The sequence below is a fragment of the Nicotiana tomentosiformis genome, chromosome 6 (genome assembly GCF_000390325.3).
Source record: "Nicotiana tomentosiformis chromosome 6, ASM39032v3, whole genome shotgun sequence".
NCBI lineage: Eukaryota > Viridiplantae > Streptophyta > Magnoliopsida > Solanales > Solanaceae > Nicotiana > Nicotiana tomentosiformis.
This window is the reverse complement of record NC_090817.1, coordinates 43,298,743-43,370,831: the sequence shown is the minus strand read 5'-3', so window position 1 is coordinate 43,370,831 and position 72,089 is coordinate 43,298,743. Positions and strand designations below refer to the sequence as shown.

The window sequence follows — 72,089 nt, the reverse complement described above, 5'->3', positions numbered from 1 at the left end:
TCCTTAGTACCAAGTCCCTGGCGCTGAAGTGTCGAAGGTTGGTCCTTCTACTGTAATATCTCTTGATCTGCTGCTTTTGGTCGGCCAACCGGACAAGGGCTGCTTCGTGCCTTTCATCCAATAAATCAAGGCTCGTGTTCATATCTTCACCGTTTGACTCCTCGGTTGCATATCGGAACTTAAGACTCGGCTCTCCGACTTCGACCGGTATTAGAGCTTCGGCGTCGTAGACTAGTGAGAATGGGGTGGCCCCGGCTCTGGACTTTGAAGTAGTTCGGTATGCCCATAAGACTTTGGGTAGGATTTCCTTCCACCTTTCTTTGGCGTCGGTTAACCTCTTTCTGAGGTTTTGGAGTATGGTTTTATTGGTCGACTATGCTTGTCTGTTCCCACTAGGGTGGTAGGATGTTGATAAGACCCTTTTAATCTTATGATCTTCGAGAAACTTGCTTACTTTGCTGTCGATGAATTGCTTCCCGTTGTCGCACAAGATCTCGGTCGGCATTCCGAATCTGCATATGATATGATTCCAAATAAAGTCGATGACTTCTTTCTCCCTCACTTTTTCATATGCATGGGCTTCCACCCACTTAGAAAAATAGTCAGTCATAAACAATATAAATTGAGCCTTACCGGGGTGCCCATGGAAGGAGACCGACAATAGCCATTCCCCACTTCATGAACGACCATGGTGAAAAGACCGGATGCAGCAGTTCCCCGGGCTGATGAATCATCAAAGCATGTCTTTGACCTTTATCGTATTTTCGTACGAACTCTTTTGCGTCCTTTTCCATATCGATCCAGTAATAGCCGGCTCTAATAACTTTTCAAACCAGTGATTCGGCGCCTAAATGATTTCCACAGGTGCCTTCGTGGATTTCCCTCAAAATGTATTTGGTGTCCCCTGGTCCTAGACATATCGCGAGCGCGCCATCAAACACCCTTCTGAATAGGGTTCCATCTTCGGATAGGCTAAACCGGGCTGCCTTTGTACGTAGGGTCCTCGATTCCTTTGGATCCGAAGGCAGTTTTTCGGTCTTCAGGTATTCTATATATTTGTTTCTCCAGTACTAAGTTAGGCTTGTTGAGTTAATCTCGGCATGGCCTTCCTCCACTACCGATCTCATAAGTTGTATGACTGACCTCGAGTTGAATTCGTGGTCCTCGACCGATGACCCTAGGTTAGCGAGGGCACCGGCCTCGCCGTTTTGATCCCGAGGTATGTGTTGCAAAGTCCATTCTTTGAATCGATGTAATGTTACCTGCAATTTATCCAGGTACCTTTACATTCGTTCTTCTCTGACCTCGAACGTCCCATTAACTTGGTTTACCCCAAGGAGGGAGTCACACTTAGCTTCAATTATCTCTGCCCTCGAGCTTTTGGCTAGTTCGAGACCTGCAATCATGGCCTCATATTCGGCCTCATTGTTAGTCAATTTCACAATCCTGATAGATTGCCTAACTACATTGCTTGTTGGTGGTTTCAATACGATGCCAAGTCTGAACCCTTTTGTGTTCGAGGCGCCGTCTGTAAAGAGGGTCCAGATTCCCGAGGAAGTCACTGAGTTGATTAATAACTCTCTTTCGACCTCGGGTATTAGGGCCGACATAAAGTCGGCTACAAAGTCTGCCAAAATTTGAGACTTAATGGCGGTCTGAGGTCAATATTCAATATCGTACCTACTTATTTCCACGGCCCATTTGGCCAACCGGACCGAGAGATCGGTCTTATGCATAACGTTTCTCAATGGGTAAGTAGTTACGACACATATGGGGTGACACTAGAAGTATGGTTTTAATTTCCTAGAGGCGCTTAACAAAGCGAGCGCCAGTTTTTCTAGGTGAGGATACCTAGTTTCGGCTTTACCTAGGGTCCTGCTAATATAGTAAATTGGAAATTGCGTACCTTACTCTTCCTGGACCAAGACTCCACTTACCGCTATCTCCGAAACTGCCAAGTACAAGTATAGTTGCTCGTCTGCCTTCGGTGTGTGAAGCAGTGGTGGGCTCGATAAGTACCGTTTGAGTTCCTCCAAAGCTCGTTGGCATTTCGGGGTCCATGAGAAGTTATTCTTCTTCTTCAATAGTGTGAAGAATCAGTGGCTCTTGTCGGATGACCTCGAAATGAATCACCCAACAGCAGATATGTGCCTGGTTAATCTTTGCACGGCCTTCACGTTGTCCACAACCGTGATGTCTTCGATGGATTTGATTTTGTCGGGGTTGATCTCGATTCCTCGGTTGGATACTATGAACCTGAGGAATTTACCTGATCCAACTCCAAATGCGCATTTCTCTGGGTTCAGCTTCATATTATATTTCTTTAATATGTTGAAGGTTTCCTACAAATGTTTTAAATGGTCCTATGCTCGCAGGGACGTAACCAACATGTCGTCAATGTAAACCTCCATTGATTTTCCTATTTGTTCCTCGAACATCCTATTTACTAGGCGTTGGTAAGTGGCACCGGTGTTCTTTAAACCAAATGGCATCACGTTGTAGCAGTATGTGTCGTATTTAGTGATGAAGGAGGTTTTTCCTGATCACCCGGGTCCATCCATATTTGGTTGTACCCGGAGTAGGCATCGAGAAAATTGAGGATCTCGTAGTCGGCCGTGGCATCGATCATTCGATCGATGTTGGTCAAAGGGAAAGAATCCATGGGACATGCCCTATTTAAATCCTTATAGTCTACACACATTCTTAATTTGTTCCCTTTTTAGGGACTACTACTACATTTGCTAACCAATCCGGGTATTTAACCTCCCGAATGGACCCTATTTTAAGGAGTTTAGATACCTTGTCCTTGATGAAAGCATGTTTGACCTCGGACTGGGGTCTCCTCTTTTGCTTGACCGGATAGAACTTCGGGTCCAGGCTCAGCTTGTGAGTGGTTATCTCCGGTGGGATCCCTGTCATATCAAGGTGAGACCAAGTGAAACAATCTATGTTAGCCATAAGAAAATGAATGAGTTTTTTACTGAGCTCGGGATTTAGCTCTGTGCCCAGGTATACATGTCGGTGGGGTAGATGCTCGACCAATATGACCTGTTCCAGCTCCTCGACCGTCGATTTGGTGGCGTCGGAATCATCGGGGGCTATAAAAGACCTGGGTACCCCGTAATCATCGTTTTCATCAGTCCCATGTTTTCCTGTTGGGTCAGAGCTAGTGTCGTTAATTGCTATTTGGTTTATGGCTTTGTAATCGAACTCGACCCCTTTATCATTGTAAGTGCGAATACCGGAATCGCCTCTTCGACCGCAAACATCTCCTTTGCGGCTGACTATTCTCCATAGACCATTTTAATTCCATCTCCTTTACCATTTTATGCCACTTCCTCTCTCAGCTGTCGACAATCTTCTGTTCTGTGGCCGTGAGTGCCATGATATTTGCACATCTGGTTAGGATCCCTTTGGGTTGGATCGGATTGTAGAGGTCGAGGCCATTTGGTATCTTTGATGTGCCCGATAGCTGATACAATGGCGGCAACATCTACATTAAAGTTATATTTTGATAGCCTCAATGCTTCTTTAGGCCCGATGGACCTGTCGAAGCTGTTTTTGGTCAGGAGTCCTCGGTTGATCTGACTTCGGTCATTTATCCTTTCGTTTCTCATGGAGTTCTGCCCGGAACTACTGCTTTTTCGGTCTCCATTATATGGCTGATACCGATCTCTATTTGGCCTCGGCTCATGATCGATGTCTCTCTTGACTCTGTCGAAGGTTCTGACGGGATAAACAGACCCCGAGGGGGCTCCAAGTTGATCATCTTCCACTCTGATCTTCGATTGATACCGGTTATGCATGTCGGCCCAAGTAACGACCGGTTATTCTATCAAGTTTTGTTTCAACTGCTGCGAAGCCACCGAGCTTTGAACATTGGGCCCTTGAGTGAAAGCCTAATAGCCCAATCATCAGCGACCGGTGGTAGATCCATTCGTTCCATTTGAAAACGCGACACGAACTCTCTGAGCATCTCATTATCCTTTTGTTTTACTTTGAAGAGGTCCGATTTCCTGGTATCGACCTTGATGGCCCTGACGTGTGCTTTCACGAAAGAATCAACAAGCATAGCAAATGAATCAATAGAATTAGTAGGTAAGTTATGATACCATATCATAGCCCTTTTTGATAGGGTTTCTCCGAACTTCTTCAATAGGACAGACTCGATCCCATTATCCTCCAGGTCATTCTCTTTGATGGCACATGTGTAAGAGGTTACATGCTCATTTGGGTCGGTCGTTCCATTATACTTAGCAAGCTCGAGCATGCAGAATTTCTTAGGGATTGGCTTCGGAGCCGCGCTCGGAGAAAAAGTTTTTTGCACGAACTTCTTGGAATCCAAGCCTTTTAATATTGGCGGCACTCCTGGGATTTGGTCTACTCTGAAATTGTAGGTTTCCACCTTTTTGTCAGCTCCTCGAGCATCTTTATGATCTCGGGGTTAGCCCCCGATTCATGTTCATTTGACCTTTCTATGATCGGTTCATCCCTGCGGGCGACATCCCGGGGTGGATCAGGCTCGAACCTGCTCGGTGCACGGCTTTGGTTCTGTAACTGAGCGATCTCCGCCTGTTGAGCCTGCAGCATTTTGAAGATCACCCGAAGACTGACCCTGTCTCCTTCAATATTTTGTGTGTTTCGAGTTGATGATCGGGCTCCACCACAGATGTTATTTTCGGAGCCGGTAGGCAAGTTTGTGTCGATAGCCACATGTGAATTAGCGTCAATTGGATCTGCGATCGGAATTCCGATGGGATCAACGGACGGTACTCCTTTACCGGACGCTATGTTGTTATTTTCACCGTGATGACCGGACTCGTTGTCAACGTGTAGGGGTGCTGATTGAGAGTTTGACATTTTGTGTTTTAATCTGAAATTAGAGACACTTCAAAGAGAAAGTGTAAAGTAATGTGTGTTATGGAGATTTGTACCAAATAACCACTATTATCCTTAGTCCCACGGGAGGCGCCAAACTGTTTTTACTCAAAATCGGATAACAATTAAATTTATAAGTGGTTTTAAGGATATGTAATTTAATTTGATACTAAACGACAAATCAAATTGTAATTGAAACAAGTAATGAAAAAGTGAATGCAAATCGCTTAAGTTGAACAGTCTTAGCCTTTGAAGGTTAGCCACCCTCGAGCCAAAAATACTTTTATTGATAAAAAATAAGAGAATAATAAGAACTTGAAGAGAATAATAATATACTGTTTGGGATGCGTGTTACAATGTGTTTTACAAGTAATCAGACCCCATTTATATAGTAGGGGGGTCCTATTTTAGGTACAATTCTATAAAAGGTAAAATCTCCTGGTTTGCTGATTTGCCGGTTCTTTATTGATACGTGCCGAGATTCCCGCCGAAATATCTGACCGGTTATGAATATTTCACCCTTCCGTTGTTTCTGTCTTCTGTTGCTTATATTGGCAATGCTTCCTCGATCTTATTTGGGGTCAAGGTCGATTCTGGGATCATGGGTTCAATGTTCTCTAGGACGAACATTCTGACCTCGTGTTCCGGTTCGATGAGACTCGGGGTCGATCTTCAACCCCTCGCGTTCCGAGTTCGATATGTCATGCAATTGTCGAGCCCGATTTTAACCATATACAAAGAGCAAATTATGCAAAATACCCATGAGCTTAAAATAATTACTCTTTTCTACCCATTTGAAAACTAGTTATAATTTATACCTACTCAATTAAAATTAATTACCCAATATACCCATCCATCCCAACTTTTGTTACCCATTTGACTTACTTAGCTTAGCTTGATTTGACTTGGCTTGAATTGTCTTGGCTTGGCTTCGTTTGCCTTGAATTGACTTGGCTTGACTTGATTTAGTAGCTTAGTTTGACTTCATTTGATTGGTATTAAAAAAAAAGTAGACATGGGCAGGGGCGGGTAACCCTAATAACTATTAATCACCATGATCACTTTGTTTTGTTTGCAATAAATGATCCAACTAACGTTCAAGGAACCACACATTCAAGCCAAAAAAAATTCACATACACCGATTTGGCTGAGCAAAAGGGGAAAATCGAAAAGAACATTTTGTACAAACATATACAAAATTGTCAAATAATAATCTCTCTCTCTCTCTCTCTCTCTCTCTCTCTCTCTCTCTCTCTCTATATATATATATATATATATATATATATATATATATATATATATATATATATATATATATATATATATATATATATATATATATTAAAGGAATAAAGTTTGCACTGTGGTTAAGCCAAATGCCAAGCTACTATAAAGCCACTTGGCAAATTAGGACAATATTGGGTAATAACATTTAATTTAAATTTAAAGATAAGATTATTTTTTGAATTTAAATGGAAAGATAGTAAATATGATTCTTTTGAATCTGAATAGAAAGAAAGTGAATATTTTTATAAAGAAATAGCCTACTGCTTTATCTTAACTAATAAGTTTTTAAATAAAAAAAGATTATTTAAAAAATATCCATATCTTAACTAATTATAAAGATAAAGATGAAAGTATTATCAGCACATATTACTACTACCTAATAGTATAATAATAATAATAATAATAATAATAATAATAATAATAATAATAATAATAATAATAATAATAATATATCTTCTGTCAATTTTAACTTATTAAATCAAATCTTATAAGCTTTTGAATAGGAAAAAAATTTCAAGGACAACAAAATACATTGATATTTTGGTGAAGTATAAAGTATAAGCATATGAACTTTTTTTTTTTCTATTATTGTATTAAATACTAAATAAATAGTTATATAATTATTTATAGTAGGAGAAATAATATAAAAATAAGGAGTAGAGCTGGTGTGAGAAAATTTATACTTTGAATTGAGTTAAAAAATAAAATAAAAATAATTAATAATTAATACTCAAAAGTATGATATATAATTATTAATCTGGGTATTAGAATAAAAGAATAAACATAGATAAAAAAATTTATTACAAGAAAAAGAAAAAATACACTCATCTATAATATATTAATATATTATAATGGGAGTAGCAGATAAGAATATGAATAACTCTAAGTTATTGGTTATTCATAATATAGAGAAGGAATCAAAAAAAGGAAAAAATATGTAAATAAATAATTTCAGTGTTTAGATATATAGATGTAATAACTCGGCCGGTCGTTTTGAGTGTTGTAGCTACATTCCCTCATTTACTCTGTATTTTGTGCTCAATTATTGTTATGTGACTTACCGGGATGGTTGGTTTGGTTCCGGGGATGTTTCGAAAGGAATTGGGACACTTAGTCCCAAGGTTGAAAGCCTAAAAGAGTTGACCGGATATTGACTTATGTGTAAATGGCTCCTGAATGGAGTTTTGATGGTTCTGATAGCTCCGTATGATAATTTTGGACTTAGGAGTGTGTCCGGATATTGATTTGGAGGTCCGTAGGTAATTTTGGTTTAAAATGACGAAAGTTGGAAAATTAGAAGTTTGGAGAGTGGAGAAGTTTGACCGAGAGTTGGCTTTATGGTTACCGGGCTTTGATTTTAGTTCCGAAAGTGGGAATAAGTCTGTTATATCATTTATGACTTGTGTGCAAAATTTAAGGTTAATCGGAATTGATTTGATAGGTTTCGGGGTCGATTGTAGAAGTTGAAATTCATTAGTTTTTATTAGGCTTGAATTGGGGTGCGATTCATGTTTTTTATGTTGTTTGACGTGATTTGAAGCCTCGACTAAGCTCGTATCGTATTTTAGGACTTGTTGGTATATTTGGTTGAGATCCCGGGGGCCTCGGGTTTGATTTGGATTGAATTCGGGTTGAGAATTGGACTTAGGAAAATGCTGGTGCTTCAGCTCTGGTAAAATCGCACCTGCGAGGGATTTTCTGCAGGTGCGACGCCGCAGAAGCGGCCAAAGGGTCGCAGATGCGCGTTTGGCTAGGATATTGATGGGTTGCAAGTGCGAGGAGTATGCCGTATCTGCGAGCCCGCAAATACGTGTTTGGTTCCGCAGAAGCGCGTTCGCAATTGCGGGCTTTAGACCGCAGAAGCGGTGGGGCGGAGTTTAAGTGAGTTCCGCAAATACAAAAATTCGACCGTAGAAGCGGAGAAATGGCCGCAAGTGCGAAAGGCCTGGGCAGAACTTAAGTTCGAAGGGTTTGAAATTTTTCTCATTTTTGGACTTTGCAAACTCGGATTAAAGCGATTTTTGAAAGGAATTTCGAGTGATTTCTTGAGGTAAGCCACTCTTGATTATTTTTATTCAATAATATTGAGAACTTCCCCACCTATTTTGTGTGTTTTTAAGGTGGATTTTTGGGAGTTTTGAGCTAGGGATTGGAGACTAAGAATTGGGGATTTGAGTGGCGCTTTGGTATCGAATTTGAGTAATTTTAGTACGGTTGGACTCGTGGTTGAATGGGTGTTTGGATTTTGCGACTTTTGTTGGATTTCGAGACGTGGGCCCGGGGTTGACTTTTTTATTTTTGCTAAAGATCGTAGCTTTATTAATTGGAATCAATTCCTATAGTTTTTGTTGACAGTATTACGTTATTTTTGGCTAGATTCAATCCTTCCGGAGGCCGATACGCGTGGGAAGGGCTTTCTAGTGGAGTGATTTGATTTGCTTGAGGTAAGTATATTATTTAAACTCGGTTGAGGCACTAGTTGCCTGAATTGGTGTGATAGCTACGTGCTATTGGGTGCGCACATGCGTGGGGATGAACCCATGTGTAGGCACCGGGGTCATTTATTCGTGTTAGGGTTGTGCTCGGGCTCTTATAAGCCTAGAATTGACTGTAAAGCTTTTCTAATATTTGTAACATTTTGTGTGAACTATTTGAACCATGTTTGAGGCTACATAGAGGTTTAATCCCTGAACGAACTTGATAAATATTTTTCAGTGATGGAATTATCGATTTGAGCTATGATAACACACTTTGCACATGTCTGCACTTTAGCATGTTATTTATACCAGTCGAGGAGCATGAGAATCTTATTTCATTCATTATATACATGTATACTTGTTTACTTACTCCTGTATGATATGTTTGGACTGGGAGCCTATGACCATGCCAGGCGTATTATGTTATTGGCACGTGAGTTGTCCGTGCAGCACATCAGTTGTCCGTGCGAATCCAGATATTAACATTATTGGCACGTGAGTTGTCCGTGCATCACGTGAGTTATCCGTGCGGGTTCTATTATTAGCACGCGAATTGTCCGTGCAGCACGTGAGTTATCCGTGTAGCGTGTGAATACGGATCCATCCCCCTATGGTCACTCTCTCATGTTTCTCTCTTGATGGTGTACACACGGTTATTGAGAATACTAATCAGTGCTTTGGAATCAATATGGAAAGTTGAGAGAATCCGGCCAGTGTTGTGTGGAATTTGCATTTCCTTGATCATTTATCTGATTTAATTGTTCTCCTCCTTTACATGCCATGATATTGTCTAAGCAGGGTATTTGAGAAACTGTACACATGCACCCACGTATATTCTTCTCACGAAACTTGATGAGTTAGTTTTAAATATTGTTATGTGCCGATATAAAAGACAGAACTACACCGGGAAAGATAGTATCATTGATAATTTAAGCTTCTCTTACATTGACATATTTATTTACGATACTTATTGAGTTGGTTGTACTCATACTACACTCTGTACTTCGTGTGCAGATCCAGGTATTTCCGGACACAATGGTTGCTGATTTTGGAGTTTTTACCAGTTCGAAGATTATCGAGGTAGCTGCTTTGGTGTCCGCATACTTTGACTCTCCTCCTTTATTGTCTTAGTTTTATTTATACTGTTCTACCCTCCTAGACAATGTTTCAGACCATATTATTGTATAGATGCTCATGTACTCAGTGAGACCCGAATTTTGAAAATTCTGTGTTGAGTTTCGACGTTTCCTTCCAGTTATTATGAGATTTTATTTACTTAAGCCTATTTCAGCATGTTTTAAATTAAAGATGCCTGTTAAATTGTGAGTTGTCGGCTTGCCTAATATCGCGTTAGGCGATATCACGACATGTGAGATTTGGGTCGTGACAATATAAGGATAAGAATAATTTAATTTTTAAGAAGAGATAAATAATAATGAGAGAAGTCATACTATATGGATCAGATACACATCTTTGAAAATATTATAATAGATAAAACTAAAACAAAAAATATGGACAATTGACATAATTTTAAGAAATAAATTAAAAATATAATAATTATATATTTTAAATTTTTATGTATTTAATTTCAATAAAAAATTAAAAGTCAAATTTTCATATAAATTAAAATAATTCTATAAAATTTCATAGTAGGAAAAATAATATAGAAAGAGGGGTAGAGATAGTGTGATAAAATTTGTACTTTGAATTGATTAAAAAAAAATTATATCTCTTGCTCAATTATTTCAAGGTTTGAGAATCGAGATGTATGATGCATGTAGTTTGGATTTAAATAATTTTAAAGCGATTCTCAAATGAGAATGATCATGGTCATGCAGTTCGATTGGATCAATGGTAAAGCAACTCCAATGATGTTGTAAGGGAGTTAATTCAATCATAAATGTACTTGAAAATAATGGAACTGATGGTAAGTTATACATCAATGTATTTTATGGGTTAATATTTTAATGTATGAAGCTTCTTAGAGATCAGCTGAATTAAATGTTAATTGTGTTATCTTACTGTGTAACTAATTATCTAAGAATTTATAATTTGCTTATATCTTAGTTTTTTGAAAGCAATACATATACTTTTTAGTTTTTCCTATTAATGCTGCAGTTGTTATGCTACAATAAATAGGAATGAGAGTATGGATTTTCTCTAATGGGTCAGGTATGGTCTGTAACTTTTTAGTCCATTGTTAATATTTATGTTCTCACAAATTATTTGTGTAATTTGATTGAGTACTTATTGGTGTCGATATATACGTGTGAATTAGAATAAAAATAGATTTATACAGGGTGAACATATAAATGAATATAATGCACTATTTGAGGTTGTTATTTACACAAAATACAGCGAATTATAAAAAATTAAATATAAAATTTATTTAATTAATAATTACCAATCAAGATGTAAGAACTCATCTTCTTTTAAGACATGTGCACGTTAGAAGAGAAATATTAAAAGTACGTTAAAAGTTTATTTAATTAAGAATATGTTGATTCTTATAAAATGAATTGCTAAATAAAATTAAAACTCATAAAGTCGTAGAGCTTTATCGAATATTCTTACTTACAAATAGTGACCTGAACAACCGTCTATGTTCCAAAGATGTCATTTAAATTGTTAAAAGCAAAGTGACTTAAATTGTGTGGTTAAAATTGAAGTGACATCACAATTATTAAGCAAATTTCGATCCAACTGTTCTATATGTTGGTAACTCTCAAAAGTAAGAATATTTTAGTTGTCAATAAACCATCATATATGTATATTAGTTTGTCTTTCAATATTAAAATACTGAACGTAATAAATAGTGTAACTTTAAGTTAGCAAAAGTAGTTGTTGTTGCGAGAGGTACTTCTGTTGAGATAATAATAGAATATATTTTTGTAATTTAAATTAAGATATTACTATATACATTCTTATTATTTATTACTCCGTATAGTGTTAATTATTTTTGAATTATATTATATTTTTGTTTGTTTGTATTAATGACTATATGTGGGGTTATAATATTTGAGTTACTGCCAATAGTTATTTATATAATTTATTTTTTCTAATTTATAAAATTTAGCAAGATCACAATATTATCCGCGCATAGTAGCGGGTACTAATACTAATAGGAAATAAAAAGACAAGCAATCCAGGCGTCAGAATGGAACTCCAGAATCAGCCCACGAGGGTCGGTGTTTTTGCTAAGTTTAAAGGAGCAAATTCTTATTTCTAGATTCACTTTGTCTTGTGCTTACTCCAAGTTAAATGATAATATTTTAATATTCTCCTTTTTCTTTGATTTTTTGTTTTGTTTATTTTAATCAACATATTTTAGATTAATTCCATTGTTTTTCTTTCGATTTAACGGTTAGATCATTTATTTTTTTAAGATTAAAACGTCAGAATATGAATGCATATCTGAATATCAAAATATGTATTAAGATTAAGATATTTGAATCTGAATACACATTTAAATATCAAGTTGTGTATTAAGATCTGAATATTAAATAATTAAGACTATTTATTTTTTTAACATCTGAATATATAAAATTTATCTTTATTTAAAAATTAATAAACATAAAATTCAACTAAAATATTAATTAATCTAATATTCTATCAATAATATCTATATACATGATAATTGGTGGTGGTGATAGCTAACGGAGGTGCCTGTGAGTGCCGACTAAAGGCGGTGGTCGTTTATAATTGTGGGTGGTGCTGGCTATGGTTATTGATGGTGATGGGGTGGTTGGTTTGTGGTAGTTGAGGTGGGTGAGTGTGTGGTTATGGTTAAGGATGATGCTGGTGGGGGTGGTATTAGTGATGACGGCTATGGTTGAGGATGGTGGTGGCGGCAATTAGTAATGATTGTGGATGATAACATCTTCATAAAATTAAGTCTTGGTTATAAATCTTAATCATACAGACCTTTTCAGATCATTAAGTGTCTGTGAAGTAAAATAAACAAACACACTTAATGATTAAGATCTGAATGATGAAGATTCAGACTTTAAAATCAAACGCCTTAATGTCTAAGATCTGAATGATTAAGATTCAGACCTACATTAAGTTCAAACAAACGAGGCCTTAGTGTTATTTTGAGATCAGCAACACTTTAAGATTCATGGTGTTAAACCAAGTGAAGTTTTTAAATTAAAAGAATTGAGGTGTTTGTGTTTACCCGTAAAATGAATTGAGTTAAATTTGTACGTAGTTCTAAGGGTATGTGGTATAACTTGGCACGAATCGTAAGAATTAATAGAAATATCAAGTGTTGACTATATAGAATGAAAAATAAGCAAAATTCGGAAGAATGTGATTTATAGATTAAGCAAGATAAATCTATTGATAAAGCTAAAAAAGGATAACTCTTTAATGGCGGAGTGTATGATATCTCAGTTATAATGTATGCTAAAATTTGGTCCTTTCAAAATTAATAATCATCCCCTTTATAGTGGAGGAATCCTAGTTTAGATATAATTAAAAATATATAGTGGGAGACCAATGATAAATCAGCTTTTTCATAGTTCCTGTCAGGATTCTCTCCTCTAGTGGGATTGCAACGGCTCTTGTCTATGAGCTCGATATTGATTCGAGCTTGGTATAAACTCGAGCTCTCGATCTTGACTCGAGCTCTCGATCTCGACTCGAGCTCGATTCTGACCCGACTTCTTATATTGATTCGGGGTCAGTGTTGGTCGGTTCCTGCCTCATAAGCTCGATAACTTTACTTTGTATCATAGTTCGATTTGGATTCGAGCTCGATAATGATATCAAGCTCGACATTGATCGGTTCCTAGGGCTCAAAACTTGGTGACCTGACTTCGGACCTCAACTTGATTATGAAGATGCTTCTCCGATCCAGTACATTACCATTTCGACCAGTTCGTACAAAGGACTAACCGATTTTTACCGTATACAGTTTGTTTGAAACATTTTCAAGAGAAAATTTCTTTGATTGAAAATTGTCTTGATGTACTTCATTTTAAGAAGTTTTTTGAGAACCAGAACAGAACTTTTCAAGAAACGAGTACGAACACTTTTTCTCCAACTAATTATCATTTTTTTAGTCTCGCACTATCAATAAATTTGATTTCGTCCTTGTATTATTTGTCTAAACGCATTTAATCTTAATTTAATTGAGATATACGCTTTTAATCCATCTGCTTGCGATTCTTTACAAATTTAATGAATTACTAAATATTACACCATATAATTATCCATGTATTATGATAAAGTTTTACTATTACTTCATACTCGAGATTAATATAATTCTAAAAATATATTTCCTAATTCATGAGGGCTTCTGGTTTCCCTATCATCAAGTCTAACAACTTTCTTGGCCTTCCAAAGCTAAGTAGGTGTCCGCCCCCATACAAGATCGAATTAATACTAGATAAATAAGAATTAAATGCGCAAAAAACATAAAACTTAATTAACTAAATATTAATTACTTACATATCACAAAGATGAAAAGTGCTAGTATATCCTTTTTTATAAGTATTTTCCAAAATATCTCCCCAAAAAGCTATCCTAGTTGCCATAATTTTCATCTTGACCTGATGAATGGAAAACTGTTTTTCAAAGAATAAAAAGAGAGAAAATTTTCAAAATAGACATGAAAATGGACTGACCCTTGGCTTATTAGCCATCTATTTGCTGTTATTACCTTCCGTGCCTTCATGCATTTCTTAAAGTGGACCCCACTATCCCAATTCATCATATCATGGGGCCCACATGGTAGAGTGCTCAACTCCAAGTCTCCAATTATCTCCATCTCCTTGTAAAAAATATGGCAATATGCTATGGTCCCTTGCTCTCTCTGTATATATTTGTCTTTTAGTGCACCTATATATCATGTCAACATCAATGGCGGCCAACAATCTGCATCTTTCACTAACATAACTTTTTTATTCTAGTATTTATATATAGTACCAAAAAAAACAAGAGGCTAAAATAATACTAGTAGTAAAAATCTATTCTTTTTCTTTTGTTGGTGTACTTCAATTGGGTGGATAATAGTGGAGACTAACTTTCTAGAAAAGTGAAATAAAATACTAATTTAAAATAAAAGAGCATTGCTTTCAGTAACTGTTTTAAGATGCTTAAACTACAATTATTATTACAGTACATGTGAATTGTTATATCCCACATGGAGAGTGGTGGCGTTTCCTATTTTTGATCTTTTTAAGGATTTTTTTCAAGATTCGCATAAAATTGTCTATCTCTGGCTTTAATGAGTGGAGAATCTGTGTTTGTGTCTCATTTCAGCTTAGAATGAGGTTTTGAGCTCTATTTTTGGGTGAAAATTTGGGTCTTTGGTTGCTTGGTTTGACTTCTTATGTAAAATTGAGTTCAAGGTAATTCGTCTTGTTTCTGTGAATCCAGTGAAAGATTGTTGTTTTTTGTGTTTGGGAGCTTACTATAAGAGCTGGGATTTGCACCATACTCAACGTTTGGAGTTTTAATTTGCTTGAAGAATCTTGGTTAGAATTTCTGATTTTTGGTTTGATAATTTGGACTAACTTTGTAAATTTTCATATGATATGTTTTGAGTTAGAAAAGGGTGAAAGTTGAATTTCTTGTCCTTTTCTTTTGGGGGGTTATCTTAGTAGTTAGAATTGAAAAAACTGACCTGATAATGATGAAAAGTTTCAAGCTTTGTAGTTCTTGAAAGTGGGAAACAAAAAGTCGGATATAGAAGAATTTATTTGAAGGGTCGGATTGAACTTTTGTGGTGGTGATGGAGAAACAGATTAGCTTTCGTGGGGTGATGGAGAAACAGAAGAGTTTTCGAAACGGGACGATTGAGAAACAGAAGAGCTTTAGAGGGTTGATGGAGAAACAGAAAAGCTTTAGGATAGCAATGGAGAGGCAGCTGAGCTTTGGTGGTGGTGAGAGGAAAAGGGGTAAGGAATCACCAGGAAAAAGAGGGGATTCTCCACTTCACTTGGCAGTTAGAGCAGGTAACCTAGGGAAGGTGAAAGAAATTGTGCAGAAGCTTGATAATAGCAAAGGCATCAGTGATTTGTTATCTAAGCAAAACCAGGAGGGTGAGACTGCTTTGTACGTTGCGGCGGAGAATGGCCATACCTTGGTTGTTGCAGAGTTGTTAAAACATTTAGACCTTCAGACGGCTTCCATTCTGGCGAGAAATGGTTATGATGCATTCCATGTTGCAGCAAAGCAGGGTCATCTTGGTGAGTCTTCGTGCCCACAGAAAAAGATAAAAAGAGAACATTCTCCTTCCTTGGTTTTGAGTCAATGATTCCTTCTAGTACAGATTGTAATCCTCGTGAGATAATGCGTATGTTTTATTGGTACGATGCACTTGACACTGGTTGATTTTCACATGCTACCTATTGCTTCTGTTAGCCCCCCATTTAGAGCAACTTGCATCCTTGATTTTTTCTTCTAAAACCTTTAAATTAAGCCTGCTCTAGTGCAGATTACTTGTAGCTTTAGTAAAATACTAGATAACTTATCTTAAAAAAATGTTTCCATTTGAAGACTTGGCATATAAAACATGTTCTTCCATAATAGAAAATTAGAGGACAAGACTAAGTTCAGAGCAACCAAAGCTAACTTTCCTGCATTCGGCCACTATCAAATTATGAAAATATTGGGCTGTTAATATCATATTGCGATATTATAGCAGATAGATGCTGAAGGATGCTAATCTGTATTTTCCTTTCATCTGAGTGCAAAACTTTCGCTTGGAGGGGGGCGGTCCAAGTTATTCAAGATTAGTAGTGCAAAGTTTCTCGGCCATTTGATGTAGGATTACTTAGTTCTATTTCTCGGTAGGGGTGGGAAGGTATATAAGTCAGTGTAGTGTGACACAGTGGAACGACTGCTGTATATATCCTGTTAATACATGAAATAGAAAAGCAGCAGTTTTGAAATTTAAAATTAAGAAAGCTGTTAAGAGATAACTATGCAATTATGTCACCGAACAAAATCGTCCTAGGAGAGGGTGAATTTAGCATCTGCACAAATCATGAATTACCTGAAGTGAGCATTAAGTAGATACATAAGGACCTATAGAATAGTGTGTCTTGTGGTGGCATAGAAGTTGAAAGGGTTTGAGTTGGAATTACTTTTATCCATATCTGTAGGAGTCAAAATGGCTTGAACGAGAATCCATCCTGCAAAGATTGTCCAGATCCTTAAAATAAGTTGTACCTTTAGATCAACTACTTGAAACTCTATTGATACAATCATTCCGTAAACCTTTTTCCCAATAAAAAAATTTGAAGCTAAAAATAGTAAAAATATTAATTGAGTTAAAAGTGATACATGTCTATCCCTTAAAAATGATTTCTTGTTAAGAGAAAATAAATAAAAAAATGTCAGAAACCTGAAACAATGATTACTTGTTTAAAGAAATATATAGTTGTTTGATTGGAGAAACATCACAAAAAGTGGATAGTTTATTTTTCTGCAGGAATTAAAATTAAAGATAAATCTTATGGAATGGACATGATGTATCCTTCTGAAACTATTGTTTACACTAGCCCATGAAGTGCAGGATTTTTTCATTCTTTGGGGGCTTTGCGAATCATTTTCATTTAGGTTTCCACAACTATTCTTCTACTCACCAACAAATTCCCAAAATTTGTCAGCTTAACACTTCTTTTGCTGCTTCCTAGTCCTGATTGTCACACCCAATTAGCCATGTCGTTCATGGATGTTACTGCTTTCTGGAACCAAATGATGCTAAGATTCCTGGCGTCATAACTAGAATCACATCCAATTACGATGTCAACCAACACTGAGTGCAATGAATAACGATGTTTCTTGCCGTCCCTTGTTCACTTAAAAATTGGTTATGATAATTCTTCGTTTCTTCTCTACTGAAACTTGAGGAAATCCTTTTTCTTCGTCCTCGTTTTTAAGTTTCCTATCTATTTGAGTATCTGAATAAAGCGTGAACCTGATAAACTGCCTTGTGAAACTAGACCGGGTTGATCTTGAGCAGCTTGTCAATAGCTTAGCTCCTCAACCCCCCCTCAATAAGTGCTGTATTTTCAGTACAGCTTAGTTTTGATGAACGTTTTTGATCTTTAAGGTTCCTTGCCAAGGGGGTAGCCTCACGATCAGTGGAGTTGGAATGGACCATGGGGGATCAGGGTTCAAATCCTACCAGAGGCAAAAAAAGTTAGATGATTTCTTTCCATCTTTTTAAGGTGGATAGAGTGACCCGATACCTTTATTGGTAGGACCAGGTATCCGTGGATTAATCAAGATGTGCACGAGCTGGGTCATGTTCTACCTTTATCATAAAAGAACGAAGAATTGAACTTTAAGATTACTTGAGCTTGACGATTAAGCTTATTTACTTCATGAGAAAAAGACTCATTAAGCTTAACACTGTTACTCACAGTTTTGAGTTAGGCCATCACTAGTATGATTTAGTTTGTGCTTAGCCTCTATTGTTTAAGTATATCAAAGCTTACAAACTTGTGATGACAAGTGAAATAAATTTAAATTCTTGATTCTGGATCGCTTGTTATTTTCTGAAGCTTGTTCTGAGTAACAATTGTTAAATTGGAATTAGAATTAGAATGCTTCTTTCTTATTTCTACTCTCTAAAAATATTTTCTGGGATTACATTGCAGAGGTACTGAAGGAACTGTTGCATTCATTTCCAAATCTAGTGATGACAACGGATTTGTCCAATTCTACAGCCTTACATACAGCAGCTGCTCAGGGACACCTTGATGTAATGAATCTCCTTCTGGAGATTGACTCAAACCTTGCGAAGATAGCTCGTAACAATGGCAAGACTATTCTTCATACAGCTGCAAGAATGGGACACTTGGAAATAGTTAAATCTCTTCTGAGCAAAGATCCTGAGATTGACTTTAGAACGGATAAAAAAGGCCAAAGTGCCCTGCACATGTCTGTAAAGGGTCAAAATGTTGATATTGTGCTTGAATTAATCAAACCGAATCCTGCTGTATTGGCTTTGGAAGATAACAAAGGAAACAGAGCACTTCATGTTGCAACTATAAAGGGACGGCAGCAGGTTGGTCTCAGTTTATTAACTATTATTTCTTGTAAACTAGTGACTTCCAGAAAGTTTTAAGGTGAACTAGTGATATGTGCTTTATATGTCGACGTCAAATGTATCTGAATTTAGGCAGAACTGTTCATTTTGTTAATCACATTGAAAATTACAACTTCTGTGAAGAAAGAAAAAGTGGTGGGTGAGTTTATGGAGGAAAACTTTTTGTTGTATCGTGGAGATGGTTGCAGATGCTGGATAAGCCTGATATCTGCAAGCTAAGCTAATTTACACAGCTGGTAATTTTGATGCCCCCTGAAAACAAGAAAGCTGACACTAGTTACTGCTTATAAGGACGAAGAGTTTCTTGCTTAGGGGTCGTTTGGTAGGGCACTATAAGAATAGTGCAGAATACAGTGTATTAGTAATGCAGGGATTAGTAATGCATGGGTTAGTAATGCAAGCATTAGTTATGCAGATATTATCTCTTATAAACTGTTTGGTGTGGTGTATTAAAAATTATAATGGATTGCATAATTTTTAAGAAAAATAGTTGTTTACAAAAATGCCCTCCATATTCTCTAGCTTTAAGGGACTTTAAGGACAATTTTGTCTTTAACCATACTAATGCATGCATTAATAGCCTTGGTATTACTAATGTCATGGTTTTCTATGCATTACTTATACATAGGCTAATACCAAGTATGATGTATAACTAATGCAAGTATTAGTTATGCATAGGTTGAAAAAATGTACCAAACAAGGTATTAGTAAAGCACAAAGCTAATGCTTGTATTATTTTTTCTAATACCTCCTACCAAATGACCCTTTACTTTCTTAGGATTGACATTTTCTCGGTACTTTGTTTTTTACCCATGAAACTCCTAAAAAAGGTTACAGTTTTTTGAAACTATGCAAACTCAGTTTTTCAAATCTTTTAGAAACTAAAAAATCCAAATCGTTAGTTTATGAGTTTTAGAAAGATTTCAAAACTGAGTTTGGAAGTCTTAAAAAAAGGTTCTCTTTTTCAAGATTAGCTCCAACAAACACTTGCTGCAAAAGCACAAAGACTGAGTTTGCATACTCAAAAATGCAAAAACTTCAAACAAGCAGCACCTAAGAATCAAAGCTACTCGCTTAGAGAAAAAAGGAAAAAAAGATCAAATTACTCAGAGTTTTAGAAATTTATGTGTGAATCTGATGTTCCTCAGGTTTACGTGAGAATTCTTTTGCTTTTGACATAGATTTTGTACCTAGGTTCTTCCATTGACTATATATGCATGCTCAGTATAGTAACCCAATGTCTTATTTAGTGTACTCTGTTTTTAGCATTCATGTTAAGATCTTATAACTGGGTTCTTTCATCGAATACATATGCATGCTCAATATAGGAACCAGACATCTTATTCTGTGCATTCTCTTTTTAGCATTCATCTTGAAACTTAACTACGTATAATTGCAGATGGTACAATGTCTAATATCAATCGAGGGCATTGACCTCAACGCTGTCAATAAGGCTGGAGAAACCGCTCTTGATATTGCAGAAAAGTCTGGATCTCTGCAGCTCGTTTCCATTTTAAAGGAGGCAGGAGCTACCCATTCTAAAGATCACGGGAGACCTCCCAATGCTGCGAAGCAACTCAAGCAGACTGTCAGTGACATAAGGCATGATGTGGAGTCCCAACTCCAACACAGCCGTCAAACTGGCTTCAAAGTGCGGAAAATTGCAAAGAATGTGAAAAAGCTCCACATTAGTGGTCTTAACAATGCCATCAACAACGCGACAGTTGTTGCTGTCCTTATTGCTACTGTAGCTTTTGCTGCCATCTTCACTGTACCTGGCCAATACGTTGAGGACAAAACAGATGGGGTTTCACTCGGTGAAGCACACATAGCTAGGAAAGCGGCATTCATAATCTTCTTCTTGTTTGACAGTATGGCCTTGTTTATTTCCATTGCTGTTGTCGTAGTACAAACTTCTGTGGTTGTGATTGAACAAAAGGCAAAGAAGCAACTCATGTTTTGGATAAACAAGCTCATGTGGGCAGCTTGCCTCTCTATTTCAATTTCCTTTATTTCACTCACATATGTGGTGGTTGGAGACAAGGAAAGAGGGCTCGCTATCTATGCAACTGTCATTGGTAGCACCATAATGCTCACTACTATTGGTTCCATGTGCTATTGTGTGGTTCGACATAGGCTAGAAGAGTCGAAGATGAGGAGCATAAGGAGGGCTGAGACTCATTCACGTTCATACTCGATGTCCGTGGCATCAGATACAGAGCTTTACAGTGAAAGCTACAAGAGGATGTATGCAGTATAGGAAGAAATAAAAGTCAGCTAAATTTCTGCCCCAAGGTATCAATCCTGGAGGTCTGTAAATAGCATTATGAGTGAATATATGCAGATTCTAAACCCTCAAGTCTGATGAACTTGTAGCAATGGCATCAGATAACAAATTGTGTGAGGAACAGAAGGGTCTATGCAGTTAGGAACAGATGAGGAGAAACTTTAAATAGAGTGCAATAATGACGAGGCGATCCACATCTGCACAATTCTCTAACTGCTGCAGCCACTAAATTGCTTACCATCTGAGGTGACATATATGCTTGGAAGTTCAAGATGAAACTTTAGCAAATCCTTCCCATGAATTTAATAGGTTGAAGGCAAACTATCATGGAGTTTACTACCTACCTACAATTACTACTACCAGACTGCGACTGGATGACAAGAAGGTGCAGATGGCTGATATTCAGTTGCTTTTGCCTATACATAATCCACTCCTTAGAAAAATGTACTAAACAAAATTTGTTATTATATAATTCATCATATCTATTTCCTGTGGTAATGAAGTTCCATCTTTTTCCAGCTTTTATTTGTTAGGAATTTTATGTCGGCTTCACGAAAAGCATCAATAGTGAGCTAGTTCCATAGTTTCCTTCTTCCTGATCCACAGTAACCTACTTCTGGATATCAGGTTTTGATTGCTGCGAAAATAAGGCATCAGAAGAACACTATATTATGTGATTCCGAAAAGCTTAACCAAAAATCAAATTTACAATACAAAATTGGTAACACTAAAGTCTTTTCTCAAGTCTTTTGTGCTCAACTATAACAAACAAATTGTCCTCTTGGTGAAGCACAAACAGATTTCCAGTGATCACAACGGAAAATTGATCATAAGTCTTCAGTCAAAGATAAGTATTATAAACAGTATTTAGGACCTGATTCTAACAAAAAATGGATGAGCAAATCTTATACTTTTTGGCAGCATTCTCTGAGCCGGAAAACAAGCTTTTATACTAATTGTGTATGAGTATTTACATCAAGATCCTATCAAGTATTGACAGCAACGAAAATCCAAACTGGTTGGAATCCTCTGGTGATGCAATTGTATTTGTAGCTTCTTAGGTTTTCATGTAGCTATCAAGGAACCCGAATGTTTTGATGGTCTTTCATCTTATTCGAGGTACTGCCAACATGTTTTAGTGCAGACCTATGATGGGAGCTTCCTTGGTTACTCCTACTGTTCTTTGAGTTCACGCAAACTGCATCAGGTGTGAAGCTGTGGCGCACATGTACTTGATGTGTTCTGGCCTCAGTTGACTGACTCGCTTTAATACTGATCATCAAAACTACCTCCTTGTCTTTTGTATCCTCAGACCACCAGCTTTGAGGAATGCCATCAACAGAATCTCCTAATGACTGGCTATCCTCATGACGAACTAAGATCTCAGCGGCTTGATCAGGTTTGACAATGCCAGCCGCAGGTGTGACCTGAATCAGAGAATCATTAGGTGGCATTTCTTTCAGTAAAGGCCCATTTTCAGTTCCAGAAAAGTTTATGTTAAAGCGAAGGAGACTGACAAAGCATTAGATAGATTAAGAATCAACTAAGAGAAAATGGACTTGCTTGGCTGGTCAGATTTGATTAATGCTTTCTCCATCAGTTTTCTTTCTAACTATGTGCATATCAGAATGAAGGGACACCCTTTCATCCAAGTTCTCTATTTTAGTCTCTTTTAGTAACATCTTAACTCCCTAACATATCCTGTATGACTAGAGAAGAGGTAATACTGTTCAATATTTCCATGAGCATCCATTTGTTGCTTCATGTAGGATGAGAAAGTATAAACCCAAATTAAGAGCATCTAGGAAATGAAGTATCACCTCAAGCCACCTGGGAAAACCAAAGGAACCTCTGGGATGATACTCTTATGCTTGCCCATCCTCTTTGGCAGTGGACTGACCACAGCAGGTCAACTGGAAGAGAACTTTGTCTTCTCTACTTCTGTTGGAAATTTTTAAGCTGAATGTGTCCTGATTCTGAATAACAATTTGGGTGGTGCTAACATCTGTCTCTGGGATATAATGTAGTTCTTCCAGTATAGACTTGATTCTATCATTGTTCTGGAAAATATTCCCAAACTCTTGTCTCCTTACTGATCTATCAATATGAGCAAGTTCAACATCAAACTTGCACCTTACAGGTTTATGATCACTTTCTGTTACTTCCATGCAACCCTCGTACCTATCACGTACCAGAGAAGTTTCAAGGTGGAGCGAGAAAAGTAAATATGAAGAACGCCCCGGAAAAAAAAAAGACCTACTGTATAATGGAGGCAACAACAGGGCACCCTAAACTGCACTCCACGGTAGTACTTGACCGGTTGTCTCGATACAATACTCGATCACACCAAGCTGGAATTCGTTTCTTTTCTCCAGAATCATATCCTAAAGTGGAAAAAGGAAAGTATTGTCAACGCTTTTGGTTAGCTCATGCATTATGTAGGACTATTCAAAAAGCACAATCTTAAATTGGTCCTTGAAACAAACCCTTGTCATCATTATCCTTAACAAAATGAAAGAAAAAAAAGTTCAGTCACATTCTATATCATTACAAATATGCCTCACCTCCTAATCCTGGTTTCCCCCTTTCAAACTTGTAAGTTGGAGGAAATTTGATGATTGCTTCGCGCATTCCTTGGAAAACTTTTCCAGATTTCATTTCTGCTCTTAATTGATCTCTCTCTCGAAGCCAATCAAAGCTTCTTTGCGAGACAAAGTCCCTTGCTTCGTCATAAGATATCCCGAAAAGACGATAATTGAAATCACCAAAGAAAATCACCATGTCAGCTTCAGCAAGGTCAAGCTTTCCCTCAGCAGAATTAATTGCTGCAGCCTGTTGTAGATGAGAAGGTGTCACTTGAACTGAATTAGACTGTAAAATCACTTGAAAAACAGAATAGGAATTGCACATTCATACATTTGTACCACGAAGCATTTGAGCAGCAGATGAAACGCCAACTGCAAGAGAGAGGACCCATGACAAGCCAGAAGAGTAAAGCAGCCATAGTAAATATGTGGAGAAGACAACAGTGCAATAGAAAAACAGGTATCGCAGCATACCAGCAGCATTGTTGAGAAGGTTAGAAGACCGAGTGAAGGACATTGTTCGATATATATGGTCAAAATCAGCATTGCGACGATTTACTGCTTCCAAATGAGCGGCCAAGTGACAGTTTACAAAGCACATTATTCGATCAAATACTCTTAACCTCAGACCAACGCCACCCTGCATTGTAAGTGTGTAACATGACCGAATTATGCAAGCCATTTCATTGTTCCCCTTATAAAGGCAAGAAATAATAATTTAGTAGAGCAAGCAGCTTTATGTCTTGAGCATCAGTGGTATGAGTTCTAGTGTAAACAAACCAACATGGCCCAGCGTTATCGAGAAAAGGTTTTGTTTCCTTAGTCTTTCTTGTGCACTTGTTTTAGTCTATTTAGTCTATCTGAGTGGGTTTGGTTGGCAGGGTCAGGGTCTTTCGCATTCTTAACTAAAAAAGAGTAAGAGGGTGGTTCCCTCAATTGTGGCATCGCCTTCATCATCCCTCGGACAGGTTGATGAGCTTTTGGACAATTCGATATGAGCGAACTCCAGAAGCATCAGACTGTCTGTTATTTTTTATACAAGTTAAACAATATCAGGGAGAAAGGTACCTTGTTACCAATTGCACGTCCTAAACCGCATGCAACTGCTCCAACATCAAGGTCTCCAACATGTTTTCTGAGAGATTTTCTCACCCTGAGTTAAATATTATTGATGCAGAAAATGAGTAAAAAAGTACAAATAGGTTTAGAGCTTGAGGGAGAACTATTTCACCCCAATTCAGCTAGAAATATGATGCTTTATGAAAGGATGCAGTCCTTAGGATGTATAGTTGGGACTTCAGCTTAAAAAGAGAAAACAGATCACTAAAAGATACATTCACAAGCTCTTACCAGATAGCAATAAGCAATGCAGCTAGTTGCCTTGATCCTACACGTTCGAAAGTTGATCCTTCATCCAATGCCTTCCCTATTGCGTCCTGCCACCATTGCCCCATTGCACTTCCTTCCAATCCTACCTACAGTTTGACATGAGTGGTAATGCTGTGCACATGACACAAGACTAGGAAAGTATCAGGCTACACTATCCGCATGTGCGCCAGATTATGTATTCCCTAATATCAATACTATCATAGCAAAAGTCAACAAATGATTGACTTGGAAATATCAAAAGTGATGCAAAGTGAGTAAACCTACACCATTTCTTTCAAATTGAAGTCAGGCATTAAAGACATTTAGTACACAACTTCTTTAGTCAGTAATTGTTTTATAAAATGCACAAGTTCCTTCTGTGGATCTGGAAATTTTACTCACCAATCAGACACAGGAAAATACATCTATGGTAGAGCATCTTAGTGTTAGCTATTTTGTGCCCTCCAATCTCTTGATCATGTTTCAGGGATTAGCTGAGCAAGTAGAGACACAGCGTCAAGGAGAAAGATCAACGAAAGCGCAGAACTACTTGTAGATTGCAACACCTTATCATTCTCTCATGAAAGTAAAGCCTGTTAACTCTTTAAGCTACCAGGATTCTTGACTTCTTTTCTTCTAAATAACAGACTGATCAAGTTCTCTATTTTTTTTTTGTTTCCGGGTCCATTTTCGCCAAATGGCACAACTACTAGTTGCATACGGCTTTAAAATTTCTTATATAGCTGGACCTCCTGTAACATGTTGAAGGTGAAATAACTTACAGTTTCTTTTGCAGCAGACATTGCAAGAAAACCAGCTCCCATTTCGACTTCTTGCAACCCAACCACTACTATTTCAACATCTGAAACTGCCGAACCAAGCCAAGCTGCAAGCGCTTCCTGCGAAACTCTTCCCTGACCAACATTCCAGGTACCAACTAAAATCCTGAAATTTTCTTTTCTGGTGTACAAATGTTCTTTCTCAGCTAACTCTGGTCGTATTATGTTATCAATAGGTCCTGGAGAGGCAAGACTCCATCCACGTATACCACCGTGAGTAGCCAAGCTGAAGAGATAGTTATCCCCAACTACCATTTTTACTACAGGCCCGTTGTGAGCAACCCAACCAGCTAGCAAGTTTCCTTCGAGATCCAGCATCTGTACCATGCCACTTACATAGCCAACCCATATTCGAGAACCATGAATGCATAAGCATAAAATAGGACAAGGATGGTGATGGAAATCTTGCAAACGGTTTCCATTTCCATCCCACTGCACAAGTAAACCATTTGAACACCCACTCCAAATCATTCCATCAGCTGCAATCACAAGGGCTTCTGTTTTCTTACTGTCTTCTGCAAATGCTCCTGCCCCCTTTGTAGCAACTCGGCGAACAGCTTCTGCTGCTCCCATTATAGCATTACGTGACCGCTGCAAAAAGCTACTTCCTTGTGACTTTTCCTTTTTAGATTTTGGTACAAACTTGGCATTCATCTCATCTTCTGTTGCTTGGTCTTGCACTGATGACATGTCAACTCGATTTTCAATTTGACCTTCTGCATTGTAAACTTTAAGGAGTTCCCTTGTATGTGCATCCCTGCAGTTTCCCAACTATCAGGGTAATTAGGAGTGATGATTTATTAGCAAAGGAAGTCTTCGCCTATTCTCTTAACTAACTAATGAATAAGAAATGCACACATAATCATTCAGATGGAAGCAATAAAGAGGAACCTACCATAACGAGAAGGATGCTGATCCCGCTGCCCACACTTTTGCTCTTATATGATCAGACAACAAGCACTTCACATCAGAAGATGAGATGTTACAGACACCATTAACTGTAACTTGGCTCCTAAGGTCAATGAATGACCTTTCCACAAGTAAAGCAGCCATGTGTTTTTCTTCCGGTGATAGAGAGAGAGATTTTTCAACAGATTCCCATGGCCAAACTCTAATGTTACCACCCTCGGACCCTGACCATATATCACCTGGATATGCAAGTAAACAGTCACAAAAGCCGTCTACAAAGAAAATTAGGAACAATATATTCACCATTAATGTGATCTTACAACTGAGGTTCTCAACTACCAGTAAGACGAAATAACACATAATCAATGATGTAGCCGCAAGCCGGCAACTAATGAATAAAAGTTCCAGAGTATAACCTGGGAAATTAAATTTCAAAATAAGCATTCAACAAGTGTTCTTGATGATTATTGTGAGACTTCATGTACAAAACTTACAGCTACAGAGAAATTATGGGGCAGAATGACAAAGCGACCTTGCGTGCAATCAGCAAAAAAGGACAATTGAAGGTCAATTAGCGGTCCAGGTAACTGGCTGGTTGGTAATCTCAGACGCATCGAGAAAGACACTTGGCCTAGAATTATTTTCGATGTCAAAGTTACTTAAATGCCCAAATGAAACTTCCTGTCATATGTATCAAATAGTTAGGATTCGAGAACCTTGTCTTGATCAACATTGTTACCACAAAGGAAATGAAAGATTCTTACTCTCTCTTTACAAGCAAACAAGCTCTTTATTCTTCTCCTATGTCCTAATTTCCAAGGGCTGCTAACTAGAAATGATTTAACCCAACCATAAGCTAACAGAATCTAGGAGCTTACATATTTTAAGTTCAAAGGTGCACAAACAAGAATTTCAATAGGCTGATTAATCATAAACATTGATCGGGATCACAGTTTTCTTTTTCAAAAATGAATTACGAATGCTAGCAAGGAAAGGTTGGTATTACCATAAGAAGACATGACCATAGAAAGAACAGAACCACGATGAGCTTGCCAGGAGAGGCCTTCCTTGAAAGGAGATTCATCAGCATTTGATTGGTCCATCTTCCAGGACCTAATCTTGCCATCTTTGTGTCCACTCCATATCAACCTACTCCCACTATCAACCATCAAGCATAATGTGGGTGTTGTATTTGTCGACTCGTGAAATGGTGCGGCATCCTCATCTCCTCTCCTTGCCCTTTCCCCAATTCCCATTCCTGGCTTATACTGATCTGAAAAATTCCATACTCTTATCCCACATTCTAGTCCTGCCCATAATTGTGTCTCTGTACAGGCTATCGTCCTCAAAAAATTTCCAACCTGTATTCAGGTTAATTTTTGTTACTATAAATTGGGAAAAGAAAGAAAAACATTTTTAAACACACAAACACAGAATGAAGAATGCTAAACAAAACACACACGCTTTATACTTCTGATTCATCTAACAATCAAACAAAAATGACATCAAACTTATGGAAAGTTTTGCTCAGCAGTAGTGTTTAAGAAACAAATGAAATCTAGCTTCATCATTGCTCTTCTCTTCCATATCCTATGTCATTTCCTCGACAAATAATAAAAAAGGGATGGATAATTAAGACTTCAAATGTATTATTATTTGGGTTTTGAAAATAGAAACAAGTACAACTTGCATCAGTTGAAATTATAGTTTCGACTATTTTAATTAACCTTAACAAGTTTAACTATGTTCCATTTAGTCCTAAACATCAAACAAATTGATAAATTAAAAAGCTCTAGAAAGAAAAGAACATCTTGAAAATAAGCAATTTTTAAGACTACTTTAGCGCCTAGCATTCGAACATCGGCTCAAGTCGTTTCCTCTATGTAGGCTAACGCTGAAAAAGAAAGGACACCTTACGTTCTTGAACGTGTAACCATCTCTCAACTAACCTAGCCTCCTACATCCCTGTGGTCCGACGAGGATTGGAGTAGTAAAGGAATTGCCGGTAAAACGGTATAGTTAAAGTTATACTTATTTACAAAATTAATTGTATTCTGAAATAATAATATAATTGAAGAAATATATAACACTTAGCCTTGATAGAAAGACGAAATGACAGAAATAAAGACACTGATAGTGAAGCCTCGACACGCAACAGTAATAAGAACAAGAATATAAAATAAGAAGATAAAATTGAATAGAACTTTGAGTATATTGTAATATTATTCATGTCCTTACATTGATAACAGAGCTCACTATTTATAGCTACGTCTAGGAAATAAGGTCCCCTTTTTTAATGTCAATTATGAGGGTCATTGATTAAGATGTAACGGTGAGCATAAATATCAAATTCCTTGTAACGGGCAACATACTTAATGCTGTGGAATATTCTCCATTAAATGCTACCGGGCAACAACAACAACAGCATACCAGTATTATCCCACACTGTGGGGTCTGGGGAAGGTAGTGTGTTGTAACACCCCGGAGAAATTCGAAGTACTTAAGCGCTATTAAGAAAGTTGATGTGCGCTAATTATATTATTTTATGTGCGGACGAGGACTATTAATATAATGGCTATTAATTTGATATGATAATAAGTGTACGAGGTATATTATAAGTGATGTGGGGCCTAAGGAGTGCCCTAAGTCCAAGTCAAGTTGGAAATTTCATAATAGACTAAAGTTTCAAGTGAGTTCGCACAAGACCTAACTTCAAACGCTCATACCTATCATGATATGAAGATTTATATGGTGTATTATATATCAAAATAAAGGTCTATGTGTCTAGTTTCTAACGCTTCAAACCGTTCGTCATTTGGACACTCCTACAAAAAGTTATGACCAAATTACCAAAGGCTGGCAAAATGCGATTCTGCGACCAATTCTGCAATCGCAGAAGTGGTTATGCGATCGCAGAAATGGTTATGCGACCGCAAAACGGTCGCAGACCTGGCCAGCGCAGTCCAGTTTTGGGCATCGATTCTGCGGTGCATTGTGCGACCCGCATACCCATTCTGCGGCCCATTAAGCGACCGCAGACCTAATTTTGGAGGGTTAATTTTTTTATTTTTATAACTCGACCCTATTTTGATAAATAGGCTTTGGGGCTTTATTTTGGGGCAATTATCTGAGGTTTTTTTAGAGAGAAGTGAGAGTGTTCTAGAGAGAGAAAGTAGATGAAGTGTTTTGTTCATCAAAATCTTGCCCAAGCTTTGAAATCCAACAAGGAAATCTCACACGATCTTCATCTAAGAGGTAAGGTTCCATACCCTAGTTTTCAATTTCGAATTTGGGTAAATGATGATTGATTTGGAGTATGATTCATGGGTATAAGAGTATTATTTATACATGCTTGTACTAATAAGATTTGTGGGAAGACTGTTGAGCTCAAATAAGTAAAGATTGGATTGTGGAGTGAAGGAAATATTGTAGAAGAACCTTGTAGTTAAATTTGCACACCTAGTGTTTGATAAAATGCTTAAATGAGTTGAGACCATGAATATCTTCCTAATAATGGTTCAATTTTGTTATGTCTCAAAATAGATTGAGATTGCTAGAATTTTCGGAACGTTGTAGTAATTTAAGGAAAGCTCAAAGCAAGGTATGTTGGCTAAAGTACTCTCTTGGAATTAAATTCTATGATGTTCCCGTAAGTTTCAAGTATGGTTGTATCAAGTTCCTTATTCTATGTTCCGAGATATTCCCAATAAATTTGATTGTCCCGAATAAGCAAAGTGTCGAGAATTAAGTATTCAAAACGTGTTCCGAATGTTCCTAACAAATTATATTATCCTTTCGGAATGTGTTCAAGAATGATATGTGTATTAAAATGCTATGTCTTTGAGTCGTGTTTCAAATGAAGGTTATGATGCCAAATTATGTGAGAAAATCCCAATATGCTTAAGATTCTTAATTGCTCATATGTGTACCTAAAGTCTTGATTGAAAATGTCTTATTGTTGATAATCTATAAAGATGGTTGGAAGTGAAATAAGTGAATTGAGGATATAAAGTGTGGCCAATGTGCAAGAGTGAAAGTTATACTTGTGGTCAATGGTACTAATGGAATTAAAAGATGTGAAAGAAGTATGAATAAAAAATCATGTGAGTGGCCAAAAGAGCCAAGGAAATATTGTTGTTGTTGTTGGTTAAAAATACTAGTGGAGATTCATACAATGTGAAAGATGATGAGGTAAATATATTTGTACCTATGTTATTTTTGTGAATTATTCCTCTTATTTGAGATGAGATTGATGTGATAAAATTATTCCCTTTATTTGGGATGAGATTGATGTGATAAAATTATTCCCCTTAATCGGGATGAGATTGATTGATAGAAAAGGATGATGTTGATCCACACGACATTGTGGTGAGATAGCCTAGCCGATCGGGTCGTGATCGGATACCATGCCGCACACATGGTGGTGATTGTGCTGGAAATTATAATTAAAATTGTGATTGTGGTTGATGTCTCTAATGAGATAGCCTAGCCGATCGGGTCGTCATCGGACTCCGTGCTAAAATATGATGGTATTGGTATTGATAGTTATTGTGGTTGATGTCTCTAATGAGATGGCCTAGCCGATCGGGATCGGACTCCGTGCTAAAAGTACGGTGGTATTGGTATTGTGAATATTAGTATTGTGAACATTGGTATTGTAATTATTGGTATTGTGAATATTGGTATTGTGAAGATTGGTATAGTGATTATTGGTATTGCGAACATTGGTATTGTGAACGGTGATATTGTGAACAGTGGTATATCAGTGCTAAAGATCTCCCAACCAAAAATAATATTATAATCATATTTGATTATCACTTCACAGTGTTATCTTCATATTTTGGAAATTATTATGTTTTAACTTGGCATTTGAATATCATTGACTGATGATTGTTGTTTCTATGGTTTTCCCTTTTCTTACATTGGTATTCTATTTTGAAAGATGACAGTTAGCTTTACATATTAGTACTATTCCATATGTACTAACGTCCCTTTTGCCGGGGGCGCTGCATCTTTAATGGATGGAGGTGGTTCATCAGCGGTGCAACTTTGGTCCTCATTAGCAGTCACTCTCTATTCAGTAGGTTTTGGTGAGCCCTACTCTATTCCGGGCTTTATGTCATATGACGTTGTATTTTGTACTATGAGGTATAGCCGGTGCCTTGTCGCCGGCACTTCCATTCTCCACTTCTGTTGTACTAAGAGGCTCCGTAGACAAGTTGTGGGTGGTGTTTGATGTGGGAAATTGAACTAGAAATGCTGGTATTTTGCAAACATGTTTTTCATTATAATTATGAACTTGTAATATTTTGGAAATCGTAAATAAATCTCTTTTGAATAATGGAATTGGAAAAATTGGGGTTGTTAATGAAATCCCCTCAGTGTTTAATTAATGAGATATACTTTCTCTTTATTCATGGATGAGTTTGGATAGAAGAAAATCTAACAGGCTTGCTCGGCCGGGTTTACTCGGTTGAGCGCCGGTCGCGCTTCCCGAGTTTGGGACGTGACATGTGTACGCAGACCTTACTCCTACCTTGTGAGGATAGAGAGGCTGTTTTCAATAGACCCTCGGCTTAGAAAAACATAAGCACCACATTAATAAAAATATAGACACGAAGGGACAGTACCATAAATCCATATAAAAGTAGAATAAAAACAACAAGATAGTAAGGTGTTCAACAATGAAAGCAAACAACGGTTAGTCATAAACCTACTACCAGTAGAAAGCGAGACTGCGTGCCAATACTACTGTTATGAACACTCTGAACTACCTACTCTACCACCCTAATACTCGACCTCCATACCTTCCTATCAAGGGTCATGTCCTCGGTCAGCTGAAGCTGCGCCATGTCTTGCCTAATCACCTCTTCCCACCTATTCTTTGGCGTACCTCTACCTCTCCGTAAGCCCTCCAATGTTAACCTCTCACACCTCCTCACCAAGGCGTCTGTTCTTCTCCTCCTCACATGACCAAACCACCTAAGCCGCGCTTCCCGCATCTTGTCCTCAATAGGGGCCACACCCACCTTATCGCGAATAACCTCATTTCTGATCCTATCTAACCTGGTATACCCGCATATCCATCTCAATATCCTTATCTCTGCTACCTTCATCTTCTGGACATGAGCGATCTTGACTGGCCAACACTCAGCCCTATACAACATCGTTAGTCTGACCACCACTCTGTAGAACTTACCCTTAAGTTTCGGTGGCACCTTCTTGTCACACAAAACACCGGAAGCGAGTCTCCATTTCATCCATCCCACCCTAATACGATGTGTGACATCTTCATCAATCTCCCCATCCCCCTAAATAATAGACCCAAGGTACTTCAAACTACCTCTACTAGGGATGACCTGATAGTCCAGCCTCACCTCCCCTTCCCCTCCTCGAGTCTCGCCACTGAACTTACACTCTATGTATTCTATCTTGGTCCTGCTCAACTTGAAATCTTTAGATTTCAGGGTCTGCCTCCAAACCTCTAATTGCATGTTCACACTGTCTCGCGTCTCGTCAATCAATACAATATCATATACAAATAACATGCACCACGGCACCTTCCCTTGGACGTGGCGCGTCAGTACGTCCATTGTTAGAGCAAACAAAAAAGGGCTGAGTGCCTACCCCTGATGCAACCCCATCATGACCGGAAAATGGTCTGAGTCCCCACCCATCGCCATTAAATACTACCAGGCGAAGAGTATTTATTGCATCCTTATGAGCGTTATTCTTTCCGGTGACAGATGAGACTGTTGCCTTCGGTTTTGGCTATCACCCGTCTTAGGTTCCACGTGTCCTTCTTTTGGACGGCCACATAGCATAGCATATTTTACCCTATATAGATAGTCCCTCTGCTTTTTGGTGACATAACTTTGTGTCACCGGGAAGTTGGTAGATATACTTTTTTGGAGGGAATTACTATGATCCCCTCTAAAGGCTTTTGACGGTTGATTAGACGCACGTCTCTCCGTATTTAATGCCCTGAACACGTGTCATCCCATGATTCAGCACAGTTTTGCCGATTATCGAGGTAATCATGGTCATAAATTTAGCCGCAAAAACTTTTACTTATACACATCAACCTTCTCCCCTTATACTCCATAATTTTCCAAGTTTTCTAAAACATTTCTTGCTGTTAATAAACCTTTCTTTAACTCACTTCAAACAAAAAAGTTTTTCTTTCATCCAAATCGCTTCTTCTACAAAGAACGTTAGCTCTTCAAAGGGCAAGAACAAAGCCGAGGATGCTGCTCCTCCAACGGTGGATTCCATCATTCCTAGAAGTCTTGTTACAACAAAAGACTTCAAAGAGAAATTCCCTTCGGCTCTCCCTCACACATGGGCTGTTGGCAGATATCCTTCTTCTATCCATTCTTCTAGTATTCCTGTTGTGAAGGAAGACTGCCGCTGCCATGATTTGGATATTGTTTCTCCTAATCTATTAGAGCGAGTGACCCTTCCCAAAGAGGTTTTTACATATTTTTACATGTATCCCTTTACTTTGGGTGCATTCTCTTTGAGTGGAGAGCTTGACTCCATTATTACGGAGTTCTGCCTTCGCTATCAGGTATGTTTGGCACAAGTAAGTCCTTTTGTGTAGAGGACAATTGCCTGTCTTTGGCGCTTGTGCCAAGAGACGGGAGAAGAGCTATCTTTAGCTCATGTGATGAATCTTTATTCCTCCAAAATCTTCCGCGGGGGAATGATAAATTTCAGCAAATGTGGCCACCATGCTCTGTTATCTAGCATAGATGATGACAACGACCGTGGGTGGATGGAACGGTTTGTTATAGTTGCCACCAACAATATCATTCCGGCAACGGCTTCATCCTTTCCGAAAGCATGGAACCGCACTCGTAAGCTCCTTGTTTAATATTTCTTTTATTAGGTATTCTTCTATACTAGTATTGATCCTCCATCTTTCGCCTGTTTCAGCAACTCGATGGGTCCCACCGATGGTTGAAGGCTTAGACCAATGGGTCCAGAAGAACTTGGATGTCACTATGCCTGAAACCCGCACGTGGAAAGAACTTGCCCTTAAATACGGGTGGAAGGCCATAAACCATGGTAACTCAGACTCACCTTGTTTCAGTTTTTTATGTGAAGAAATTGATTGACCCCTTCTATCTTTTCTCTGAAATCAGGTCTACCCGCAGGCTCTGTTGTTGTCCTCGAGGAGGACATTTTAGCTGATCCTGCTGACGCGGCGAGGCTGCTTTAGGAGGTGCTTACTCGAATAGGTGTCTCCGAACCTGCTTCGGGCAGAAGTGTTTCTTTACAGAGTCCCCAGCCGTAGGACAAACAACCAAAAAGAAGATGATCCTCCGGGGCCGGGGGAAAGAATAAGAGGGCGAAGACTGTTGCCCCCGAGTCATAGACACTGTGATGATCGATGATGATGGAGAAGCCAGTGATGTGGGAGCTTCTCTACATAGAAGGCGACGATCCTCATCAACTCAATAGAATACTCAACTTGTCGAGTTAGTTACACCATCCGAGGATGATGTCTCGGCGCTCTGGGGGGAATATGATATGGTGGAAAATGCCAACTCCCACTTCTATGTCCCAGTCGCAACTCCCGGTATTTTGGGGCTGAGTACTAGGTCCCTTCCATCCTCGGCTGATGAGCAACCAACAACCAGCACTGCATTTGCTGCAGCTGCTTCTCACTCTTCAACTCCATCAACTTCATCTCCACCTTCACTAACACCAGCAATTGCTACATCATTTTCACCTTCATCCACTCTTCCACCAACAACTGCTACATCATCTCCACCGGTCGCACCTGACTACGAAGAAGGTGTTCCTCTTCCCCAGTCCCCAGTTCATGGGAATTTGGGGCAAAGTTATGCTGCCCCTTCTGAAGATCCACAAAGGAGGAGGAATGTTACTCTTTCGGTCTCTACCAGATACAACTTGCTATCTAGGCCGGTGAAGCTTGCTAATTATCTAAAGCCTTTGGCTTCAGAGAAAGATTGGTAAAATATTCAAGCATTCTCAGGAGAGTGTTTGTTGAACAACACCATGCCCAATGCCGCAGCGGTACATTTCTTTCTTCATTTATTATTTCTTCTATTTTTGCCTGAACATATCCTGAGTTTTGCCTTTCTTGCTTTGTAGGCCAACTTTCTTGCTTCCCAGGTTGATTTGTGAGAAGGAAGAAATTACCTCCGCATAGGATCAACTTTTGGCAGAGCGGGAGCAAAGTGTCACTCGCCTCTCAGAACTGGAAGCCAAAGCCACTGAGGTCATTGTATTGGAGGCTCGTTTGCAGCAAAGCGAGCAAGAAGTGGAGACCCTTAGCCAAGAGATTGCCTCGCTAAGGGTTAAATTTGAAGAGGCTAAGGCCAAATGGATTGAAGTTCATAATGCCGTTCTTGCTGTATCCGATCGTGAGGTTGCCTCCGCTGAAAGATTGACTAACGTAGAGGCAACCTTGAACTCCAAAACTGACGAGCTTACTGTTGCAGGGGCGAAACATGCCTAGCTGGAGGAGAAGTATAAGAAAACCATTGAGCATAATAGGCTCTTTGGTTCAACTGTCCATGACCTTGATGTTAGCCTCAGATCCGTTAGATCGGCCCAGGAAAGCCTTTCCGCCGAGGTAACCAACTCAAAGAAGAACTTAAGCGCTGAGCGACATCCCTCGTCGTTGAGAAAACTTACGCTATGTACAACATGAGGAGAAAAACCTTGGAAGAGGCCAAAGCTGGTATCATTGACTTTGATGCTGAAATTACTAAGGCTTGAGAGCCTGCTGCTTCCAGTTCTTCCGGTTTCGGTTCCGAAACTTCGGGAACTAAAGAGGAAACGGAAGACGAAGATGTTGAAGGCCAAACTGGAGAAGGCCAAAATGTTGAGCCATCGGCGGATCTATACACTTCCCCTGGGGGCGCAGACACTTCTCTTCCTCCGGGTAGTGGAGATGCTATAGTTTAGCTTTTCTTTTTATTTTTCCGATTCTTGCATCTGCGCCATTTTGACATGTTATTGTAAATAAAATTATCTTTTTGCTCAAGTATTGTTTGATTTTTTCTTTTATTTGAACATTTATGCAAGTTTTAATCTTTGCATTCTCTTCTTTTTGCTTAAGAGTTTTACACAAGTTTACTGTTTGCGTCTTATTATGTGAAGCCTTGGGTGTATTTTTTCCGAAAGCATTTTGATTACGGGCATGAGTTCTTCCGAAATCAACCTTTTTACATGAGGATTTTTATAAGATAGGGCCCTCTAATGTTTACGGTACTCTTGAAGAGGACGTCTCCTGTTTATTACGGCACTAGTATTTGAAGTACTTGTTTAACTTTCAAATGACAAAGTTAATTCATCGTTCAGACAAGAAACAAGATAAAAATAAAAGGATTTTATTTTATTCCTTCTATTTTCAAAAAGTACATAAGCATTTGTTATGCTGAAAAAAGAAATTGCCATTACTTGTGGCTAAATGAAATTGCCATTACTTGTGGCTAACTTGTACAACTTGTTTCTGCGGGGCTGGCCGCGCAGTCCCCAGTCACGATGATACAACTATTTTTTCGATTTTCGCTTCTCGGTCGAAGTGGCAGTCATTGTTGTCGTATCCTCATATCGTTCCCCCCTAATGTTCGAATGCGAAGAATGCGAATTAGAACACTGGAAGCCTTGTACCTTTGAGGATCCTACTAATGAATTGCTAGATAATCCTTAACTCGATAACACACTTTACTTACCCTCGAGAATTCATGCTATCGAGCGAAGGACTATCTAACAACCCTCTAGTGGTTTGTACTTGTGAACGGTCGGGTAACCTTTGCTCGATAGCAAACTTAGCTTCCCTGTGGGAATTTTGCTATAGAGCAAAAGATTATCTAACCGTCCTAGAGTGGATCTTTGCTTGTGTGCCTTGCTATTAAAGGTCTTATTGCTGCTGTTGGAGCTTTCTTCATAGTATGCTTTCTATTGCTGCCTCGTTACAAACCTTGACAGAAAAACCCAATTGGGACAAAATTGGACGAAGAGAAAAAGAGTGCAGCACATACTTTCAGCTCAGGTGATGTTCATAAGAAATAATATCTTTTGAGGTGTGCCACGTTCCAGTTGCTGGGCAACTTTTCTCCATCTTGGTTCTCTAATTCATATGAACCTTTCCCAGTGACTGCTGAAACCCAGTAGAGGCCTTCCCATGTTGGACCTAGCTTCCCTGCGTTGAGCTCCCGGGTGCTTTGAGTTACTTTCCTTAGGACCAAGTCTCCTACTTTAAAATAACAAAGGTTGGCTCTTCGATTATAATACCGTTCCATTCTCTGCTTTTGGGCTGCCATTCTTACATGCACCAAGTCCTTGCGCTCATCGAGTAGCTCAAAGTTGACTAACATTGCTTCATTATTTGATTCTTCAATCTGCTTGGAAATATCTCAAGGTGGCTTCCCCTACTTCCACCAGGATTAAGCTTCTGCCACGTACACAAGGGAAAAAGGAGTTTCTCCTGTGTTCGATTTGGCCGTTGTTCGGTATGCCCATAAAACTCTAGGTTATTCCTCGGGCCAATTACCTTTAGTCGCTTCCAACCTTTTATTGAGGTTTTGTATAATCACTTTGTTCGTTGACTCCACTTGACCATTTGCGCTCGGATGGTAAGGTGAAGATGTGATCCTCTTTATTTGTAAATCTTCGAGGAACTTTGTGACTTTTGCACCGATAAATTGTGGCCTATTATCGCATGCTATCTCTTTTGGTATTTCGAACCTGCAAATTATATTTTTTTCACAAGAAATCCACCACTTCGCACTCGCCGAACTTCTGATAAGGACCTACTTTTACCCACTTAGAAAAATAGTCAGTCAAAATAAAAAGAAATCTTACCTTTTTTGGTGGCCGACGGAAATGGCCCGACGATGTCCATCCCCCCATTTCATGAACGACCACGGGGACAAAACCGAATGCAATGGTTCTGTCGGTTGATGTACCCGTGGTGCGTATAGTTGGCACTTATCACACTTTCGTACGAAAGTCTTTGGCATCTTGTTCCATGCGGGGCCAATAATATCCAGCACTTACCAATTTTAGCATTAAGGAATCTGCGCCCGAATGATTGCCGTATATCCCTTCGTGGACTTCTCGCATAACATAGTTAGTTTTGGATGCCCCCAAGCATCGGGCCAGCGGGCCTTGGAAAGATTTTCTATACGGTTGTCCTCTCTTGAAGTTATATCGCGCTGCTTTGGCGCGCAACGTCCAGGACGCTTTGGAGTCTTCGGGTAACTTCCCGTGCTCGAGATAATCGATGATTTCGTTCTTCCAGTCCCAAACCAAATTAGTCATATTTACCTTATAGTAGCTATCTGTATCCAGGACCGAGTTCATCAGTTGTACTACCGTCCCGGACTCCAATCCCTTTATTTCTCTCGATGATCCAAGGTTAGATAATGCGTCCGCTTTTGCGTTATCTTCCCTTGGTATATGAGTAATCGACCACTCTCGAAATCATGCCAACAGGGCCTGGACCTTTACCACGTATTGTTGCATGCGCTCCTCTTTGGTTTCGAATATCCCATATACCTAATTTACCACCAGCTGTGAGTCGCATTTGATTTCGATGACCTTGGAATTAAGTCCCCGGGCCAGTTCGAGCCCTGTAACCAAAGCCTCATACTATGCTTCATTGTTAGTTAAAGGGACCATTCTGATGGCTTGCCTTAGGGTTTCCCTCGAAGGCGTGATTAATACTATACCAAGCCCGAACCCTTTTATGTTAGAAGGGACCATGCGCTCCTCTTTGGTTTCGAATATCCCATATACCTAATTTACCACCAGCTGTGAGTTGCATTTGATTTCGATGACCTTGGAATTAAGTCCCCGGGCCAGTTCGAGCCCTGCAACCAAAGCCTCATACTCTGCTTCATTGTTAGTTAAAGGGACCATTCTGATGGCTTGCGCTCCTCTTTGGTTTCGAATATCCCATATACCTAATTTACCACCAGCTGTGAGTCGCATTTGATTTCGATGACCTTGGAATTAAGTCCCCGGGCCAGTTCGAGCCCTGCAACCAAAGCCTCATACTCTGCTTCATTGTTAGTTAAAGGGACCATTCTGATGGCTTGCCTTAGGGTTTCCCTCGAAGGCGTGATTAATACTATACCAAGCCCGAACCCTTTTATGTTAGAAGTTCTGTCCGTAAATAAGGTCCAAACCCCCGATGTCGATTCCGATACCATTACTGCCTCTTTGGTTGCCAGAGGTAGTAATCCCGGACTGAAATCGGCCACAAAATCATCCAAGACTTGTGACTTAATTACAGTCCTTGGTTTATTTTCTATGTCAAACTCACTCATTTCGACGGCCCATTTGGCCAATCTGCCCAAGAGCTCGGGTTTGTGAAGGATGTTTCGCAAAGGAAAAGTGGTCACCATGGCTATCAGGTGACATTGGAAGTAGGGCCTCAGCTTTCGAGCGGCGACTACGAGAGCTAAGGCTAGTTTCTCCAAATGTAGGTAGCGAGTTTCTACTCCCGTTAAAATTTTACTAACGTAATAAATGAGATATTGCGTACCTTCGTCCTCACGGACTAAAACTACACTTACTGTGACTTCTGAGACCGCAAGGTAGACTAACAATATTCCACCTTCTTTTAGTTTCGAAAGCAACAGAGGGCTTGAAAAGTACTTTTTCAAATCTCTCAAAGCCTGCTGGCACTCCGGGGTCCATTCGAAATTATTTTTCTTTTTGAGCAGTATGAAGAAATGGTGATAGTTTTTTGATGATCGGGAAATGAACCTGCTCAAAGCTGCCACTCTCCCTGTGAGCCTTTGGACTTCCTTCACGCTTGATAGTTGGTTCGGGATGTCTTCGATGGCCTTGATCTTATCGTGGTATACCTCAATTCCCCTTTGCGATACCAAAAATCCCAGAAACTTACCAAAACTGACCCCGAACCCGCATTTCTCGGGGTTAAGTTTCATATTATGCTTTCTTAGGATGTCAAAAGTTTCTTGCAGATGTTTAAGGTGATCACCTGCATTTAAAGACTTAACGAGCATATCGGCTATATAAATTTCCATAGTTTTTCCTATTTATTTTTCAAACATCTTATTCACGAGCCGTTGATAAGTGGCTCCGGTGTTTTTCAACCCGAAGGGCATCACATTATAGCAATATGTACCAAAATTCATTATAAATGAAGTCTTTTCCTGATCCTCTGGGTTCATCTTAATTTGGTTGTACCCGGAATAAGCATCGAGGAAACTCATTAACTCGTGCCCGCCGTAGCATCAATCATTTGATCGATATTTGGCAGTGGGGACGAGTCTTTCAGGCATGCCTTATTCAAATATTTATAATCTACACACATGCGAAATTTATTGTTCTTCTTAGGAACTACTACTACATTAGCTAGCCAGTCTGGATACTTTACCTCTCGGATCGAACCGATATTAAGTAAGCGAGTTACCTATTCCTTGAAGAATTTATTCATGGCTTTGGCAATATGGCATTTCTTTTGTCTTACCGGAGGTATGTTGGGATCCAAACTTAACTTGTATATGGCTACCTCCGTCGGGATACCTGCCATATCCACATGCGACCATGCAAAATAATCACCATTAGATTTAAGAAATTTAATAAAGCCAGACCTGAGCTCGGGGTGCAGTCATGTCCCCAACTAGAATTTCCTTTCTAAGAACTCTTCAAATAACGCAACTTGCTCAAGATCTTTCGTTGTGGATTTCGTTGCATCTGTCTCTTCTGGAACTTGGAAATACCTCGGCACCTGATAAAATTCTGACGTTTCTGCCCCCGGGCTAACTTCATCTAGTTCAGGAGTGGGCGCCAGTTCATGTAATTGCTATGCTGCGTGTTCCTTTCCTTTGCTACTGGAGATCGAAATTGCATTCATCTCCCTTGCCGCCGGTTGGTCACCCCTTATATGTTTAACTCTCTCGGGCATTGGCAACTTCAGCAATTGATGATATGTTGATGGCACAACTTTCGTCTCGTGCAACCATGGCTTTCCCAGAATAATGTTATATCCCATATCACCATCTACCACTTCGAAAATAGTTGTTTTCATTACTCCTTCGGCGTTTATGGGTAACAAAATCTCTCCTTGAGTTGTCACGCTCGCGAGGTTGAATCCGACAAGGAGTTTTGTGGTTGGAATGATGCTTCTGATGAGTTTAGCTTGCTCCAATACTCTCCATTGTATGATATTGGACGAACTTCCTGGATCCACTAGAACACATTTAAAGAAATTACCAGTGCATCGTTATGCGGCAGCAGCAATCCATCTGCGTCCTCCTCTGTTAAAGTGATATCATCTTCGGCAACTTCCCGGAGCCTTTTGCTATGGGTTATTGATACTTTCGTCTTTTTTGCTGCCGAAAAGGTGACCCTATTGATCTCGTTCCCCCCGAAGATCATGTTGATCGTTTGGCGCGGGGGATTTTCTCTTACTTTCGAGGGTTCCGCATTGTCTCGGTTACGACCATAATTGTTCTTAGCTCGGTCACTCAAGAATTCTCTGAGATGACCATTCTTCAACAGTGTTGCCACTTCTTCCCGGAGGTGTCAGCAGTCCCATGTCCGGTGGCCATTCGTCCCGTGGAATTCACACCACAAGTTAAGATCCCTCTGGCTGGGATCAGATATCATTGGTTTTGCGAACCATGCTTCTTTGATGTTTGTTATGGCTGACACAACTCTACTACACTGACGCTGAAATTGTATTCTGACAGCTTGGGGTAGGAAGGATCTCGCGCCCCTGGCGCTTCTTTATCCTGCAATGATCTATTATTCCGACCGCGATCAGTCCTTTTATCGATGACGAACTTGTCCGCTGACTGGAAGCCTCTACTGCTGCCTTCGATCCATTCGTAGGGCAAAAACTGGCCCCTCGAAGACCGTCTGTCTGTGTCGAAATTGTCTTTTGATTTTTCTCTGTTCTTCTCCCGTCCTTTTGTCGACGATGGAAATCCAACCTGATCATATTCGATCCTTATCTTTGATTCGTACTGGTTGTGGACATCCGCCCAAGTATTTGCTTGAAACTCAAGCAAGCTTTCCTTCAATTTTCGGGAAGCATCTGAACTTCTCGGATTCAGTCCCTTGGTGAATGCTTCAGCCGCCCATTCATCCGGGACAGCGGGAGAAACATTCTCTCCTTCTGGAATCAAGTAAGGAACTCTCGTAGAAACTCGGACTCTCCTTGCGCAATCCTGAATATGTCAGCCTTTCGGGCCTGTACTTTCTGGCCCCGGCATGAGCCTTAATGAAAGAGTCCACGAGCATCTCAAAGGAGTCTATGGAATGCTCGGGTAACAGTGAATACCTAAGGCTCCCTCATGAGAATCTCTCCAAATTTCTTTAGCAAAACAGATCAATTCCGTGAGGAGTTAAATCATTTCCCTTCACCGCCGTTGTATAGGCGGTAATATGCTCTTGAGGGTCTGAAGTTCCGTCATACTTTGGCACATCAGTTATTTTAAACCGCTTCGGGATTAATTCTGGTGCCGCACTTGGCTTGTATGGCAATTGAGTATACTTCTTTGAGTCCAGACGTTTCAGCACCTGTGGTGCGCCTGAAATTTGGTCCAGGCGGGCATTCACTTCCCTCATAAATCGTAAGAGTTCATTCTTGAAGGGATCATTTTCGTTATTGGGGCCGGATCCGCTCCCCTAACCCCATCAGAGCCAACTTCGCCCCTGGGGGTGTTGTTGTCGACCCTCTACGTTGTTTGATTCGTGGGAGCACCGGGAGGAACCAGATCTCGTCTATTCGCATTATTCTAAGCCCCCAACAGCGCCTTCTTCAACTCCGTCATAACATTATCCTGTCGGGTGAGGTGGCCTTGAATGATCACCTATTGTTCTTGTAGGACCCTTACCATGTCAACGACATGTTCCTCCTCAGCATCATCGGGAGTTATCTCCCTAACATGTCGAGGATATTGCCTATCATGCACCAGCGTGGCGTCATTTCCCTCATTGTGGGTGTCATTGATTGAATCCTCGAAATGAGGTTGATCCCCTCGAACCTCGGGATTGTGTGTGTTGTTAACACCATTATCTACCATTTCTTATGATTTTTTCTAAGACAAAATAATCAAAACACGTTAGTGAAAAAGGCAAGGATCAACTTAATTACACGACTGTCTAGGCCCCACGGTGGGCGCCAAATTATTTACTCGTAAAACGGTACAGTTGAATTTATACGTAATTTCTAGACAAGTGAATTAATTCGATCCTGAAATAACAAGATAATTGAAGAAATATATAACACTTAGCCTTGATAGGAAGACGAAATGATAGAAATAAAGACTCTGGTAGTAAAGCCTCTAAGCGCAACAGTAATAAGAACAAGAACAAAAAATAAGAAGATAAAATTGAATAGAGCTTTGAGTAGATTGTAGTATTAGTTTGCTAGAAAATTCGTGTCCTTACAATGATAACAAAGCTCACTTATTATAGATACGTCTAGGAAAAGAGGTCCTAGAGTCGTGCCCTTCTTTAATGTCAATTATGAGGGCCATTGATGAAGATGTAACAGTGAGCATAAATGCCAAATTCCTTCTAATGGGCAACGTACTTAATGCTGTGGAATATTCTCCATTAAATGCTACCGGGCGAAGAGTATTTATTGCATCCTTATGAGCGTTTTTCTTTCCGATGACAGACGGGACTGTTGCCTTCGGTTTTGGCTATACCCCATCTTAGGTTCCACGTGTCCCTCTTTTGGGTGGCTACGTAGCATAACATATTTTACCCTATACAAAGAGTGCAGCCTATTGGTTAATGAAGTGGGTTGAGAACCATCAAGTCTCGGTTCAATCCCACTTGAGACAAAAAATAGTAGGTGATTTCTTCTCATCTATTCAAGCCTTGGTGACAGAGTTACCAGGTACCTGTTGCTATTGGGAGGTAGCAGGTCAAGGTGTGGGCAAGCTGGCCCCGACACCACAGCTATTAAAAAAAAGTGTAGTAAAGGAATTTTCACCCGTTGTCCATCGACCAGACCTTTAAGTCCTGACACACCCTCCGTGGACGAATGCTTAGGTTTTCGGGGCACTGGGTTCTGATCACCAATATTGTTTGCATTACTCAAGCTCAAAAGGAAAATGAATATTGAGAATTTATATCATGGACAAAACTCCGACAAATTTGGGATTAAGGCATACACATCTAGCAGTAGTAGTTGTTGTAACATGTAATTTCCTCACCTGGGTTTCTCTTAGGGGGTGAGGTCTGAGTTCATAGCAAGATGGACGAGAGGGATGAACAGAAGCACGAGTTGGCACTTTGAAAATTTCAGCTCCACCACCACCTCCAACAAACTCCAACAATGGCTGTTGATGATCCGACGATGGCAGCACATTTGCCATGGTCAGCCCGATACCTGCATCAAACACCTGCCCTGACGTTGAAATATAAGGATAAAATTCTTCATCAGAATCGTCCTCATCGTATATTAACCCATGATTATTATTGTTGATGAGGTTAGTGGGAATGTCAAAGCTGTGATGTCGGAACTGGTGGTAACGCTTGTGGTGAGTTTCGGTGTTGGTACAGAGCTGGTGGCTGTATGAATGAGCTTTTTTATGCGGTGCTGGCTCCACGCTCAGACCTTCCAATGCATGTTTTTCGTCATCCTCAAATTTTTCTTCGTCCATGGAATTAATTATAAGGGAAAAGCTTTATGAAATTTTCTAAACGTGAACTATTTAAGACTGAAGAAAATGGGGATATGAGAGAAATGTGTGTGAAGAAGAGAGAGCAAATGTGGGGGTGTGGAAGAGGAGGACAGGTGGGTGTAGGGGACATGCATGAGAAGAAGAGAGAAGCGCGCGGAAGGTAGTTTTGAGGAGAATGGCGAAGCTTTTTATTGGTATTGTACGAACAAGAATATTTTGTAGTTTGCGTATTTTCTAAGCGGCATTTTGTTGCAAGAAGAATTTATATTAGAGTTTAATACTCCTAATAACTGAAGTAGAAAAGATTTGAATTAGAGTTTAGTGTTGACGACATATAAAATACTTGCATAATCCTTTAAATTACATTGGACAAATTAAGATTGTTATATTATCAACGTAATTTAACTTGTCATAGCAATTTTGTTACTACTATATTTGTTTAGATCAATTAATATTATCATAGCGATTTAACTGTAATTACCGTATAGAGTAATTAATTTTATTGTATAAGCATTTTGTAAACTATTAGGGGTCGTTTGGTAGGCACTATTAGAAACTGGCGAAAATCCGTTCAGTAAAACCGGTCGAAATTGATCGGTATATTAGCAAAACCGATCGATTTTCGACCGATTTTATTTCATCGGTATAAGCATGATTGGCAAAATCATACCAATCAAAATCGATCGTTATATCAGACCTACAATGATCCAATGGTTCAACCAAAAGTTGACTACCTTTATTTGACATTCAACATTGGGAAAATCAATATACCGATCAAAGTCGGTCAGAACTTAAAAAAATATTATTTTTTTTGTAAAATAGCGACCGCTATTGGTCACTAAGTTAAATTTAAATATTCTTTAAAAATGTGAAATACTGACTGATTGGTCGGTAGTGTTACAATATTCTTACGTAAAATTTGATTTTTCGACCAATTTCGATCGATATTTTTAATATTCGGGGCTTGAAAATTCCATTTATCGACGGTCTTCGGTCGAAATTATTAATTTTTGGGTTTTGCCTAATGTGTTTTTCGACCGACTTTGGTTCGAAGGTGGATGGTTTTCTTGAAAGAACTGGCAGAATATGGTTGCTTTAAAGCTACATCACCTGCAAAAAACAACCAAGCAACCTAATGCAGCACTATATTGCTGCCAATCAACCATAAAATATCAAAATAACGCGTTCTAATATTAACTGATCATAATACACCAATAACAACGCGTTCTAAAATTCAATCAATTCAACAATACAAACTTTAAGTACAAATTTCCAATAACAAACAATATCAACAATATATATAGAGTTATTTGCAACAATTCAACATCAAATTATTCACAAGTTCAAGAAAGAGTTTAGCAAACAAATACCATTCAATGAGTGTTTTGTCCTTAAACCCCACTAGCAAGAAGATTGGTCAGCTGATCCTGAAGGCTATGAAGCTGTTCATCTCTCTTTTCTTCTCTAGCCTTTGCATGTTCAAGCTCGGCAAAAACTGCATGATCTTCTTCTCCATAGACAAGAGAGTCGACATATCAAGTGCCTCGCCCTGTGCAGAATGATTAAAAATAAATATTATTGCATATCATTTTGTTTCACTTATGAGAATCTATAGTTACGTATGACGCGCGTTGATGCTTTATTCTCACTTGATCAGTACTTCGCTCGAATACTTGATCAGTGGATAAATTGGAAAACCAATTATATTCGATTAACCTAGAATATATTTTTGGTTACTTTATTTAACCTAGGACATGCATCATTAATCTTGAGTTTAAATGACTAGATGCTCCGGTATAATAAGTGACTTAGTAATTCTTGAGGCAAAATGTGTAATCGATCGAGTCTCAGTATCTGTGTCCGTATCCAATATCCTAAATCACATTTAGAAAAAGTTTATAAAATGCACCCAATTTTATTTTACTTATGAGAATTTACACTTATGTATGACACGCTCGGATGCTTTATTCTTACCTGATCAGTACTTTGCTCGAATACTTGATCAGTGGATAAATTAAAAAATTAATTATATTTGATAAGCTTAGGATATATTTTTGATCACTTTATTTAACCCAAGACATGCATCATTCTTGATTTTAACTGACAAGACGCTCTGGCATGCTGAGTGCCCTAGTAAATCTTGAGTTTTAATGTGTGATGGATGGAGTCTATGTATCCGCATCCAACACGCTAAAACACATTTAAAAATAAAATATATAGTGCTAAAGGATGTAGTGATATATTAAGACTTACGGTTAGTGCTCTCTCTCTCTCTCTCTCTCTCTCTCTCTCTCTCTCTATACACACACACACACACACAAATATATATATATATATATATATATATATATATATATATATATATATATATATGATATTAACTATATGTAGATTGTAAATTATAACGATCCATAAAATGTTTGACCACAAAACTGAATGACTTCGGTTGGTTATATCAATATTTGTTTTAAAATTATAATTATTATGAAAAAAAAGCAGTTGAAAAGGGCCGAAAAAAAGCAAATTATAGATACCGACAGAAATCGGTCGATAATATGGAAAAATAATTATTCAATATTTTTTCCTACATAATAAGAAAGTCTGACTAGCATTTGGTCAAAGAGTGACTACCTTTCCGACTGACTTCGGTCGCTATATTCAAACATGTCAGAGAAAGCATTTTTCAGATATTTTTGGGCCATAGTTATTGATCAACGCTGGTCCGTATCTTTATTTTGAATTATTGCTTTGACTTTTGCGACCAATTTGTACCTTTTTCGACCGAGTTTGTTCGGTTTGTCATACCGTCCAATTTTGGTCGATAAGCCCTGGACCCGCCAATTTCTAGTAGTGAGAACGTATTAGAAAAAATAATACATGTATTAGTTTTGGTATTATTAATCTCTTGTTAGGTAGTGTAACAATCCGATAGATTGTTTTAAGTTCCAGCACTCCGTTTTATGATTTGAGACCTTGAATAGTTTCATTTGACATTTTATGACTTATGTGCATGGTCCCTTTTAATTTCCGAAAAGCTTAGATGTGGTTTGAAAGAAAAATTCAAATTCTTGAGTTTTTATATTGTTGGAGTTGAGCACGATTAATATTCTAGGTAAACAACCACATATCGGTATTTTGACGATTCTTGTAGGTTTGTATGATGATTTTAGACTTGTACGTATATTTGATTTGGTTCCCGGGGTGATTCGAGGCCATTTCGGCGCTTATAGGTAAACGTTAGAAAAATTTGAACTTGTGAACTTTAAAATTTTGGTTTGATAGTTGATTCTTAGTTGTTGATGTTATTTTGGTATTTTGAGCTTTCGAGTGAGTTTCTGTAAGGATTATATACTTGTTAGAATGTTTGGACTGGGGCTCGAGTGAGTTTCAAATTGGTTTCAGATATTTTTCATGTGTTTTGCTGTTGATGAATCTGTAGTTATCGCATATGCGATGACCAGGTGTTGATACTCAATTTTGTTCTCTTAAATCCTATTCAGCTTCTTTTGGTAATTCATATTTTTATAACATTTAAGTACTATATATATTGTATTTTTTCGTGCTATTACTCTATATTGCATGTTTAAAATAATAATTTTATTATTACTTGATAGCATTTTAAAATGATCACTGCAGTAGATTGGTATATAAATAATTTTGTTATATATTTTATAAGTATTTTAATAAATAATTTATTGATTTTACAATTTTATAAATATTAAAATAATTTATTTATTATTTTTAAATCATTTATTGTTACATCTCGTATTTTCATAAGTTAAATTATGTCGTAAGCTAGTCGGCGTGAGCTCGAAGCGTAAGAGTATCTTTGAGGATTGTCAGTATTTATACCATGTTTAATAAGTGTTAAGTATATGTTAGAAGAGTTTAGAAGTTAATCAAATCGAAAAGAATAAGTTTCGGCAAATTTTCACGACTTATGGAGTGACTTACAATCGTACATTGGAGGTACATGCCGATGTTATAAACCGTACTTTTGGGGTAATACTAGGAGTTTTTAACATGATACGAAGGTTTTGTGATAAGGTATTTGAATCGTATAATAGTCGTATGATAAGTATTGAAGTCAAGCAAGTTGTAAAATAAAAGTCGGCAAAAGTTATCACAAGTTACATTCTAAAGTTTACTGAAATTTGGGTCTAATGTTACGAAAAATTTCTTCAAATATACTTGAATTTATGGGGTGATCCACCACTAAATTGCGTTTCTACGTGTCTAGTTTCTAACTCATTAAACCGTTTGCCGATATGATGTCAAAGGAGAGAGATATTCACGTTTTTGTGAGACTGCGCATGCAACCCCTTTGGAACCCACTTGAGGCGGTGCAAAAAAGTGTATATATTCAGAGGCTTCTCATTTTAATCTTATTTATCACTTTTTCCAGATCCTAAACACTTATAAACTATCTCTAAAACTTCTCATATGATCCAGGAGAAAAAACCAAGGCAAACAACGTGAATCTAATGTTGGGAATCTCGTAGTGCTTGTGAGATTGTTGTTCTTCTTATGGTTGATTTTGAGAATTCTTCAAAGTTAAGTAACCTTAGATTTGGAGTTTTTCCGGTGGTTTAAGGTAAGATCATGTCCCTTCTACATGTATTTGAGCTTGTAGAAATCATAGCTAGCTTGTACGGCTGAAAACCCGTAAAATAAAAGTCAGAAATCGTAGTTGTGTCGTTGTTTCTTGTTGAACTATTTTGAGAATGTTCTTGTGGTATTTTATGGCTGGAAATTTATGGTATAACCTGATTGTATTGTTGTTATTTTTGACAAGTATGTGAAAAAAGAAAGGGTTTGAAGGTATAGCTTTATTAGTAGTAAATCGAGCTTGCCGCTAGTTGTATCATTGTTTTAGGTTGCAAGCTTATTAGAGAATTGTTGGTTGTTTGGGTTGTTTTTGTGACTATTATGAACTTGAGGAATGTGGAAAAAATAGGGGAGATGCTGCCCATTTTGTTATAAAATAAGTTTATCGTTTGATATTCGATAGTAGTACTATTTGTAGTGTGACGACAACGTCATTTTCATTGTTGTAGATTAAGGAACGACGAGTTGAGCTTATCGTGGTTGTTGGTAAGATTACTTTGCAAGGTATGTAAAGTCTATTTCACTTCTTTCGATGGCATGAATCCATAGTTAAGTAAGTTTCGAACATAGTATACTCAAGAAAAGTAATTCATAAAGATCCCATGTTGTGTTATTCCATCTTGCTTGTGACGTAGCTATCCCTTGTTCGTAACTCCTATTAAGTTTAGCATTGTTCCATGTCTAGTTGAGAAATAAAGAGTATACATGTGTTAATTACTGTATTACTATATGCCTACGAGGCTAGACAGATGCGTGCCATGCCTTCGGGGGCTAGACATATGCCTTCAGGGCTATACATTTGACTACGAGGCTATATAGTTGCCTACGGAGCTATACATATATACACCGAGCCCTGTATGAGGCCAGATAGTTTATTTCAGTATTACTTATACGATATGATCCAGGGACAGGTAAGTATATTTACAGATTATCATTGAATCCTTAGATTACATTCAATATATTATGTACATCAATTCAGTTTCGATTTTAGTTATTCAGTTTTCTTACATGATCGATACATTATTTCGTACTGATGTCCCTTTTGCTGGGGGCGCTGTATTTCATGCTTGCAGGTCCTGACAATCATAGAGATAGACCTTTGCAGTAGGCGCGTCGGTGTACAACTTGATTGGTAAGCTCCATATCATTCGGAGTTACTAGGTCTAGAGTTTTGTTGTATATTCAGACAGTATAGGTAGGTCGTGGCCCTATCCCGACCACAATATAGTTATGTTCTCTTTAGAGGCTTGTAGACGTGTCCTGCATTTTTAGTATGTCAGCATTGTGGCCTTGTCGGCCTATGTTAGTATTTCTTGTGTTGCAGATTGGACTTGTCCACCCAGATTGTTGTATATGTTTGGGTTATATGAGTTACAGTTGGTACGCTCAGGGTCAAGTAAGGCACATGGTGCCAGCCACTCCTCCCTTGATTTGGGGTGTGACAAACTTGGTATCAGAGTAGGTCTGTCCTAAGGAGTCTACAAGCCGTGTCTAGCAGAGTCTTGTTTATGGGTGTATTGTGCACCCACTTATTATCAGGAGGCTACATGACATTTAGGATTGTCACATTTATCTCTTATTCTAGATTATGCGATAGAGCTGAGTCGTAAAAATTCAACTCCTAATATCTGTTTGTTTCGTAATATAGCGATGCCTATGACTAGAAAGAAGACGGTTAGTAAGAAATTGGATGTTACTGCGGGAGAGCTGAGTCACAAGAACTTCATTTTGGCTCATAATTATGATGAGTAAATGTGCAGTTCTTTTCAGATCATGCGTGTAACAGATATGCAAGTTATGTTGAGAGCCCTAAGTTGTGAATATATATCCCACCATGCATGTAGAAAGTTATGAGAGCATCAAAAGGTAGTGTACGAGTTCCAGAAAGTAAAATATGCAAGGTAAAAGAGGTACGAGATACCCAAGTAGAGCAGATTGTAAAGTAGTTGGAGTTCAGACAGGGGGAAACAAGCATTACAATTTCATTTTCAGCAGTGATAAAGGTATAGTTACTTGAACCCACCCACCTTAAGACTTATAGGCACCAACAGATGTAGCCTTGAAAAAGAAAGGAAATTCAAGGTCTAATATGGGTTAGAGTAATCCTAGGCAATGGACATATTGTTCGAACTAGACGACATTTTTGAATGGCATTACGAATATGTGGATAGTTCCTTTTTACGAGGCACATAAGTGGTGTACTCTAGAATTAATTTGGAGTTTTCTCAGCTTGGCCGATTATTATCGTCGCTTCGTAGAGAGTTTCTCGTCCATTACAGTGCCTTTGACCAGGTTGACCCAGAAAGGTGCTCCATTCAGGTGGTCGGATGAGTGTGAGGAGAGCTTTCAGAAGCTCAAGACTACCTTGACCATAGCTCCAGTTCTAGTTTTGCCTTCAACATCGGGTTCTTATACAGTATATTGTGATGCTTCTCGGATTGGTATTGGGCGTGCCTTGATGCAGGAGGGTAGAGTGATTGTTTATGCTTCACGCCAGTTGAAGCCTCATGAGAGGAACTACCCCGTTCATGATGTGGAGTTGGCAACCATCGTTCATGCATTGAAGATTTGGAGGCATTATATCTATGGCGTATCTTGTGAGGCATTTACAGATCATCGGAGTCTTCAGTACTTATTCAAGCAAAAAGATCTAATTTTGAGGCATAGGAGATGGTTGGAGCTGTTAAAATACTATGATATTACCATTTTGTATCATCCCGGGAAGGCCAATGTGGTGGCTAATGCCTTGAGTAGAAAGGCGGTGAGTATGGGTAGTCTTTCATATATTCCCGTTGGTGAGAGACCGCTTGCAGCAGATTTTCATGCCTTGGCCAATCAGTTCGTGAGGTTAGATGTTTCGGAGCCTAGTCGGGTTCGAGCTTGTGTGGTTTCTTGGTCTTCTTTATATGATTGCATCAAAGAGCGTCAGTATGACGACCCCCATTTGCTTGTCCTCAAGGACACGGTTCAACACAGTGATGCCAAGGAGGTTTCTATTGGAGATGATGGGGTGTTGCGGATGCAGTGTCGGATTTGTGTGCCCAATGTGGATGGGCTACGTGAGTTGATTCTTGAGGAGGCCCACAGTTCGCGGTATTCCATTCATCCGGGTGCCGTGTATGAGGACTTGAGGCAGCACTATTGATGGAGGAGAATGAAAAAAGATATAGTGGAGTTTGTAGCTCGGTGCTTAAATTGTCAGCAGGTGATGTACGCGCATCAGAGGCAGGCAGTTTGCTTCAGAGGCTTGAGATTCCTGAGTGGAAATTGGAGCGTATCAACATGGACTTCTTCGTTAGGCTCTCATGGACTTTGAAGAAATTTGATGCTATTTGGGTGATTGTGGACTGGTTGACTAAGTCTGCATATTTCATTCCAGTTGGGATTACCTATTCTTCATAGCAAATGGCTGAGATCTACATCCACGAGATTGTTCGCCTACACGGTGTGCCGATGTCCATTATTTCAGATTGGGGCACACAGTTCATATCGCAGTTTTGGAGAGCAGTACATCGAGATTTGGACACACGAGTTAAGTTGAGTACAACATTCCACCCTCAGACGGACGAACAGTTCGAGCACACCATTCAGATATTAGAGGATATGCTACGTGCTTTTGTCATGGATTTTGGGGGTTGTTGGGATCAGTTTCTACCACTTGCAGAGTTTACCTTCAACAACAGCTACCAATCGTGTATTCAGATGGCTCCGTATGAGGCCTTGTATGGGAGGCAGTGTCGGTCTCCGGTTGGTTGGTTTGAGCTGGGTGGGGCTAGGCTATTGGGTACTGACTTGGTTCAGGATGCTTTGTAAAAGGTTAAGTTGATTCAGGATTGGCTTCGCACAACATAGTTTAGACAGAAGAGTTACTTCGATTGGAAGGTTTGTGATGTTGCCTACATGGTGGGGGAGAAGGTATTGCTCAGAGTTTCGCCCATGAAGGGTGTTATGAGGTTCGAGAAGAAGGGCAAGTTGAACCCTTGGTATATTGGCCCTTTTGAGGTGCTTGAGAGGATTGGAGAGGTGGCTTACAAGCTTGTATTTCCACCTAGTCTATGGAGTGTTCATCCAGTGTTTCATGTTTCCATGCTCCGAAAGTATTTCGGTGATCCGTCTCATGTTTTGGACCTCAGCACAGTTCAGTTAGATGGGGATTTGACTTATGATGTGGAGCCGGTGGATATTTTGGATCGGCATGTTTGAAAGTTGAGGTCAAAGAATATAACTTCAGTGAAGGTGCAGTGGAGAGCTCAGCCAGTCGAGGAGGCTACTTGGGAGACCGAGCGGGATATACAGAGCAGTTAATCCCACCTATTTGAGACCCCATGTATGATTCTAGACTCGTTCAAGTACGAACGTTTGTTTAAGAGGGGGAGAATGTAACGGCCTGACCGATCATTTTGAGTCTTGCAGCCCCGTTCCCCCATTTATTGCTTTTTTTTGTTATGTGACTTGCGGGGGTGATTGATTTGATTCCGGGGATGTTTCGAAATAAATTGGGACACTTAGTCCCAAGGTTGGAAGCCTAGAAAGAGTTGACCGGATATTGACTTATGTCTAAATGACTCCGAAATGGAGTTTCGATGGTTCTGATAGCTCCGTAGGGTGATTTTGGACTTATGAGTATGTACGGATTTTGATTTGGAGGTCCTTAGGTCATTTTGGCTTGAATTGGCGAAAGTTGGAAAGTTGAAGGTTTGGAAAGTTGAGAAGTTTGACCGAGAGTTGACTTTATCATTACCGGGCTCGGATTTTGGTTCCGAAAATTGGAATAGGTCTGTTGTGTCATTAATAACTTGTGTGCAAAATTTGAGGTCAATCGGAGTTGGTTTGATATGTTTCGGCATTGATTGTAGAAGTTAGAAATCCATTTGTTTCTTTAGGCTTGAATTGGAGTGCAATTCGTATTTTGATGTTGTTTGATGTGATTTGAGGCTCTAGTAAATTCATATCGTATTTTAGGACTTTTTGGTATTTTTAGATGGAGTTCCGGAGGCCTCGGGTATGATTCGGATCAAGTTTGGCTTCCTTTTGGACTTTGTGGGATTGTTGATGTTCAGGTCTAGTTTCCTTATTCGCAATTGTGAAGGCTAATTTGGGCAATTGTTGAAAGTGTTCTACGCATTCGCGAGAGTTGGTCCGCGATTCCGGAGCTTTGGTCAGTGGTACTACGCGAATGCGAGGGTGGTTCCGCGTTCGCGAAGAAGAAAGGGAGAGGTCTTGAAGCCCGCGCGTTTGTTTTTCGCGATCGCGAGATGGATTCCTGTGCATTGCGTTTGAGGCAAGAGTCCCGCGTTCGCGAAGGTCAATTATGAGGGCAAAATTCTTTTGTTCTTCGCGATCACGAAGAGGAACCTCTTGGCAGCAGATATTAAATTTCAAAATCGAGGGTTTGAACCCATTTTTCATGTTTTGATCTAGAGACCTCGATTTTGGGTGATTCTTGAAGGGATTTTCAAGGAGTTGATTTGGGTAAGTGATTCTAACTCGGATTTGGTTAAATTACATGAATCTATCATTGTATTTACCATTTAATTAGTTTTTTGGGTTGGAAAATTTGGAAAAGATTTGTTAAACTTCATAGACCATATTTTGGGGATTTGTAAGGCGATTTGTGGTCGGAATTGGATGATTTTGGTATGGTTTGACTAGTTGTTGAATGAGTATTCGGATTTTGTAAATTTTGTGGGATTTCGAGATGTGGGCTCGGGGTTGACTTTTTGGATTGTTTTTTTACTTTGGTTAAAGATCTTAGCTTTATCATTTGGAATCAATTCCTATAGCTTATATTGATAGTATTACATTATTTTTGGCTAGATTCGAGCCTTTCGGAGATCGATACGCGTGGGAAGGGCTTGCTAGCAGAGTGATTTGATTTGCTTAAGGTAAGTATCTTAATTAAACTCGGTTGAGGCAGTAGTTGCCCGAATTATTGTGATATCTACGTGCTATTGGGTGCGCACATGCATGGGGATGAACCCATGCACATACACCAGTGTTATTTGTTCATGTTCGGGTTGTGCTCGAGCTCATATAAGCCTAGAATTTGATGGTTAAACCTTAAGCTATGATGCTTCGCACATTTGTGACATTGTTGTGAACTATTTGAGGCTACATAGGGGCTTGATCCCTGAATGAACTGATAAATGTTATTCTTTGTTGAAATTGCCGGTTTGAGTTATGATAGTACACTTGCACATGCCTACACTTTAGCATGTCGTTTATACCAGTCCAGGAGCATGATCTTTGTTATTCACTCGTTCCATACATGTATACTTGTTTATTTGCTCATGTATGATATGATTGGACTGGGTGCCTATGACCACGCCTGGCGGATTGTGTTGTTATGCCTGTGACCATACCGGGCGGATTGTGTTGTTGGCATGTGAGTTGTCCGTGCGGGTTATATTATTAGAACGTGAGTTGTCTGTACAGTGCGTGGATATAGATCCATCCCCCTAGGGTCACCCTTTTATGTTTCTCTCTTGATGGTATACACGCGGTTATTGAGAATATTGATCAGTGGTTTGGAACAAATATGGAAAAGTTGAGGGAATCTGGCCAGTGGTTTGTTGGATTTTGTATTTCATCGTTACTTGCAATTTCCTTGATCATTTGTCTGATTTAACTGAATATCACCTATGTATGACAAGATATTGCCTGAGCAGAGTATTTGAGAAATTGTACACATACACACACAGACGTTTTTCTTACTAAACTTTATTATTTGATTTCAATATTGTTCTGCACTAGTTTAAAGGATGAAATTACACATGTTATAGCTCGTATCATTAATAATTAGTGCTAATCTTACCTTGCCGTGTTTATTTACGATACTTATTGAGTGCATTGGGTCGGTTGTACTTATACTATACTCTGCACTTAATTGTGCAGATCCAGGTGTGAGGATCTGTTATCAGCAGTAGGTTGCTTGTTGGACAATCTGCTAGAGGCGAGGTAGAGTTGCATCCTTGGTTGTAGTTTGACTTGTCTTTTCATTTCATACAGTTGTTATAGTTCAGACAATATATTTATTATTCAGTTTCAGACTTGTACTCCATTGTAGAAGCTCATGACTCCGTATTTACCAGTTTCTGGGGGGATTTACTTTGTATTAGCAGTTTTATTGCATTGAGATCTCAGACTTATGCCATTTCTAAAAATTTTGTTATTATGTTGCCTTCGTTATCATGTTTCGGCTTTCCTAGTTGGTGTGTTAGGCGCCATCACGACATATAGGAATTTTGGGCCGTGACATTATATGTTGAAACATGGTTGATATTTTGATCATATTCATGTTTCTTAAAACTCCGCCTTGTATTTTTAATGAGTTGTTAATTGAATTTGACATGCTATCATATGCCCCCACTTCTATTTGATGGTTTGTTGACAAAGGTGGATTCTTCTATGTTGAGGTATTATCACATGTTCTAACAAGATTGTTGATATTATTTTCCATTATATATTATGTTGCCAGTTATTGATTTATTCAATAGGGTTATTTGATTAGCGAGTATCACATGACTTGAACCTCGTCACTACATCACTAAGGTTAGTCTTGATACTTACTGGGTACTAATTGTGGTGTACTCATACTAGACTTTTGCACATTTTTGTGTATATCTAGTCTTGAGAGGGGGAGGTCTTGAAGCCCGCATGTTCGAGTTCCTGTGCTTCGCATTCGAGGCTGGAGTTCCGCATTTTCGAAGGTCAATTTGAGGGCAGAATTCTTTTGTTCTTCACGATCGTGAAGAGGAACCTCTGGGCAGCAGATATTAAATTTCAAAATTGAGGGTTTGAACCCATTTTTCATATTTTGAGCTAGAGACCTCGATTTTGGGCGATTCTTGAAGGGATTTTCAAGGAGTTGATAGGGGTAAGTGATTCTAACTCGGATTTGGTTAAATTACATGAATCTATCATTGTTTTTACCATTTAATTAGTGTTTTGGGTTGGAAAATTTGGGAAAAATTTGTTAAACTTCATAGACCATATTTTGGGGATTTGAAAGGCGATTTATGGTCGGAATTGTATGATTTTGGTATGGTCCTACTCGTTGTTGAATGGGTATTCGAATTTTGTAAATTTTGTTGGATTCCGAGACATGAGCTCGGGGTTGACTTTGTTGTTTTTCTTTTCTTTTTTTACTTTGGTTAAAGATCTTAGCCTTTTCATTTGGAATCAATTCCTATAGCTTATATTGATGGTATTACGTTAGTTTTGGCTAGATTTGAGCATTCCGGAGATCGATACATGTGGGAAGGGCTTGCTAGCAGAGTGATTTGATTTTGCTTAAGGTAAGTATCTTATCTAAACTCGGTTGAGGCACTAGTTGCCCGAATATTTGTGATACCTATGTGCTATTGGGTGCGCACATGCATGGGGATGAACCCATGCGCAGACACCGGGGTTATTTATTCATATTCGGGTTGTGCTCGGGCTCTTATAAGCATAGAATTTGATGGTTAAACCTTAAGCTATGATGCTTCACACATTTGTGACACTGTTATGAACTATTTGAGCCATGTTTAAGACTACATAGGGGCATGATCCCTGAATTAACTGATAAATGTTATTCTTTGTTGAAATTGTCGGTTTGAGTTATGATAATACACTTGCACATGCCTACCCTTTAGCATGCCGTTTATACCAGTCCAGGAGCATGGGCTTTGTTATTCACTCGTTTCATACATGTATACTTATTTATTTACTCCTGTATGATATGATTTGACTGTGTGCCTGTGACTACGCCGGGCGGATTGTGTTGTTATGCCTGTGACCATACCGGACGGATTGTGTTGTAGGCACGTGAGTTGTCCGTGTGGGTTCTATTAGTAGAACGTGAGTTGTCCGTGTAGCACGTGAGTTGTCCGTACAATGTGTGGATATTGATCCATCCTCCTAGGGTCACCCTCTCATGTTTCTCTCTTGATGGTGTACACACGGTTATTGAGAATACTGATCAGTGGTTTGGAACGAATATGGAAACATTGAGGGAATCTGGCGAGTGTTTTGTTGGATTTTGCATTTCATCGTTACTTGCAATTTCCTTGATCATTTTATCTGATTTAACTGCATATTACCTCTATATGCAAAGATATTGTATGAGCAGAGTATCTGAGAATTTTTACACATACACACACAAACATTTTTCTTACTAAACTTTATGATTTGATTTCAATATTGTTCTGCATCGGTTTAAAGGATGAAACTACACAGGTGATAGCTTGTATCATTAATAGTTTGTGCTACTCTTACCTTGCCGTGTTTATTTACGATACTTATTGAGTGTATTAAGCCGGTTATACTCATACTATACTCTGTACTTAATTGTGCAGATCCAGGTGTGAGGATCGGTTATCGGGAGTAGGTTGCTTGTTGGACAATCTGCTAGAGGCGTGATAGAGCTGCATCCTTGGTCGCAGTTTGACTTGTCTTTTCCTTTCATACAGTTGTTATAGTTTAGACATTATATTTATTGTTCAGGTTTAGACTTGTATTCCATTGTAGAAGCTCATGACTCCGTATTTACCAATTTCTGGGGGGATTTACATTGTATTAGCAGTTTTATTGCATTGAGACCTCATACTTATACCATTTCTATAATTTTTGTTATTTTGTTGCCTTCGTTATCATGTTTCGGCTTGCCTAGTTGGTGTGTTAGGCGCCATCACGACGAATAGGGATTTTGGGTCGTGACATTATATGTTGAAATGGGATTGATATTTTGATCATATTCATGTTTCTTAAAATTTCGCCTTGTATTTTTAATGAGTTGTTAATTGAATTTGACATGCTATCATATGCCCCCCACTTCTATTTGATGGTTTGTTGACAAAGGTGGATTCTTCTATGTTGAGTTGTTATCACATGTTCTAACGAGATTGTTGATATTATTTTCCATTTCATATTATGTTACCAGTTATCGATTTATTCAATAGGTTTTGATTAGAGAGTATCACATGACTTGAACCTCGTCACTACTTCACTGAGTTAGTCTTGATACTTACTGGGTACTGATTGTGGTGTACTCATACTATACTTTCATACATTTTTGTGCATATCCAATCTTGAGAGTGTGAGCTTGCATTGCTTGTGAGGATTTTTCATATGTTAAGTTGAGTCACAAGCTTGCCAACATCAGCTCGAAGGGTAAGAGTGTCTATGAGGCTTATAAGTTCTTATACAATGTTTAATAAGTGTTAAGTATATGTTGGAAGAGGTTAGAAGTTAATCAAATCGAAAAGAATAAGTTTTGGCGAAATTTCACAATTTATGGAGTAACTTACGGAATGTACATTGGAGATACATGGCAATGTTATAATACATACTTTTGGGGTAATACTAGGAGTTATTAACATGCTAAGAAGGTCTTGTGATGAGATATTTGAATTGTATAATAGTCGTATGATAAGTATTAATGTCAAGAAAGTCATAAAATAAAAGTTGGCAAAAGTTATGTTTGTAACGACCCAATCAGTTGTTTTGAGCATTTGCATTTTGCTCAGTAGTTTACGGGCATGATTAGCTTCGTATGATGTATTATAACTTATGTGAATCATCGGTTTTGATTTTTAGGTTATTCAGAATCGAATTGGAAAAATGAATTTCATTGTTGAAGCTTTAAAGTGGGAGAGTTGACCAAGTTTGACTTTTTGTAAATTTGAACCGAGAACGGAGTTTTGATGGTTCTGGTAGGTCCGTTGGGTGATTTTGGACTTAGGAGCGCGTCCGGATTGTGATTTGGAGGTCTGTAGTGGAATTTGGCTTGAAATAGCGAAAGTTGGATTTTTGAAAAGTTTGACTGGAAGTGAACTTTTTGATATCGGATATGGATTGTAATTCTGGGAATTGGAATAGCTTCGTTATGTCATTTGGGACTTGTGTGCAAAGTTTGACGTCAATCTGACATGATTTGATAGGTTTCGACATCGGTTGTGGAAGTTTGAAGTTCAAAGTTCATAGATTTCGATTTGAGGTGTGATTCGTCGTTTTGATGTTGTTATGTGTGTTTTGAGGCCTCAAGTAGGTCCGTAATGTGTTATGGTGTGATCGCATCTGCGGCTGGTTTGTGCATGTGCGATGGTCGCAGAAGTGACAGAGGAGTCGTAGAAGCGTGAAGGGGAGCTGGGCGTGAGGATCGCAAGTGCGGGTACTTGGACGCACCTGCGCAACCGCAGATGCGGTTCAAGTGTGCAGAAGCGTCTTAAAGATCGCAAGTGCGAGGGATTGCTAGGTCAGTTTCTTTCACAGAAGCGAAGTTTTACCGCAAAAGCGGTGGTCGCAGATGTGACAAATTGTCCGCAAATGCGGAATCGCTGGGAAGAAGCTATATTATCTAGGGTTTTGGTTCTTTCTTCATTTTGGGAGCTATGGAGCTCGGATTGAGATGATGTTTGGAGCAATTTTCATCACAAGGATTGGGGTAAGTGTTCTCTACTCGATTTTTGTTATATTTCATGAATCTACCTTCGGTTTTGGTAATTAGATTGTGAATTTTAAAGAGAAAATTGGGGGTTTTGGCCTAAAGTTTTATAATATGATTTTTTGAGTTTTGAACATCGAATTGGAGTCGTATTTGAGTGAAACTAGTATGGTTGGACTCGTAATTGAATGGGTTGTCAGATTTTATGAGTTTTGTTGGGTTACGAGGCGCGGGCCCATGTATGAATTTTGGCCGATTTTGAATTTTGATTAAAGATTCGATCTTTATCATTTGAAATTGTTTCCTTGGGCTTTATTTGATGTATTAGAGTTGCTTTTGGCTAGTTTTGAGCCGTTCGGAGGTCGCTACGCACGTGATGGCATCGTTGGAGCATCGCTTGCTTTGCTCGATATTGGTATTGGCTTGTTTGAGGTAAGTAACTCTTCTAAACTTAGTGCTGAGGGTATAAAATCCCGAAATACGTGTTATGTGATTGGTATTGAGGTGACACACATGCTAGGTGACAGGCGTGTGGGCATGCACCATGTGAATTGGGACTCCGTTATTTCCATGGCACTGTATAGTGGTCCTACTTTGTTGATGTCCGTGTTTTCACCATGTGATAAAATAATTGAGCTGTCAATCGTGCTAGATATCATGTTTAGGTTTTATGACGATACTGCTAGGACCCATAGTGTTCGTTTCTTGCTGTCATTCTACTGATTTCATTGATATTTCATACTCAGTCATATTCATGCATTCATATCATATCTCAGTCTCAGTTGTTATTCATTGATACATCATATCATTGTTGTCGGGCTAGTTTCATGACATTGTGAGCCCGTGATTGAGAATGGAGAGATTGATGACTGAGTGAGGCCGGGGGCTTGTTTGTGAGGATATTGATACTATAGCACGTGAGTTGTCCGTGCAGCATGTGAGTTTTTTGTGTGGATCCAGATATTAATACTATAACACGTGAGTTGTCGGTGCAGATCCAGATATTTATATTATGGCACGTGACTCGTCCGTGCGGATTATAGCACTTGGGCTGTAGGAGCCCCTCCAGAGTCTACACACCCCCAGTGAGCGCAGTTGATTATATATATGTATATGGATCGGGTTGCACACCGCAACGAGTCTTATGGATCTATATATGTGGATCGTGTTGCACGCCGCAATGGGCCTTATGGTCATATGTGGATCGGGCTGCACGCCGCATCAGGTATTGTACAGTGCTGAGCGATTGAGTGTGCTGAGCATTGAGCATAGTGAGAGGGAATGCGAGACAGTGAGATTAAGTACTCTTAGAGTGTGAGTACATGAGCTCATCATTGAGATGCATTACATTTGACATGCGTACTTGAGATACATGCATAGAGATGCATTTCCTTCTGCTACTTTTCTCATGCTATCTGAAAATGAAACATCTTACTTATTATTGAAAGGAGTTTTGGGAGAAATCACAGTTTTCAAACTTACTCGTATTTTGGCATCTTTGGTAAAAGATTTGGGTTTTCACTGAGATACTTGAAAAGCAATGCCTATTTTCTGGAACTGTGAATGAACTGAGCATTTTATTTCTGAGATACCTCTTTTATTACTTGTACTATGCTGTTATGAACTATTGTGGAATATTGGTGTTGGACCCGGCCTTTGTTCTAGCTCGTCACTACTTTCAACCTAAGATTAGGTTTGTTACTTATTGAGTACATGGAGTCGGTTGTACTCATACTACACTTCTGCACCTTGCGTGCAGATATTGACTGCTGATGTTGCTGTGATCGATGGGAGACGGAATTGAAGATGTACCTGCATTCCAGTTGTAGCTGCTTCTTGTTCATGATAGCCTTAGATCTATAAAACTCTGTTTATGTACTTTTCAAACAGATGATGTATTTACTTCATTTTAGCTTTGTAAACTCTATTCTTAGAAGCTCATGATTTGTATTACCAGTATTTGGAAAATGTATAAGATTCAGATAATTTCTTATTAAATATCAATTGGAACTGGATAGTTATTAATTGGCTTACCTATCGGGTTGGGTTTAGGTGCCATCACGACTTGTTGGATTTTGGGTCGTGACAATCGCAGCTTACGTTCATAAGTTTACTGAAATGTAGGGATGATTGTCAATAATTCTTTATCCCAACATACTTGGATTTATGGGGTGATCCACCCACCATATTTAAGGTATATGAGTCTAGTTTATAACGCATTAAACCATTTGTTTATACGATGTCAGGATAGAGAGTTATTTGCATTTCGCGAGACTGCGCAGACAGCCCTTTTGGGACCCACTTGAGGCGGTGTAAACTTCTAAAAGTGTATATATTCGGGAGCTTCTTATTTTAATATCATTTTTCAGTTTTTCTAGATACTAAACACTTAGAAACCCTCTATAAAAGTATTCAAATGATCCAATATCAAAAACCAAGGCAAACAACGTGAATCTAACTCGGGAATCTCGTGGTGCTTGTTGTTCTTCTTCTTGTAGTTGATTTTGAAACCTTTTCAAAGTAAAGTAACCGCATATTTGGAGTTGATATGGTGGTTTAAGGTAATAACATTTTTCTTCTACATGTATTTTAACTTGTAGAAGTCATAGCTAGCTTGTACGGTTGAAAACCCGTAAAATAAAAGTCGCAAATCATAGCTGTGTTGTTGTTACTTGTTGAACTATTATGAGAAATTTCTTGTGGTATTTTATGGCTGGAAATTTATGGGATAAACTAAGTGTGTTGTTGTTGTTGTTGACATATATTTGAAAGAAGAAAGGGTTGAATGTATAGCTTTATTAGTCATAAATTGAGCTTGCCGCTTGTTGTATCTTTATTTTGGGTTACAAGCTTGTTATAGCATTGCTGGTTGTTTGGGTTGTTATTGTGACTATTATGAACTTTAGGAATGTGGAAGACACATGGAAAATTCTGCCCGTTCTTTTATAAATAAGTTTATTGTTTGAAATACGACAATAGTACTATTTGTAGTGTGATGATAACGTCGTTATCATAGTTGTAGATTAAAGTGCGGTAAGTTGAGCTTATCATGGTTGTTGCGAAGATTATTTCACAAGGTATGTAAAGGCTATTTCTCTTCTTTTGATGGCATGAATCCATAGTTAAGTAAGTTTCAAACATAATATACCCAAGAAAAGTGTCGTGACGTGGCTATCCCTTGTTGGGAATTCCTATCCAGTTTAGCATTGTTCCATACCTATTTGAGAAATAGAGAGTATATGTGTGTCATTTTCTGTATTACTATACGCCTACGGGGCTAGATAGATGCATGCCATGCCTTCGAGGCTAGACAGATGCCTTCGGGTTAAACATTTTCCTACGGGGCTATATAGTTGCCTACGGGGCTATACATATTCACACCGAGCCCTATATGAGGACAAATAGTTTATTTCTGTATTACTTATATGATATGAGTCAAAGACAAGTAAATGTTTTCATATTATCATTGAATCCTCAGATTACATTCAGTATATTATGTACATCAATTCAGTTTTAGTTTTAGTTATTTAGTTGCCTTACATGCTCGGTACATTATTTCGTACTGACGCCCCTTTTATTAGGGGGCAGTGCATTTCATGCCTACGGGTCCTGGGTCAGAGAGATAGGCCTTTGCTATAGGAGTGCCGGTGTGCAGTTTGATTGATATGCTCTAAATCATCTGCAATTACAAGGTTTAGAGTTTTTTGTTGTATATTCAGATAGTAGTAGGTTGTGGCCCTGTCCCAACAACAGTACAATTATGCTCTCTTTAGAGGCTTGTAGACGTGTCCTGTATTTTCAGTATGTCAGCATGGTGGCCTTGTCGGCCTATGTTAGTATTTCTTGTGTTGCAGATTGGCCTCGTCAGCCCAAATTGTTGTTGTATGTTCATGTTATACGAGTTACAGTTGGTACGCTCGAGGTCAAGTAAGGCACCGGGTGCCGACCACGCCTCCCGTGGTTTATGGTGTGAGATTTATGATTGACCAATTGATCAAAATAACTTTCTTATATTTAGAGTATTATATATATATATATATATATATATATATATATATATATATATATATTATAGTATATTTAAATAGTATTTTTATAATTTTACCATAATTTATATTATTCTTTGCATTATTGATAATGATATCCTATTTTTTTAATTAATTGCATATTTTTACTGCTTTTCTTGTCCAAATAATATTTTTTATATCCTAGTTCTGTGTATTGGTATTATTTTATTTCATAAAATAGTACTTTGTACCCTTATTTATTATTTTATAAGTTAAGTACAATTTAATTGCATATCCTTTTAGGTTTAGCCCAAATAAAGGCCAACTACACATCAAAAGGTTGATTTTGCAAATAAAAGAGCCCAAAATCAAAATCTCAAATCCAGCAGCCTGTTGGACCCATTTGACCTACCCAAGACCCGTTTGACCAACCCACTTTCCTCTCTAAAGATCCCAGTCGTCCAATTTCCTTGATCAAACAGCCCCAATTCCTCCTCCCTTCTTAAGTAATAGCCCTAAAACCCTAACCCCTCCCCCTCTCACAGAACCTAACCCCCAATTTCTAAAGATCTTCCTTTTCTTTCCTTTCTTGCTCAAATCCCATAACCTCTTGCCGTTTTGGCTCACATTCTCTAATATTCGTTTGCTTATGGTAATTATAGCTGAGATTTATGAACATAGCTTCTATTCGAGATAGATTCATGGTGTTTCGAGAAGGAAAGGATCTTCAGATATTTTAATAGAAGGAAAATCCAATTCTCCTTTCTTGATACTTCAATTCGCGGTTCAAATTTTATATTCTTTAGTCTATATTTGAGTGATTTGTGTGAATTAGGGTTCCGGCCAATTTACCCTATGTTGATTGCATGTGATTTATTTATTTTTCATATATATTTACCGGCCTAATTCACTCTAAAACCCCTCCGTTTTTCCTTCTATCGGCAGACATTCACACATTATTCTCACGGTCACTTACAAAACTCACTGGTTCACTGCACAATATTTGGATCATCTGCCCTGTTCTATGAATCGCTATCATTATTTGCTACCTTCTGGGGTCATTTTTATTTGCTTATAGTGTAGTTCTTATCCTGCTGAAAGCCAATGCCATTTGGATTCTTATTCTCTAACTATTCTTCTACACTGTAATGACCCGATAAGTTATTTTGAGTACTAGCGATCCATTTTATAATTTGAGACCTTTCATAACACTATTTGATGATTTATGACTTGCGTGCGTTATCCGTGTTAATTTACAGAAAGCTTAAATGTGATTTTTTTAAACAAACTTGATTTTTAAACTTGAAAATAGCTAGAGTTGACCACAGTCAATATTTTTGGTAAACGTCCTTAGATCGGTATTTTGACAATTTTGGTAGGTTCGAATGATGATTTTAGACTTCTACGCATATTTTGTTGGTGTACCAGGTGACCCGAGGTCGTTTCGGTGCTTTATGTGAAAAGTTGGAAATTTAAAGTATGCACTTTGAAGTTCTTTGGGTTTTGGTGTTTGATTCTTAATTTTAGATATTATTTTGATGATTTAGTTTACGGGCGAGTTTGTACGATGTTATTGTATTTATGTTGATGTTTGGATTGGAGCCCGAGGGGCTCAGGTGAGTTTCGGGCTATTTTGGCAAGACTAGGATTGCTAGTGTTGCAGACCTCGCATTTGCAAGGGTCTGTTCGCAAATGCGAGCCTCGCATTTGCGAGTGCTAGCTCGCATTTGGGAACATTCATCCTCGAATGTTGACTGATGTGATTAGGGGTGGGCATAATACCGGCCGAACCGAAAAAACTGGCCGAACCGTGAATTTTGATTTTTCGGTTTCGGTTTAATTGGTTTTTCGGTGCGGTTTACGGTTTTGGTGTTTCGTTTTTCGGTTTAACTGAAAAATCAAAATTTTGGGTATTAGTTATTACCCATTTTAGGCTGAAGCTCAATACCTATTTGAACTTTGAAGCCTAATTTAGTTTGCCCAAACCCAAACTTACTGATAGTCTGTCTAATACCCAAACCCACTAAATCACTAATAGTCTAATACACTTAGTCACTTCCCAATTCACATTTCCCAAACCTAAATAAAGAATTAGATTTAGGGTTCTTCGGTTCTTCCTTCTTTCTATGCGACTGCTGCGACTCGTCGTCACCGACTGCTGCGACTGCGAGCTTCTTAACTTCACTCTGCTGTGACCTTATTCGTATTGTAAGTTTTTGTAGCTTCAATGTATCTCTAGTCCAACTTTAAATGATTCCTCGATTGAGTTAAATCATATGGATCCGTGTGTTGTTACAGTGAATCCTGATATTCAAGCTAAACATAAAAGCAAAGGTGGTTTGATAGCTGCAATTGTAGCAGGTGTTTTTGCTGCATTTGTTTCAACAATTATCGCTGTGTTAATCAAAAGACAACATGCCAAATACCAAAGCATCTTATCATCTAGGAAACGTTTATGTAAGTTCTCTCATTTGATAAGCTTTACCTTTACTTTATACGAATATGTTTCTTTCGACTCTTTTCTGCAAAACTGACGAAGCTTATAAAGTTTAATATGTTAATTCCAGCCTCAAGGCTCTCTATAAAAATGGATGGCATTAAAAGCTTCACTTTAAAAGAAATGAATGTTGCGTTATGTGAGGGTACTCCTATTAATGTTGAAGAAGATTTGGAGTTTCTTGAGCAAATTCAACTTGGTAAGATTTTGCGTTATACGAGTGTTTTAGTGAAAATTAGTTTACTTTGTAAGTTTAAATGACACACTTTATCAATTTATATTTAGATATGGCAACGAGCGGAAGAGAAACTTGCATTGTTGATGCATAGTTTGAACAAGTGGTAAGTTTAAAGATTTGCTTGTTTTATGATATTCTTTTGTTATTTATAATTAAAAATATTTTATTAACTTGTGAACTTTTTTTTTTTTTTTGGTAGGTTCAACTATGCCTCGTGGTCCTAAAGCTAGATCGCCTATTTGGAAATATTTTGAGCTAGTTAAAGTAAATGAAGAAGCCCGCAAAGCAAAGTGTCTTCATTGTGGTCGAGTTTATAATTGTCATCCAAAGTATTATGGCACTTATGGCTTAGTGAAGCATATTAAGAAGTGTCTCATGCCTCATCCAGTGATTTGTATTTAAGACTTTAAGTATCATTTGCTAGACTTACTTTGTGGCTTGTGGGTTGTGACTAGTTTGCCATTGTTTTGTTATTTGGTGATGGTATTTCTAGACTTATTTTGGACTTTGGTAGCTGCTAGATTTTCCACTGTGTTAAATTGTTTTGGACTAGTTTGCCACTGTTGAACTGTACGGTGTTTTGCTACTTAGGTGTTCTGTTTGCACTGAAGGCCTCTCTGTTCTCTGTGTGCTTGTTCTCTATAGTCTATTCTTAGTTTCATTTATAGTGTAGTTTCAAATTAGAGTGTTATTGTCAGCAAAACTTGTGTTAGACTGCCGTTTGCCACTGTCTTTCTCTGTTGCTGGGCTGGACGAACATCAACTAAATGACAATTTGCTGGGCTGTCTTTCTCAAAAGTCAAAATGACAATTTGCTGGGATGGATGAACAACAAATAAAATCCAGCCGTATTTATTGATGTTCCTACAAACCGTAAGTACTTGTTGTTCCTACAACCATTTAAAACCGAAAAAATAAATCGAAAATAACCGAACCGAACTTTGAAAAAACTGCACCGAACCGTAAATACTTTGATTTGATTTGGTTATTAATATTACAAAATCAAAAACCGATAAACTGAACCGTACTTTCATAATAACCGACCGAACCGAGCGACGCCCACCCCTAGCTGGGAATGTTCGCAATTGCAAAGTTATGACCAATTTTACGAAGGGTGGTCCTTCATATTTGCAAGCACATTGGTCGCATTTGCGACACATGAGAGTAGATGGGCATTTTGCGAAGCTTTGTTCGCTTTTGCGAGGGGTGGGTCCTTTGCAATTTTGAAGGCTTTATCACATTTGCAATATGAGGGGGCTCATGGACTGTTTGATTGTGTGACCAGTTGTTTATTTTTACGAACACCGTAATTGCGATACCTGCAGTTGGGTAAAAGATTGGGATTTCAGAACTTAGCTCATTTTATTCCTCTTTGAGACCTAGTCTCCATATAGAGGCAATTTTAGAGAGCAATTTCTTCCCAAGTTCATAGGTTGTCAGCTTTAACTTGCTTTTGTTCAATTTTCATCACTTTTCTATGGATTTTTACTATTAAACCTAAGATTTTATAGAGTAGAAATAAGGTTCTTGGGTCAAAATTTAGGATTTTGTATTTTGAGATTTAGACCTTGATTTGAGGTCGGATCTAAAAATAAATCACATATTTGGACTTAGGGATAAATGGGTAATCGGAATTTGGTCTTAATTTCATAATTCGACCACATAGGCTCGGGTTGACTTTTTGTTGACTTTTCCAAATAGGTTAAAGATCGAACCTTTTTGATACTCATGTAGTTTCTAAAGCTTTTTTTGACTTATTTGAGTAATATTTGACTAGATTCGGGTGGTTTAGAGGCTTGTTCTAAAAGGAAAGTCGTGTTGGGTTGTTGCTCTTATTGCGGAAAGAGTTAAGTGTCATGATTAGCCTTGATTTGAGGGAATTAGGGTGTAATTGGGTCTATTTATTATGTGATCTATGTGTTGGGGGCGGCGTAGATGCAATGTGATACGATTCTATATGCGTTTGCCATGGAATAAATATGCGGGCAGAGTTAGATTTATTTGTACCATGTTACTTTATGTATTATGTCTTCCATGCACTAAATATATTGTGAAACTCTTTGACTTGTCTTATCCATGCTATTATCTATGTTGAGCTTATTTAGAAATAGAGCGTTCAGATTATTGAATTATTGATTTGGCTATTAGTGCAAAAGTGTTGGTAAATTCTCATATGGCGAGTTATTTTTAATTACTTTTCTTAATGTTGTTTATGCTTCCTACCTTGCTTAGTATTGTGTTATATGTGATGCTTGGTGAGGAAGAGTGAATTCCACGAAGGGTATTTTCGTGTTTGTGAAGAAGATGGCTTGTGCACGAAGGGTGTTTCCCTCGTTTCTTCATATGTCAATTTCATTGCACAAAGGGTGTTATCGTGCTTGAGAGAAAGAGAGGATATTCACAAAGGATGTTTACATGCTAGCTATTATATTGTGTTTGCGAGGATAAGCGTAAAAACACGAAGGGCGTAACTGCGCTAATTGTTGGTATGGTTTGTTCTTGTTTTACGATACAAATTGAGGATTTGTCTATGTTGCTTCGTAACTTTCTTTGAAAGGTTTGTTTGGAATTGTTTATAGAAGCGTAAGTTGTGTTTTACTTTAGTAGTACCTTCCTTTATTTTCTCATTCTATATTTCTTTACTAAAATACTTTTTAATTCTCTCACATGTTATTATCTTGTCATCTTACTTGATATTTTACCTATCACCTCATTATTTCTCGTTGCTTAACTGCATAGATTTATATATAGGTGTCTTGTCTTAGCCTCATCACTACCTCGTTGGATTAGGATTGACAGTTACGCAATATATTGGGTCGGTTGTACTCATACTATACTTCTGCACTCCTTGTGCAGATTCAGATATTGGTACTAGAGGAGTCCCAAGATGTGCTTAGCAGACACTAGATAGGCGACTCAAGGTAGAGATGCAAACCGTTCGCATGACTTAGAGTCATCTTTCTATTTCTTATGTACTGTTTCCTTTTTACCCGACAATATTGTACTTCTTTGTAGATAATGTATTTAGTAAACTCTAGTAGCTTATGTACTAGTGACTCCACATCTTGGGATGGTTGATCATCAGTGTTCTTTAGACTTAGTAAGTATACTTCTGAGTTATTTTTGCTCTACTATATCATTGTGCTATTACTGTTAGTTTCTTTTCTTTCGTACTTATCTTTATGTGTTGGCTTGCCTAGCAAGCAGTGTTAGGCACCATCACGACCCTGTGAGTTGGGATTTTAGGTCGTGACAAATTGGTATTAGAATACTAGGTTACATAGGTCTCACAAGTCATGAGCAAGCTTACTAAAGTCTTGAGGATCGATACAGAGATGAATCTTCTAGAGGCTATAAGGCTTTAGGAAACTTCACTTTCTTTCTTTGTCCATCTTGCAACTTTGTTCTATCATAAAGTTTGAATCTTTCTTCTCTTATTCTCTCACAAATCGTAAAGATACATGCTTTGTTCATAGATGATCAGGAGCCGGTTCCCTAGATTGCAACCACTACCAGGGCCAGGGGTCGGGGCAATGGTAGAGGCGGAGCTAAGCCTATAGCACGCGCATCGACACCCGTAGTCGAGCCTCATATAGCTTAGGAGGCGAGATATTAGTTCAGCTCGAGCCATTAGGATCGACTCAGGTCCTAGAGGGGTTCATTGCTACCCCAGTACTTTAGGATGTCTTGGTCCACATGGTTGGCTTCATAGAGAATATGGCTCAGGCCGGTGTGTTTCTTGAGGCACTAGCCACTTCTCAGGCTGGGGAAGGAGTTTAGACTCCCGTTACTCATACCCCAGAGTAGATGTCCCATGGTTATCAGATCCCAGGAGTTCTACTAGTTGGGTTGGTTTGGTCTATGGTTGCTACATAGTCCGGGGACAAGCCCGTGATGTCAGCTGATGAGCTGAAGAGGCTGGACAAGATCACCAAGTTGTTTCCCCCTCACTT

General features: G+C 38.6%; 2 protein-coding genes and 1 long non-coding RNA gene across 3 annotated transcripts; 2 read left to right on the top strand and 1 right to left on the bottom strand.

Moving 5' to 3' along the window:
- The first annotated feature begins 14,617 nt into the window (after nt 1-14,617).
- LOC104089979 (ankyrin repeat-containing protein At5g02620-like) lies at nt 14,618-21,516 on the top strand. Its single transcript, XM_009595004.4, has 3 exons — nt 14,618-15,838; nt 18,260-18,669; nt 20,111-21,516. The coding sequence occupies exons 1-3, from the start codon at nt 15,382-15,384 to the stop codon at nt 20,969-20,971; spliced, it is 1,728 nt and encodes a 575-aa protein (XP_009593299.1). The 5' UTR covers nt 14,618-15,381; the 3' UTR covers nt 20,972-21,516.
- Nucleotides 21,517-21,686: 170 nt separating this feature from the next.
- Nucleotides 21,687-45,477, bottom strand: LOC104089980 (type I inositol polyphosphate 5-phosphatase 12-like). The gene is made up of 12 exons (XM_009595005.4): nt 44,891-45,477; nt 27,706-28,060; nt 26,686-26,938; nt 25,734-26,547; nt 24,934-25,058; nt 24,652-24,736; nt 24,058-24,223; nt 23,915-23,955; nt 23,563-23,830; nt 23,259-23,382; nt 22,819-23,179; nt 21,687-22,425 (listed from the first exon to the last, which is right to left on the bottom strand). Exons 1-11 carry the CDS (start codon nt 45,338-45,340, stop codon nt 22,864-22,866), a joined length of 2,997 nt encoding a protein of 998 aa, XP_009593300.2. The 5' UTR covers nt 45,341-45,477; the 3' UTR covers nt 21,687-22,425; nt 22,819-22,863.
- A 21,694-nt stretch (nt 45,478-67,171) lies between these two features.
- On the top strand, nt 67,172-68,746 carry LOC104089982 (uncharacterized). The gene is made up of 5 exons (XR_011409132.1): nt 67,172-67,609; nt 67,700-67,858; nt 67,969-68,097; nt 68,184-68,239; nt 68,336-68,746. It is a non-coding gene; the product is annotated as an uncharacterized lncRNA (long non-coding RNA).
- Nucleotides 68,747-72,089: the final 3,343 nt, after the last annotated feature.

Bases quoted from the DNA above. Each gene is read 5' to 3' on its own strand.
- LOC104089979 (XM_009595004.4), top strand. From the start codon at position 15,382: ATGGAGAAACAGATTAGCTTTCGTGGGGTGATGGAGAAACAGAAGAGT. The intron at 15,839-18,259 runs GTGAGTCTTCGT...ATTACATTGCAG, and splicing joins AGCAAAGCAGGGTCATCTTG to AGGTACTGAAGGAACTGTTG. The intron at 18,670-20,110 runs GTTGGTCTCAGT...GTATAATTGCAG, and splicing joins CTATAAAGGGACGGCAGCAG to ATGGTACAATGTCTAATATC.
- LOC104089980 (XM_009595005.4), bottom strand. From the start codon at position 45,340: ATGGACGAAGAAAAATTTGAGGATGACGAAAAACATGCATTGGAAGGT. The intron at 24,737-24,933 runs GTAAGAGCTTGT...TATTTAACTCAG, and splicing joins GCATTGCTTATTGCTATCTG to GGTGAGAAAATCTCTCAGAA. The intron at 23,180-23,258 runs GTAGGTCTTTTT...GGTACGTGATAG, and splicing joins GTTGTTGCCTCCATTATACA to GTACGAGGGTTGCATGGAAG.